The following is a 72,089-nucleotide window of genomic DNA, read 5'->3' as shown; positions in this document are numbered from 1 at the left end:
TTAGTTTATTCTTTATCTGCCCTGAAGTGTGTAATGATAATAGTGTTGCTCAAACAGCTCCACAGTGCTTTATAAACATTAACTAATTAATGGAGAAGGCAGAGTATCAAATAATGAATCTTTCAATCTAGCGGTGAACTGATATAGACAGATAATATGATTTGTTCACTACCTGAGTAGCTCAGAGGTGGACATTAATTTAAAGTGCTGGCCAATTTGACTGTCACTGATGATGACAGAGAGAAAAAAAATTAGTTTATATTTTTCCTACACGAGGTGTCTTTTTTCATTTGAATTCATGCTTCAATCCTTAATTTAAAATTAATTCTATTGAATGGGATGCCAGAAGAACAATAAACTGATTTTCACAGAAATGGAGAAATTAAGACACACACAATTATTTCCAAATCATCAAAATCTATGAATTTCACATTTCAACTGAAGAAATAGTTTAATACAATTTTGGAAGCTACTTTTATGCTGTTTCATGCCCTACAAAAACTATCTGGATACAGAACTGTGATTTTTTGTGCAAGCACATCACTTTTTGGTTAATAACAATGGTTTAGCTTGAGCTTTTTCATTTTCATTGACCACCAATCATTATTTTCTACTGAGAAGCAACAGAAATTGCCGATTTATAATGAAGGTTTGAGACACATGATCAAAGTAAACCAAGCTGGGGGAAAAAACCTGTTGGTGCTGTCATATGGCAGCAAAAGAGTGATCTCTACTCTTCCCTTTCAAAAGATTTATTTTCTAATTCATGCTGTAATAGGAGAAAAAATGAGAGATTATCATGCTATGTTTCTTGTGGTGGACATATTAATACATATTCAGGAAAACTGAAAGGCTTGGAAGAGCAGCACAAAAATGTGCAATTTTTGGTCTCCCAGAGTTACAGCATGTCTGTGCTGGTTAACCAAGCTGAAACCATGCAAGGGCTGCTTAGTGGTGCAGTCCTGTTCTCGATCCAGAGGTAATTCTATCTGGAAAAGTTTTTCACCCCTTTCAAATGTGTGTCCATAACAGCCAAAGTTGGAATAGATAATGGAAAAAAGATTAATCATTCCAATAGTATAAAAACAGTGGGAAGGAACCACTTATAAGTCCTCTTTAAAGAAACCAAACCCACAAGCACATTTGGTATGAATTAACATGTGGGCTCCCATTACTCATGGCTGATGGCAACTGAGTGTCTGAATTGTGGGGGATATTGGCACAAATTATTTATCCAAACAGTATTCCTGGAGGAATGGTTTCAGCAAGTGGCACTGGGTATGGGTAAGTCAAGATCCTGCTTAGGGCAAAATGTGGGTCAGAGCCACACCTCCTGCTGTACCTCCCACATAGCCCTGCACAGCCAAGATCGGGGATTGTGGCATGGCAACTACTCCCAAGGAAAGGTTTTCTTCTGGAAGTAGAAATTGGTGATCCAATTCCATCCACCTGCCTCCTGAGCCCTCCAATTAAGGAAGTCTTTTCAGTGTCCTTCCTTCCCTCGTTTCCCAGCTCTATCCCTACTCCTTTTTGTGCCCTTTATGTGAAGAGAGCAGCTTGACCCCACCTTGCCAAGAGGATAACAAAAGCTTGACCCAGTCCTGGATACTCATTAGCTGCTCTCTGTCACTCTACTTTTAAAGGGATTCAGCCCTCCAGCCATGGACCAGGAGCTATATACTATAATTTAGAAGGCCAAACTCACCACAGTAAACGAAGGCACACTGACTGAGCAGAATAATTTAGCAAATATTCATAAATAGAGAATATCTTTCACAGTCAGGATCTCATTAGAGATCGTGACAGAGTTTGAGAAGCATTTGGACAATGTTCTTGGGCACATGCTGTGACTCTTGGGGTTGGTCTTGCACAGGGCTTCAAAGGAGTCTAAGATCCTTGAGGGTCCCTTCTAACTCAGCTTATTCTGTGGTTCTGTGATTCTGCAAATATGATTTATAATGACTCTTCTCTGTAGTAAGCAGTTGAGTCACTTTGAGATTTCTCCATAGGGATAGTCTCTTTGGAATGGTAGGGAGCTCTGTGAAGAGCAGTCCTTGTTTAATCTCTATTTCATATCTGACACAGTAGATTTCATGCTTTATGACAGTATATCCATCATATTATCAGAAGATTCTAACTGCAGGCAAAAATCTGTTTTAGAAATAAATCCTTCTAATAGCTCATCTTTGCTATCTAATAATGAAGAAAAGTCTGAAACAATGTCAGGCTTAAGTAAAAAAATTTACTCAGAAAACTTAAATTCTTCTTATCCAGACAGGGAAAGGGAGGGGGGAGGCAAGAGGTGTCTGCATTTAATTTAATTCTTGATTCATTTGGAAATTGCTTGACAAACAAGTTTATGCATATTAATGACATTTCTAATGAAAAATATTTGCAGTTGCACCTGTTTTCATGGCAAAGTATAAATTTGGCACTCAAAGCTAATATATCTATAATTTGGTAAGTGTTGACACAACCATTGTGATGGAATATATATGGCTGGAGGAACAAAAGCTGTTACATGGGGATTTTTCCATCAGGCTGTATGGGAGCAGCCTGTGCAAGTTCAGGTGATGGTGGAAATAGTAACAGAGTAATTTTATCTCAGTAAGGATTAACTGGGGAAAAGTCCCCTAGTTTATGTACACAAAGGTACAGGTGTGCCAGGTGTGTTTGATTGCTGTTTTTTCATGAGAGTAGGGTTTTTTGAAATATGTTGCCACTGTTTATCTAGTACTCAGCTTGGTTTTTATTGACAAAATAGCCCATGTGATACCACAGACAGGAGCTGCCACAGGTCAAAACCTGATCCAAGCAAAATTTAGAAGATGGCAAGTACATTATGCAGATGGAGTTTGTTCCTACAGTATCTCTAAGCAATACATTTGATTTTTACTGCTATGGAATGATTTCAGTTATTCAAATCTTGCTTGGTTTTGTTATCTAAAAGAAAATTTAAAATAAAAATACTTAAATTAATTTTAAGTGTTTATTTCTGCTTCATTATTTAAAGTGTTTGTTCAGTACTACAATTTAGTCTTCACTGAGCTTGTAATGCATCTTGTATAGAATTGCCTGAACCATAATATAACATTAGCAAATCCAATGCTAAATGATGCTTGTTAATGGTTGAAATTACAGTTTAGATCCTGAGAGTATAAAGGCATCATGAGATCCTTTGCACTTGGATATGGAGTTTGGAATTCATATTCATGTTGATGAAATTTATGCTCAGGTATCTGGGTGAAAATATCCATTGTGAAAACCGAATTTCTCTTTGCACAAAGCAAAAAGCTCAAATGCTTTCCACCCATTGCAAGCTTCAGTCAAGGCACTGTAATTACAGTAATTAATGGCATTGTAAAGCACTACTTATTTTTAGTAGGTGTAATTGCCAAGGATGCTTCTTTTTAAAATTCTTTGAACTGCTTTGTCTGTCAGTAAGTACAGATATTTTTTTTCCTAATTGAGAAAAATAAATCAGTCATCAAAGTCAAAGTTCTTCAGAGTAGTGGAGTCACAGTTCATGCTGAGAAGGGACTTGCTCCCTCTGAGTGATTGATTTTAATGTGTCTGCTCAAGAAGTAAGATACTGCTTTAACACCTGAACAAGTCTGTGACAGGCAATTGTGACAAGGGATGTTTGAAGCTCACCCTGTCACCAGAGTTCAGCTCAGATCATGTTTACAGAGGTAGCCAGAGCTTTCTAAAGATCAGTCCCTGAAAGAGAAGCATCCTGTTTTCCTTGCAGCAGCCTTGTTTGTTTCCTTCACTGCAAGAAACTCCGACCATTTTTCTGCAGCTTAATGGGTAAAGTTGAATAAATGCAAAAAGAATAAAGGAAATGTCTAGGCACAAGAATGACATTTGGTTGAACAAATGGATTTTCACCTCTAAAAATCTAACAGAAGCATTGTGATTTTGTGTGACATTTAAATGACTAACACACAGAGAAACAAGAAAAACCAGCTCAGTGAAACATATATGAAATTATTTACAGCAGATTCCCCAAACCCCAGGGGGTTTGTGAGAAGAGAAACTGTGAACAAATCTAAAAAGCACAGAAAACTCTTTCCTACCGAGTTACAAGCCAGCTCATTTTGAAAAACAGAACCTAACATCAGGATGCAACGAACGACAAGTTAGTAAAACAATTTCAATTTTAGCTAAAGGAAGTAGCTATTTAAAATATATTTAAAATGGAAACGGTAGAATCCTAATTATCCCTGCTTTGTGGGTCTGGATGTTATCTCCCTCAGCAGACATGGTGGGGCTAGTGGGTGACAAGGTCAACAGCATTTTGCTGTATCCAAATGCAGGTCCAAAACACCCAAATGCAGCCTACCAATTCCTCACATTTCAAGTCTGCCACATATGGTAGAGTAGCTATAGAATCATTGCACATTTTACCTAAGTCTTCAGCATGGAGTCAGAGCCGTAGAACTTTATTGACTCACAAGAAATTAGGCCTATCCCAAACAGAAGAACACTCAGCTTTAAATAAAGGGGTCTAGTTAAGAATTAATTTATTAAATTGCCATATACAGCATAAGGAGATTAACACTACTTTGATTTTGTACCACAGTAATTCATCTGACTTCAAACAAACACCTCCTACATTTTCTGTATTCTAGTGCACATATCCATCCAAAAGAGGAATGGCTGGGAAGACACCAGGTTGCAGTGCACAGACAATGTGACAGATTGTTTTGAACTTAGAAAGTTTAAGGGATTTACAGAGAGGTATTTGAGAAAGAAATCACAAAAGTCACACTGAATAGACAGCAAGAGTTTTCTGGGGAATAAGCATTTACCAGCTCTGACTTCTGTTTGTTTCCTTTTAAAAAGGTTAAGCACATAGATTGACCAAGGCTGTCTAGAGAGGGTGGGTTGGGCTCTAGCATGGAGCAGATGAGAAATTCAGCTGCTTGTGGTATTAGAAAAGCTGGTCTTCACTAGCTGCAGGTCAGTGTGGAAGCAGTGATTCAGTACATGGTGCTCTGCAAGGACAGCTGTCAGGTGAGAAGGACTGGCTTCTGCAAATGAAATCATCAGATTTGTTCAATGCAGTCACTTTGGTTGCTCTGCAAGTTCCACCAAGCATTCATTGACACAGTAGGATTTTCAGCTATACTGTGAGATCCAGCACTCAATGGAGAATTCAGAAAAGTTTCAGCGTGCACTGAGTCTGAAGGTACATTTTTTCATCATTTGTTCCTTGTTTTGGGGTTTTGGTTAACTTTTTATTCTTGTCATAGATATTTTTTTGTTGTTATGGATGCCAAGAGCTAGTCCTGAAGCAGCCAGGTAGGCTGACAGGCTGGGATCCTCTTTGTTGTTGTTGTTTTGCTCTACATCTGATTTACCCACATCCCACTGGAAACTCCAACAAACGAGGAGCCAAAAGGCAAACTCACTTGTGTCAATATCTCTGCCTTCTGATGATTCCTCATGCAGGATTTTCCATGGTTGTGTTTGCAGTTCAAATAAAACTGCAAGAAATAATGCAAGTACACTAAGGCACTAAGAGGGACGGTCAACAAGTAAGGGCTCAGCACGTGTTCATTTTAATGAGGTGTTAATTGAGAGCAAGGCACAGCAAACTCAGAGAGGTGGCTTGGATTTGTTGGAAAGCAGAACCATCCATATACAGAATAAATACAAATTCAATTCTAGTTTTTCCTACTTCAGGTTGTTTTATAGTTCTTCAGGTTGGAACATTTGTAATAGATTTACTAGGAACTATCACTCCAAGTTCAAAAAACCAGATGGGTAATATTTAGTTGCTGAAGCAGGACTGTTCATATATTTACATCTAGAAAATGCAGTAAGGAAAATATTCATTATGACCATGTCCCATTCTTTAATCCTCCAGTTAAACTGAAAAATTTGTCTGATACTGTGTTCCCAAATCACATCACAAAACACTGAAGTAATTTTATATCTTTTCCCTCCTGAAGGAGTGTGGCAAGTGTTCCAACCAAGGAGAAAATCATATAAAAGATTCTCAAAAGTGTTACTTTATCTCCATATTCACTATTTGGGCTTGAAAGCAAACCCTCTTTTTGGCTGCCTCACAGAAAAAAATACTGAAGACATGCCTTTGATTTCATACTTTAAATAGAAAACAAAAGCACTCTTTTTAGGAAGCTAAATCTTTTTTTTACTCTGATACTTCATTAGGCTCACTAGAGCCTTGTGCCTGTCTCAATTTTCAAAGCACTGCAAGAGATTTTAGTTTTGTAATTCCTCTTTGACTGAATCCCTTATTCCCTGCCTGGAAATGTAGTAAAGCTGAAATGTCAGTCCTATAATAACTGGAAATATTCTTGTGGGTTTTTTCCCTGCAAAACTAGTGTGCACATAGCCAATAACATTTTTTTGAAGTGCTGCTAATCTTCATCTGTAACTTGTAGTAACGCATTGAAATCTTTTTGCAGGGGGTAGTTATTTTTAAACCAAAGTGGAACTCTCCCACATCTGCTCATTTAGTGATAAAATTGGTCCACAGGCTGTGTAGCTGCAGAGGGTCTGCATGAGTGGGCACTTGCCTTATGATTAGGGGAAGGGGAATCCCTGAGTAGCAGAAAGTCAACATGAACATGTTATACCTCCATGATCTCATGGCAATAACACTCTTAAAAAGAAGTTGTAACCAAACTAAACACAGCAACCCTTTCAGAGTTATTGTCAGCCCATACTAAACAACTAGAGCATCTCAAAACTCTTCTGTTCACAACAGAGGTAAGAAGCCCTCCTGCATGGCCATTAGTTAGTGAGAGAGTGAGACTCTGTGGTCCCAAGATCAGCTCTGTCCCTTTATTGTGCCCCAAGCATGAACAGGTCAAAAAACAACTACTTGAACAGGTGATCTACCACCTTCACAGCACCAAGTCTGGGTGAAATTCAAAGAAATTGCAGAGAAATGTACTATGGTACAATAGATATTACACCAAACCCCTGTGGAACTTAATAGAAAAAAAATGTTATTCATAATGATTGTTGACCTGCCTGTAGAATTCTCTTGCTAAAATGTTATTCCCTGTTAAATTTCATCAGATTCAGGGAATTATTCTGTGGTTGCAATCTTCTACAAGAACTGATGGCACTTATTAATAACGACAGAGGTAAGTATCCACAAGCAAAAGAGTATGGATAGATATGCCAGCAGGGAAAAAAGTCAAGCAAAATGAGGAATGGCTCATATGTCTTCTCTTGTACATCACTCCTCAAGGTTAAAAATAGCACAACTCCAGTTACTCTGGACATTGCACTTACATTATTACACTCCTTCTACTGTCTACTGACACTACTTCTGTCATTACCTACCACATGCAAAAACCTGGCATGCCAAGATCTTCTCCAGCTAAGAAAGGGTTGATCAACAGAAGATTTTGCCTTTCAAAAATGGACAAAGAATTCACAAAACATTGTAAAGTAAAAATTACATAGAAGTGATTTGCAAATGATAATGTCTGATTGAATACCTCCTTTACTGGAGATTCAAATGCTATGGTAACAGACAAAAAGCCTAATATATTTTGACTAATCAGGATTGATGTTAATTAAAAACGAGTTCAAGATAATGACTTCTCATTACTGTGTGATAGCTAGAAAGAGATTGTTCTACCTCCAGGTAAAATAAGCGATTAGATAACTTCTGTTTTTAAGGGCTTCTTTTTTAAGTCTTTTCTCATTCTCTCTTCTTTTTCTGATGTCAAAATATTAATATGTAAATGTCTGATTTTTATTGCTGCTCAGCTAGGTGGATGTTTTTAGTGGTTCTCCAACTGCATTATTCTTTCATTTCAATGGAATTATATTTTCCTGCTGCTATAAGGGGACCTTTTGAGCTTATTGGTTAAAAAAAAGTTAAAATAGAGATACTAAGAATAAACTCTTGTGTTACCACTGGAAAATGCAATGTGAAGTAAAGGCAGAGTTTAATCTCTCATAGAAGTGGTAGAGTTGCCCTAATAGGAATGATAAAAACCCCATCTGAAAGGTGCATCTTGTTTCTGCAGATAGGAAAAGGCAAGAAGACAAAGGCTCTCTGAAAAATCATTGGCTTTCCTCCTGAAGCCACCAGCAGAAGTGGTTTCAGTATCATCACTTATATTTCTCATTCATGAGGATAAAAGCAAAAAAACCAGCCCCCCCAAATCCTACTTACCTGTGACCTGGCATCATAAAACTTCCTGGTAAGTAAAATAAAACAGGCTTCATTTCAATGACAGACTGGTTCCACCAGATTTCTTTTTTTTTTCCAGTCTTTCCTTACTTGGACCCTAGATTTTTTAAAAGTACAAGGTCAGTGTTAGGAAAAGCAGCCAGCACTGCCATGAACTTGCAATCATCCTTAGCAATTGAATTTATTTAAATCTTGCCTTTTCATGTGCCATTCACCAGAACTCTACTGATATGGGGGCAGTCACTCTGTGGAGTGAAGTTGCGGTTCTTTTCAAAGAAGCATTTAAAAATGGTGGTTTGATGATACTGGAGGTTTAACAAATGCTTACATCCTGCAAGTATGTACAGTCATTAGAGCTGAGCAAACCAAATCAAAGCATTACTCACTAGTATGGAAGTTTCACTGGAAACCAGGCTTACAAATATTTTGGAAAATGCAGTTCAAGACTTGAACAGGCAGGATGAACTTTGAGAGAAACTGTGCTGAATTTTCAATAAACATAGAGTTTTTTGGTGAGGGAACACTTGTAAAAAAAAATACAACGGTTTCCAGGACACTGTTACTACACAGAACACAGTGGCTTTCTTTAAGTGGCTATTTTGAAACCTAAGATATATTCAAACCCAGAAATACCAGGGGATACTGAAGGTGCAGGAGTACTTATGAAATAAAGCCAAAGGTTGGGTGCTGCAGTGCACAAGAAGAACAAAAACAGCAGAATCAAAAGTTGCCATACATAACTTATAAAGGAAAAAAGCAATGAGTTTAACTATTCCTACCTGTTTGTATTCTTATAAAACTGCTGCTTAAGCTATGTCTTTCACTCTTTTATTTTGCTTTGCTGTAATTGCTCCTAGAAAGCTCAAATAAGCAGAGCCTCATGAAGGCCATACCATCTATTACTAATGGTTGGAGAGCAATTGGCTTAGAAATCACTAATTTGTTTAAGAATTAAATGAAGTGAAGCACCAAAACACTTATGGAAATGTAGTTTGTATTAACTATGAAATTGCAGTAATGTATCTTTGAATATAGAATTTAGATTAGAATTGGGTGTACTCACGAACAAAAAAGAAAATATGTCTATGTTATCTGTAGGGATAGAATAAGGAAACATTTGCATTAAAGGAATTAATGAGTTTACATTGTGTGACTGTGTTCCTGGTGTTCCAGGACACAATTGTGTGGAACTAAATAGCAAATATATTGTTCCCTAAAAGTAGAATTTGTTGCCACCTGAAATAAATGGAAAATGTTCCCTAGCTACTGTCAACAGAAGGCCAATGGTGCACAGCTGAGACGTTAATCACACATGAATTCTCCAGCCAGATCTTGCAACATTTCACAAAATTGGGCCATAGGTATCAACAGCACTGTTTCAAACTAATTTCTGTGTTGCTTTTCAGCAAGGACAGATGTGTAGACCATTCCAAATTGGATGATGTGATAGCTTTTAAAGTTTTGCAAATTTAACTCATTTAGAGAAAGTAGAAACTAGTGTGTAGGAGGCATTTGGTGACATGTAGGGATTCCCAAAGCACTTAAGAAACTTAAAAATAATTTAATTATCCTGTACCACACTGGTTTCCTTCCTGAGCTCCTGGGAACTCTGCAGTTACCATCTGTGTTCATCTTAGAATATTTAAGGCCTACAGCTAGGAAATCCTTGGTTTACTGTGAGATTTCTGGTTTATCACATAAATAATTACCACCGATTGAAAACCTAATGGAAGTCTTTTCAGCCTTCCACAACACTAAGTACCAAGGAAAATTTATCAGCTTTGATGAGGAGGGGGCAAGTGTAAATTTTAGGTTACAAGTCATTACTTGACTAGGAGAAAAATAATTAGTGCCATAGTCTGAGTGGATACCTTTAGAACAAACAAAAATAGTTGGTTTTAATGAAGAGGCTAAAGCAAGAGAAGGACACTTAGAAAAAGGTGAATTAAGATGCTGTTGGAAATCTCATTAGTGAGAAACAGTCAGAGAATGAAATGCAAATAGCAGTCCACTAACAACTTCCTTAAATTACTTAGGTGAAAGAGAAAAGTATTTTCAGTGTATTTCTTTATGAAAGAACAGATAAAGCAATATATCCCAATTTCAACAATCTGGTTCATAAAATGTTTCTCTGGTTCCAGATCAGGCCTTTCAGGAAAGGGCAGTAAATACCCTCATGCTCTTTCTTTTTCCTCAGTTTTGGGTACAAGGAATGATTCATCTTCCTATTTCCTTGTGACTTTCCACCTCCAGTGAAGCAAATAGAATAGAATGACTATTTTTTAAATAAGAGGATCTTGGTAGAGATTTATTTAGAAGCAAACATAGTTTTCACAACATTATCACAAACATACCATATAATTTCCCTTTTCACATTATCTCTCCCAAGAATTTCTTGGATGCATCAAGAGGTTGTTGAAAGCACTGAAGTGAACAGTAAGGTTAGGCAGTAGGGCAGACCACAGGTGAGCACCATTACAAAGTGAACTCTGGTTTTGGTATAACAAATCAAGAAACAGAACACAACTATAGCCCTCATATCTATTTTGTGTTTCCATGTGACAATAAAACTTAGTAGATCTGAAAGCATCTAATGAAAGTTGTATGAAACTACCTCTAATATAACTTGTGGTCAGCCAAATATGCAGTAATGTGGTTGTTAAAATCGACAATAACCCCTTCAAACTGGCAAAGAAGCCCCACTACTCTGGAAGGACTTGGGGTTCATATGTAGAAAGGAAACCAGACCAAATTGTCTCATTAAAGGGAAAACAGTGGAATAAAAATAATAGTGGAAGGAAAAGCAATAGTGCTTCATCTTGACTTTTAGCTATGATTTTTTTTTTTTAATGTAGCAATCAGAATAGAAGTGAAGAAACAACTCTGTAATCACTGACATGATCTCAGGCAAACTGCTTTCCTTTTGAAGTTCTGGCATTTCTACCTGTAAGATCTGAGAAACACCTGGGAATTTACAGAGGAAGGGTGTTACATATCACATCTAGATGATGCTACTCAGAAGGGCTTGATCTATGGGCAATATGTGATTCTTCACACATTGGTGTAGGTCCTTCTGAGATTAAAGATTAAACTAAAACCAGCAGCTCAGATTTTAGTCTCTCAGAAATTTAAGGGTCAGGAAGCTTTAAATTTGAACGTGCAACTGCAATTTAGAGCTGGGGTGAACCTAAAGGAAAGAGAAATCCTTTGAATTTGCAAGTAACATAGATGTCATATGGCTGTGATTTTGGCCTGCTGTTACAGTCATGCAGACAGTATCTGCTCTTCTAGGAATTAGCAGTCAAATTACAATGAAGATATTCTCCAATATTTTATGATGGAAAGACTTGCCAGACTTCTCTCTACTTTCACCCTTAGTTCTGACCATCTTCAACAACTCTCAGATTTTAGAGGAACAGTGGAGACATTTTTGAATGTTGATACTTGCATTTCTCTGTCAAAGCCTTGCACTGCTGAGAAGGAGTGGTATCACACAGCTCTTCCCTTGTCCTCTCCTGCTATATTTCTGAATGGCACAGGGACTCAGCAGCTGCTGCTATCACAGGTCCCCCTATTAAAGAGGTCCACTACCATTCAGTTAAGATGAGGGAAATTAAGATATAGGAGCTGGCAGCTGTCTGCATCAGGGCCCTGCATTATCCTTTCCTTGGTCCTGTGCCAGGCACGCTGCACAGCTGATGTCTGTCTGCCTGGGGCTGCAAGATGCTGGGTGTGTTTACAGAAGCATCTCTTCCAAACCCCTGTCACTGTCAGGCTGCTGAGCAAGCCTGAACGAAAAGAAGGTGACTCTGCCAACCAGAGTTCATTATGGAAAAAAATTCCATGAGAAATTTCGAAAGGGTGGTGAAAAGGGAGCTGAGGATGAACTTTTGGTTTTGCTGCTGTTGCTGAAGTTATAAAAAGTCCCCCAGTCTTAATCTCTGGGTGTACTTTGGGAATTCAGTAGTCCGTTTTTCCGGCTGAATTAAATTGTTAAGCTCTGCTGATTTCAGGAAAATCAATGAAGATGTGACAATTTGCCTTGGCTGATGAGATGGCCTGGGATACCACTTGCAATGCTGAGTGGGAACTTTGTCTGCTGACAAAGAGCTGTCAGCATTGCATAGTATTGCAAGATTCATTGCATGTCACTTAAAGACATGGTAGGGGGGAAAGGAAACAACAAAAATACTGGCTGTGGGCAGAAGGCCAGAAGCAGTTCTTTTCAATGCCACATACATTAAAAGAGAAGGGGAAAAAAACATATGTGGCAGCTAAATTGGTATAATAAAGTCAGCAGATGAAAGCAAAAAGATCAGAAGAAACACAAAACAGAAAAATGTAACTGAAGAAGTTTAAACGTGCTTTTTATTGCTGTAAGTTTGCAGTGGAATAGGAGGTAGAGGAAAACATTTCATTAAAACGTATAAAGAATGGAGACTGTCTCCTCCTCATGCAAGGGAATTGCTCACAGAAGGGAGCCAGGGTTGTAGTACAGGGTTTTCCTCTGCACTCCCAGCTGTGAAGGAAAGATTCCATCACAAATGAGATCAGGCCATAGTTGGTGCTGAAAAATCCCCAAGGAAGTTCCATGATTTCCAGTAGTTCTGAGGTTTGTTTTCTTTAGGGTGATGTTTGGGTAGCTGCATCTGCATTGGGCAATCACATCTGCATAGCTCAGCCACAGATATCTTCACTGCACAGGAAGAATCCTGTACACGAGCTGCTGACCTCAACTTAAAAAGGAACTCACAAGCTTGTGTGTTTTCCAATGGCATTGTAATTTTTACCCCAACAGTGGTATTCTTCAGGATAACAAATTCCACAAATGTATGCTGCTTCACAATGACAAGACTAGAGTGCATGTGTTAGGGAAGGTAAAGAAAAGAAAAGGAAAGGTTAAAGCTACAGGAGAGAGAGACTGAAAGAAAAATTACAAGGGAAAAAATTCATCGCACACATTCAATGTCACATTCAAGCTATTACAAATAGGCTGGGATATTGCTGTCACAAAATTTACTGAAGTCACACATAAAATTTAGTTTTCTTATTTTATTTTAAGGTTTTTAATATACTACTATGCATTGCACTTAAAGTACAGAAGCAGAAATTTGCTTGCTATTACTCAAATACAAGTAATGCTTGATGGCTGTTGTGAAATTCCAGTATGTATTCTTACAAAAGGTGACATTTGAATGCGCAATCCCTCGCTGAGGTATTTTTCAGTCCAGCTAGCATTGAGATTTTCTCAAAGAATTTGTAAATATACCAGGCTTGTGAAAATGTATATTGAAATTACTGTGGAAGAAATGCACTTATTTATGAAAGGTTGGGGGTTTGATTATAAATAGCTAAGTGTATTTTCACAACTGACATCATCAATAGAAGAGATACATGGTGGTCAGTAGTACTGCTCCAGTCACTGTCAGTTTAATTCATGGATCTCTGACAAGCTCATGTATGATTCCAAAAGAAACATAAGGGACACAGAAGTAATGAATTCTGGACAAAAGTTGTTTAAAAACCTGTGTATTGCATGGGACACTTTTTGGGGGGAGAAGTACTGAAGAACAGGACTGTAAAAAAAAATAACATAAAAAATACAGTTTTGATGTATGATTAGTTGCAATTATTGCAATGACAGAACTAGGCATCTCCTCTTCTAATGTAAAAAAATCCAAATAACAAAAACCTCTCAGTATAAATAGACCATTTGCACTTAATTCATTTAAGCATAGCCCGTCTTATTTGGTTCCAGAAAGTGGAATCAGCCTTCCAGAGTAGTCCCACACTTTCTCTATGGCAACTTTAGCCACTAATCTGTTGTTTAAAAGAAAGCAGGGGCAGATCAATTCATATTTCTCCCCTTTTATCACTGTGCTATATGTAATGTAAGTGATGTGATGCATGTGTTTTTGTTTTTCATGACTGTGCATCAGAGCACCCCTAACCTCATCAGATGAGTAAAAATCTGCTTTGTGGATCTTGTTGTGCTGCATGGGCAGAAACAGCTTCTGGGTAACTTAGCTCTGACAAGACTGAGGAAGTCTTGGATTTGTGGAAAACCTTTGGAGAGCCGGAATTTCTGTCAGACAGCAAGACTGAGAAAACCAGGTATCTACACACATTTGAAGGTTTAGCGTCAATAAATTTTTTGATCCGGAGCCTAATTAGCCTAATTACAAATTGCAGAGATATAGAATGGATCCTAATTCAATAGGTTGAGCAATGCTTAATTAAAATTAGGGGTTTTATATAGTATGCACATCATAGACCCAAATACATTCTTCCTGATTGTAGATAATTTAGGAGTGCAGCCTCTGTGTTCAATAAAGAAGGGAAAGCAGTCCCTCTCAGAGATAACTTTTGCCTTAATGGGGCTCTGTTATGCCCTGGAGGTGCCCACGGCCTTGGGCAATAGGGGTTCTGCTATATTTATATACTTAAAGTACAGTAATTTTACGACTATAAGACACACCAGATTATAAGGTGCATTTCTGGGTGTCGGCAAATTTCCAAACTTTTTCCAAATATATAAGGCACACCGGCATGTAAGGTGCACTTTTTTTTTTTTTTGCAGGGAGGATCCACAAGCAACAAAGTAACGAATTAGTAACGGAATCGCGCGATCACGGAGTTTACCGGCAGGTGCTCAATTTGCAAACATTTTTCACAGATTGGCGTAGCCTTTAAACGCAGCCCCAGGCGCCCTCCCTGTGCCGCGTGCCCGCCGTTCTCCCTCACCCTGCAGCCACTGCTTGTGGCTCGCACAGCTCACTGCTCGTGCGGCTCTCGCTGCTCGTGGCTCTTGCCTGTTCATGGTCATTTGATTGCGAGCTTCACGTTTGTTGCTGCGCAATGTGAAACAGAAATTGTTTTGAGATCCCTTCAATACTCAAACTTTTTTCATATGTAAGGTGCACTGGATTGTAAGGCACACTTCTGGTTTTCGATCAAAATTTTAGGCTTTAAGGTGCGCCTTATAGTTGTGAAATTACTGTACTTAACTTAGGTGAGACTCTTAAGCCACAATTTTAAAGCCAGAAGGAAGAATAATGTTCAGCCAGTGGACCTCCAGTGCAACCTCAGTCACAGAATTTCACCAAGTATCATCACTTCTGTGCCAAGCCTTCCGCTGGAATTGGAGCCTATCTCTTAAAAAGATCAGCTGGAGAAACTGCCTATTTAAAACCAGGATATTCAGTTGTATTATTATAGCTCCAGCATATTTCCTAAAATTGTTGGAATGCCAGATGCCACTTCAGTGAACTCCAGATGGCAGAACTTTAATCAGTAGTGAGATGTGATTTACTAGAAATGCTCCTCTGCAGAAAAAGTAGCTCATAGGCTTCTTCTTTTTTTGAAGTTTTTTGGGTTGGTCTTCAGACCATGTCTTTAAAGTTTATTCACTGTAAAAATTTATGATAAGTATCATTATTGTAAAAAAGTACCACAGATCTAAATACTGCTTGCAATGTGCTATGGTGAGAATTACAAATCTTTATCATAAGGATTGCCTGAGAATCTTAGATCAGACATCAAACATTTTTAGTAGGCTGAAAGAGTACTTATATTTGGTGTTCACAACAAAACGCTTTCTTTCACTTTAAATGTCAGGGTATTGTTTCATATGGCAGCAGCATGGCTAGTCAAAACATTTGCATAAGGACCAGGTTCTCTGGTTTGCTTGGTATTGTGCTGCCTGTAGCTTCCCAGCTGGGGTTCCTGCACTGATGAGAGAGCATAAAATCAAAGGCAACTCTCTACATATTTCCCCTCTCCAGCCCACTCACAGGAGCAAAGCAGTGGGCAGCAGCCAGAAAATGATGCACTGCTATCCCCATCCATCCTGTACTCTCTGTGATCACATCTATTATCTTTATTCAAAGAGACTGAGTTGCTGGAAGGAACCCAAAACTTTTGTCTGCATTTTTTCTGTTGTGGAAGCCTTCTATATTTCTTCTTTCAGCTAGAAGTGCAACTAGGTAATGTTATGTCCTATTTCCTCCGTGGGCCTCAGGAATAACATGAATTTTGTGTCATATAGAAGGATAAAGTGGTAGGGTGCAGAGCTGATGTGGTTCCCTGACTGAGAGCCTATTTGTTTAACCACAATTGCTTTTTTAATATATTTTTTAAATTTATAAATCTGGAACACTGTCCAGAAGGTACAAGTCATCAGTGGTGAGAATTTTAACAATTAAGACCTCTGAAAATAGCTAGAAATAATTTGGGGCTGGAAAAGACAGTTACAGTAAAGAAGTCATACATTACAGCTCAAAAAAAACCATAAAGATGCAAAGCCAAAACCATGCTTGGAGTAGGTATAACTTGGAGATACCCTCACCATAAATTCCAGGACTCATACTTTTGCTTTTACAGGCTGTATCTGCTGTGCTGTGCTGGTTGTAATGTGATTTATTTACCTTTCAAGTCCATTAAGCAGTGAAGATGGGGGCTGATCTGAAGCCCAAGTGCCAAAAAAACCTCTCGTCTTTTTAAAATGGGTCCTGAGCTCTGTGCTGCCATAGCTGCCCAGGGTATCAGCAACAACAGCTTTGATGCAGGATTAGACAAGGCCACAGAGCAACTCACTACCAGAAGTAGCAGCAGTAACAGCTGCAATGTCTGACAGATTTTTGGAGATTCTAGGAGGCACCACATCAGAGACCGGCTGTCCTGCTAGCCCAACTTCCCCTCCAGTCACACTGAAGCTGTGTCCCCACTTGACAGCACACCTATAAAAACCAGCTAGGTTAGAAATATAGCTGAGGTCAACTCGTCATACTCATGGGTTAAAAAGGAATTGATTCCCCATTTCTCTTTCTTCATTTCTCTTAGATAAATAATAAGTCCTGTTACAGGGAGAAATTCAACATATTGATTTGGTCTTACACAATTTTTGTTTTCACTCCCCTACAGTTATGGGGGTCAATGAGCAGAAAATACACTGAAAGAAGAAGCAGCAGAGCAGAGAGTGGTCAGGTCAGAGGATCACTATTTGGACTGAACTCTCTGAGTCTCTTCCTCTCTACCAACAGAATCATATGACATCTTTCATCTTCAAAGATCTCGTTCCTGAGTGCCTTGTAAAACTTGACCTGCCTCCCTAAGAATGACTTCATGCTTTGCTGAAACACAGCTCCTCTGGGACTGCAAAGTGCTGCCTGCCAGGGGGCATATTGCAACACCAATAAAGCTGAAATTAATACTGGGTTGTCTGAGGTGTTCCAGGAGGCACTTGGGTCAAGATTTTGGGACTGAATCCCCATTCAAGCAAAAAGGTTGATGGGATAATTAAGGACAAGATGAGATCAGTTTTACATCTCATCTGAAGAGTGGCATCAGTGCCATCATTTTTCAAGGTATAATGAAGTTAGTTCAGTACTTACTAATAATTGCTGATACCTTATTTCTGCCAGGACCTGCAATTTTTTAAGGTTTTCTGGGAAGTTACTGATTCTAACCCTAGCCCCTCTCCAGTAGTATCCTTTGCACATGGATAAAATCAGCTTTCAGGAACAATACAGTAAAAGTGCACTTTCTTTGTGCTGTGTATCTTCTGCTGCTACACCAGTAACCAACCATTTATCACATAATCAGATCCTTGCTGAACTATATGCCATCTGTGATCAAATGAATGATGAATAAATTCAGAATGCAATTTCAGCTAGTCTATTTTTTGTTCATATTTCATTCCTAGTAGATTTGAGTCTTTTTGACCTTGTGAAAAATAGCTGCATTTGAACTAAAAATGTGGGATTTTTCTAGATAATGGACTATGCCAACTTCTATTTCTTTTGGAATTCAATAGAAACTGTTTGTTATATTAGGACATTTTCTACATCCTTATTTACTTTTTCTTCCTTTCAGACTATATTCTTTGATGTAGCTAAACTCCAATCTTTGCTCATATCTCCTGGCTCCAGGAACTCTTTTTTGATTTCCAATGTCTTCTGTGTGGAAGTAACTCTCACTATCAAGCATTACATTTAGTTTTCCACTCATGTAGCTATGAGCTAACAAATTACACCAATTTCTTGAGGCCTTCTGAGCTAAGTGAATTTGGCTCAATATTTCTCAGCTATCACCCCTTTCATTATTGTTAGGGAATGCTTCAGTGATATTTATTTGTCATTCTGGTAATGCAAGTTCTTTTGCTTTGATGCTGAGACTGAAACCTGAATTCCTGACAACAAAGAACTTCCTTCAGAAAGCACCTAATTGGAATGTGTTAATGTAAATGTGTTAATGCAGTGACCCTTGGTCACTTGCAACCCCTGAAGCCATCTCCCATGGATGTCTGGTTTTGTTGTATGTCAGCTTTCAGCTAAGGAAAAATGTGCTGGATGTACTCACCATGTAGTGAGTGCAAGGGGTGGTGTGGAGCTTTACATAGGGCAACAGCCCTGCACTCCAAATCTTTGGGTGCAGAGTGGTCTCTGTGAGCCCTGGGATAATGCAGACTGCTTCTTGCCCATGGCATGGCTGATGAGCTTTGTGCAGCAGCTTGTAAAACATTTTGTGCAGCTTCTTTAATGGCCTGACTTGCATGTTTACCTATATTGTGTGTACAGCCATAAACATTGGTTTTCCTAAACAGTGTTTTGGCAGAAGTGAACAGCATCAGATGGAGACTTGAAACGCTTGACAGAATTCCCTGGAGCAAAAACAGCAGATGTGGAGAGGCAGAAATTTCAGCAAGGAGCATAGGAAGACTGGGCAAGCACTTTTGGGAAAACAGAGCCAGAGATGGACAGAGTTTCTTAGCAGAGGGGAACCCTCCTGTGAGTATCCTGCTGTTTGTTCTTAGCTTCAATAACTCTTGGCCTTTCTGTTGGGCTCTGTTATCCATTCTGTTCCCTCATGCTTCTGCTTTTCTCTAGGTCTTCTCATTTATTCCCACCAATATTTTCATTTCTGTTTTTCCTCAGCATAGGATCTCATCACATTTCCTCTAGCTCTGATTTCCCCCACTGCTGTTGTTGCTGTACCTGATTGTGTGATTCCTGTCTTTTCCTCTCAATTCCTCATCATATTTTTTGCCCTGTTAAAGTGAGGTTGTGACACTGTTCATGACACTGCTGCTGTCTCAAACCCTTTAGGACTGATGGAATCCCACAGAGCCCTTTGGTTCCTGTTTTGAGCTTCAGTATGAATGCATGCACTTGCTGGAAGCCCAGCCAAATGAGAAGTATAGAGGGAGCAGGTAAGATCTGCCAGAGGGAGAACAGGAGGAGTGAGCACCCTCCTGAGTGCCAAACCAGGTGCATAATCATTGCCAGGTCTTCACTAGCTTTGAACATAGGGCTCCAGGTGGCTCCAGCTTTGGTCACACTCTCAGTCAATACTCTTTGGTGCGAAAGATGGACAGACAGCTCCACCATGGTTGTATCACACAAAAGATGTAGAGATGACAGAACCTGTCATGTTGAAGCCATTCTTCTATGACACAAAATACCAGAAGAGGTGCTAATCACTCCCTACCTTCTCTAGCACAGAGCAGAAATTTCAAAAACTAGTTAGGGTAATCCATAAACTGTTTGTACTTCATGAATCTGAGAGTCAGACAAAGCATTTTGTAAGCACTAAACGTGACTCACTGGCAACTTAAGCTGGTATTACAAGCTGTGGTAAGGCAGAAGAGCTGAACCCAAGCCAAAAGATAAAGACATCACTGTCTGATCAGCCAACTGTACCATATGTTGGTGAAAATATCTCCTGAGGTGTTTCCCCACAGACTTTGCTTGAAGAGAGTGAGCTGTTTTCTGCCATTGCATGACATCTTGCACTACATGTCTAAGTTATGACTCCTGAAATTTTTCATCATAATTCATTTACAGTGTGACTTCTTGTAAACTGCACCTTATAAAAGATACGTTCAGTGGTGTGAACCCTCCAGATTTATTAGATTTAACTCCTACACATGTTCTACAGGCAAATTAGGAGAGTAACTTTGTGCAACACACAATAGTCAGCTGGATATGCTGAAAGATGGTGTGCTCTTCCACTGACCTATGCCAGAAATATTCTGAGTGGATCACGAGGTTATACTTCTGCACCATCATAGAAAAGTTTAGAATGGAGAAAAAGGCAGTCTAATCAATCCTGTGGCAATAAAGGGAGAGGAACTGCAAGTAATTAATCATGGGGGTTAAGGTTTTTCCCATTTCTGGTCTGTAAGAGATTAGAAATTATAATATTGGCTCATTACTTGGTGCTTTAAAAGATACATGTTTGATTTTTCTGACAGAGAGTGGGTGCTAGTTTAGGATGATGTATTATTAAATCATTTTACAAGAAACTAAGATTAATATTTTAAACAAAAGGTAAATTTGTAAGGCAGCATCATAATATAAAAAACCTGATCTAAAACTAAGATATCACCTTCACAGATTACAGTTATGTTAAAGTTTACAGCATCTTACCAAATACTACACTGCAAACTGTGTTCAGCAAACTTTGCTCCTTTTAATGCCAGTTTACAACCATTTGAATGTCTTCAAATGCAGGCATTGATAGACACTATTCACCCTATTACTTGTTTTATCAGAGGGTAAGGCTGAAAAAAATTAGCACACTTTTAAGAACTAGTCTCATTTGAAATAAATTGTGTATGCTTATATTAACAAGATATTGCATATATTAACAATAGAAGCAGTCAATACAGCTTATTTTGACTTGGGTCTTCAAGCAAAAATAAAGCTATTCCTATGACCTTTAGGACTGGATGGCAAGTTCAATAATCTTACTGATATACTCTGATCTACCATACATGTCCAAAATTAAGTAAGAAAGTTGACTTTTGAGATTCTTCCTTCCTGCCTCTTAGAAATGGTGGCAGGCTGTCTCTGTACATTGTAGGTTGCTGGATATTTGGATCCAGGAGAAGTACTCCTGGGGACAGTAGTTTCAGTTCCTTTTCCTCAAAAGGAATGGGACATCTCTTTGTTTCCAGAGGAGTGGCTCCATGGATAAAGCAGGGCTGCAGATCAAATAGATGGAACAATAAGTGAGATGATGTATTTTAAATTGCACAATGGTATAATAGTGGGGAGGTGCCAAGCTCTCTTTGGAAAGTGATTTCAGATGTTTCCTACCCAGAACAATACTGATTTTGGAGACTTCATTTAAAAGCAATCACAGGGCAAAAGGTCACCATGCAAACTGACTAATTGGTCGCTGGCCAGATGGAAACCTCTGCTCAGTTCATTTCAAGGACAAGTTGTTGCTGGATAATGTATGGCAGATGGGGATCCAGGGGAGTTTATTTTCATGAGTCACACTGCTGTGAGGGTTATATAACTCTTTGTACTGGGGGTCAAGCCAGATCTTGTCTTTCTCATCTGAAGGACAATCTGTGTGTGCCCCATGTTCAAACAAGGAAGGAGAGGAGTACAAATCATAAGCAGAGATCTCAACACAGATTCTATTTCCTGCGACCTCAACCTGAAGTATCATATGTTTGCTGTCAAAGTACAGTATAGGTGTAGCCCTTTTCATTCTCCTGGAAGGCATGTGAGAATCTTCATCTAGCATTTTGTCACTGTCTCCACAACACAGCACATAAATGGAAACATCTTTCCAGACAAATCTAGAAGATGATTTATTATTTCACTCTCTCTGATTCTTCCCAAACACACACTTCTACTAGGAAATTTTCAGACCTGCATGATAGCTTACTAAGTAAAAAAACCCTAGAAGACTATTTGTAAGGAGTGATGATTAGTATAGCTTGTAAATAATTTTAATAATACTAAAAAAAAAGATTATTGCACTATCTGACACTTCAAAGAAGATCCACCCATTCCCATCTTGAACACGGACTCTTCTGTTGCATTTCCTTCTACATTCATTGTGCATCCTTCAGGTTAGTGTACATCCTCATTTGGCAAGATCTTAAGAATATCTCCTCTTTTCTGCTTTTTCTTTGCTGTGGACATAGATTCTGTAGCTTCAGGCAAAATATGTGATCTGCTCTTTGGCTTTCAGAGCTTTGTAAAATTACTTTTCAATTCTGTTATGGTTTCCAGTATCCTAGGAACAAAGAGACACTAGTGTTTGAAACATCAAAACTTATCAGATAGTCTTAGTTAAAATGCAAAAATCTAGGATTTGCCAGGTAAAGAACAGCCAAGATTGCAAGTAAAGTGTTTGTAGGTTGTGTAGCCTTTATTTTGTTTCAATCCAGTTCACTAAAGTACAGGATTGTCCCACATTCCGGCCTCCAGAAAGCTCTCACATAAATTGCATGAACATTTGGCAATGTTTCTTCCTAACGTGAATCCTTATTTTATGGGGTATTTTAATCCCATTCTGTTTCTATACAAAAGACTAACTACAGTGTCAGCTAGCTAAAGAGAATACACCCTGCTGTGCATGTTCTGTGCAGGTGGCAGCTCTGGGCACAGCACCTTATGTTTACATTGCAGAATTGGACTTCCATCAATATTTTTCTTCCGTGACTCAGATTGTAAATATATTGATATGGAGTTGGGTGCCAGGCTGGAGAGGTAGCTGCCAATATGGGTTGCTGTAGACATAATGTTTAATCTATGCCTTTGGAATAGACCACACTCAAAGGTAGCTGAGTGAGTTAACTAACTTCTGCAGTAATAATGAGAGTTCCATACTGTTTAAACCCAGATGCAATTATGACTAAATCAAGCATGAAGGCAAAGGGAGTAAAATCTAAAATGAGAAGCAGAAAATACTATTTTTTTTCCCGAAAATGTTGCTTGGCAAATTAAGATCTTGAATCGAAAACTTGAATCCATTTGCAAAAAAGAAAAAGAAAGAAAGAAAGAAAATTTTAAAAAGCCTTTAAAAAGTGGTTCCATAGACTTTTTTCCAACTAAAAATATATATTTTTTAAAATTTAAATTAGGATGAACATTTTTGAATTAGTCATTTTTAAAATAGATCCTAGTTCTGCAGTTGCAACAATGCATTAAAATTGCAATGAATTCTAGCAGCAGTAAGAATGTCTATTTACAACTATCATGCTCTAAAAACTTTAATTACTCTAAAAAGCAGGATTTTACAGAATGTGCACAAATAAGATGTTTCATTCAGCAGCAGCAAACTTTGTTGTTTGGTTGTTAGATTTTTTTAAAAAAAAATTTACTATTTGCTTACTCATAAAGGTATTGAAAAAGTCCTTTCCAAGTCAAGAATAAACAACCTACAAAGTCTAGAGACAGCCAGCCTGTAAACCTAAGAGCTAAGCCCAGGGGAAAAGAATTCAATGCTTAGCTAGTTAGAGGAAAGGGGGAAAACAGAAATAATTAAGTCAAACCAGGAAGAGATAAAAATAGATAGGAAAGCTGAAACAGAGGAAACTATTTTCACTCTGATCATTTCTGTACTATCTTGATCCCTGTGGTTATGAGACTGCCTTAAAAGTTGGGAGTTGAACTTTTTTAAAACTAAAGAATTCATTTTTTTGTTGTTACCTTGTTCCTGAGCTTTCAGGAGTGATATCTTGCAGAGTTTCCCTGAAAACATGAGGTGAGGAATTTACTTTAGGAATAAAAAATGCATTAGAAGTTATCCTGTAATCTCATGACAAAGAGCAAGCATTAATGGTACTTCTGCCTGAAACTTTCTCCCTTCTGGAATTCATGATCCTGTGCTTTCAAGGGCAGCTGTCCCTGCAGTTCTGCAGCCTGAGGTGCCAAGAGGTTGCTGCTCTGCAGTGGCCACAGCACAAAGCCTGATTTCTTTGAAACAGGATATGAAAAAAACCAAAAAAAACCAAAAAAAAAAAAACAAAAAAAACCCAAAACAAAACAAAAAAGGCTCTGCAGAGAGGCAGAATGTGGCTTTTCTTTTCCAGGTGCTCCAGGAAGTGTGGAACAGACCCCTCTGACACTGCTGGTACCTGCGAGCCACCCTAGGTCCCCCCTTGTCAGTGTTTGCCTTGGTTCCAGCTTTGCACATGAGAATCTGACTGCAGTTTGCAACACAAAACAATAAAACCCAGCTAAAACAATTCAGCCTTGTCCTACACAGCACATAAACCCCCACTGATCTGCCTCCTTTGGCCACACTGCTGGTCTCGTGGGGAGCTTTCTGTGTTAGACTCTGCAAAGGGGTCAGTGGCCTCAACTTGTCCTGTATCAGAGCAGAGCAGGAAAAGGAAATTGATGGCCTGAACAGCAAAAACACTTTACAGTACTTTAAAACCAGCTTTCATCATGTGAGGGGCTCCTCTGGCTCCATATTGATTTGATTGTGTTATCTTCAGGGAAGCATCTGTTTTAATTTACAGTTAATGCTCCAAAGGCTTGAGTCCTGAGTCACAAATCCACCCCCATCCCCTCAAAATGAACAAAGGTAATATTAATCTCAAACACAGAAAGCAAATGAGTGAATGGAAGAAACACAAACATGCAGCAACTCTTTGATTTAAGGATACATCATACAAAATCCAAAAATCTTTCTTTGCTGTCACCCCTAGGTCTTTGCTGTCTCACTGTTTTCTTTGCTGTCTCCTGTTTTACCAAGAGTAAGCATTAGTTAGAGATTTTGATCAGATTTGGGAGAAAGTTAACTGGGGTGTGATCCAAAATTGTTCAGGAAATTCAATTTTGTAGATGCCAAAACGCATTTGAATCTGTTAGAAAACAGTTTTGGATGTAAACATAGATGGAGAATTAAGCAGTTCAAAGATTTCTTTTTTTAAAAAGGCTTTTTTTCTGTAATGGATCTATTTGTTTGAAACCAAAAGAAGAGGGAACATATCAACAACAGTAAACTGAAGTACCACTTCTAAAGAAACAATGCTGTAAGTAAAAAACAATGTTTTATTCAACCCAAGAGTATATTTCCAGGTTGGTGATTGTGGTTGTTGAAGAAAGTAGTCATAATTTCTGGTTTAGGACAACCCAAATAAAAATTAATGTGAGATTCTTCAGGTTAGCAGCAAACCCAGCAAAACCATCATTCACATGGCTACGTTTTTCTTGACTTTTATTACAGTAATATGTTTTATCTGTACAGCATGCAGGCGGTTATTCTAATAACTGTTGTTATGCCTGAAAACATCTTGCACATCCTGATTCTGAATTTTTCCTACGCAAAGAAAATTGGTATTTTCATAGCTTAGGCTTGTTTTGTGATCTAATCTACCTTTTGCTGCTGACTGGCTTCAGATTTTCAGGGTAATTTCACCCACAACTTTGAACGCCTTGGGACCAGGCAGAGGAATGAAAGGCAAATGTCTGAATTTTGGCACAGAGCCTCCAGCTATGCTTCAAGCTGTAAAGCCTTAATGAACCCTAAGGATCATTTGAAGAAATGGTCTCCCAGTACTGACATACTGGCCCTGCAGAAGGTTTGTAGTCTTTGAAAGATGAGCACGGTGAAGCTGTTAGAGGAAGATAAATACAAGCCATGTGTGTGACACTGAGGCACGGTCACACAGGGGCCCCGAGAAGGGGCACTCTCAGCTAATTTGCAGCATGCAAGTTGAAACAGAGCATGGTGGGATTGAAGACTTTGCTTTCTTAAAAGAAAGTCAAATATTGGAGTTAAAAGGCTCAGCATAAAGGAATAGAGAGTGGGATAGAAGAGCTAGAGGAAACTTATGCCATCTATCTGTAGCTGGCCCGTCCTACCGAGCAGTAAAGCCATCTCAGCTGCTGGCATGGTCGCCTGTCTTCCAAAAGCCAAACTGATGGAAAAAAGAAACTGCTTTTCTCTCCTTCTGCTGGTGTTTCTGTTGAAATTGTTTCAGAATGCTTTCCAAAGTGCTGATACAGAAGATTTGCAGTTGGGTACAGCTGTTGACAGCTCCTCTCCCAAGTAACGAAGTCTAACGAAGGCAGTGCCTGCTGCTGACCAGAGCCCACTTAGCAGTCCGACAGCTGAAATCTGTACAGCAGCTCTTTTTATGACACACCAAACAAGCCAGGCCACTTTCAGCCTGGGAACAAGGGAATAAAATATTGATTTAGCCGTGGCAAAATAGTAAGACAAGCCAGGCTGTATCTCCCTACAAACTGCCAATCTGCCATCTGCTATCCTTTCATTTTCCCTCGCACCACTGATGCAAGGAGTGTCCAAACTTCAGCACATGTTTTGCAAGCAGCAGTGCCCAGTGGGCTGTTGCTGTAGGTCTGCCATCAGCATCAGGCCTGTTCCAGCCTACTTAACCATTTAATTTGGTAAATGTCAATATGGCCTCTTTGTTCTCCTCAGCACCATATGCTATCCGATTAAAAGTCAATCAGGTTTCTCTCTGCTCCTCTTTCTTTCAGGAAGATCCTTGGCAACTGACAGTTCCCCCTGGGAGTCTTAGGTAAAAGAAGAGCTGTGTTCTGTGGTAGTGCTGCAGTTATAGTAGGCATTGCAGCTCTGCTCCAGGAACACTGATGTGCTGTGGGGCATCATTGCACACCTCACTGTGAATACATGTGATGGAAACACATGCTCTGCAAGGTGGGCAAGGAGAAGAGGTCAGAGATGAGGTAGAAAGTACAAGGATGGGTATGAAATTGTGGAGTTTTGTTCATAAATCAGATAATAGGAAGGACACGACGCTTGATCCCACAAAGTGTTTTATTCATTTCCCCCAAGACTTCAATCAAAGAAGTTACACAAAACCATTTTGATTGGGCAAAAGTAAAAGGTTGATGAAGACTAGAGGTGAAAAGGGAGGAACAAGTTAAAAATAGAAAGAGACAATAGTAGATCCAAGAATCACGCTCTTAGAGACGTTGCTCACGAATATTCAAGACAGAAATCTCTCTTTTACAAATTCTGTGCTGCTTTACTCCTCTTGCTCATATGAATGCTCTGTGCACACACTTCTTATTCTTTGAGGGCCATTAATTTACCTTCTCTTATTCGTGGTCTTCTGAATCATCTGGTTTGATTTTTAAGTAGGAGCAGGCAGGAGTGCATACAAGGCAGAGGAAAAGACAGGGTTTATTTGTGGAATGGGCAGAGGGATTTAGTTGAAAAATCAACATTGTTAAACAGGAGAAAGGCAAAGTTAAATCCCGTTTCTGGCAGAGCCACTGACCTCCTGAATAACCTTAACCAAACCTCACCTCTCTGATCAGTCACCCTATCTCCTGTGACCCTGTCAGAGCTGTCTCAAGGAGCCAGCTCAGTCACAACTGCTCTCCAGCTGCATGTTTGCTTAATCCAGCATCCATTCCACATAGCAAAGTTCATCTTGGACTTTTCTTCCCTTCAGACTGGAAGTGAAAAGATTCTCTTTCTCCCTACAGTGTTTCTGTTTGCAGGGGAGAATGTCTGTAAGAGATTTTTCCTCTATAGGTAAAAGTGATGACATGACAGAGGGCAGTCCCCTGCTCACAAGGGTGCTCAGGGGCACTGCCAGGGGACCATGCACCAGCTGTCTGCAAGAGATGGAGAGAAAAGCACAGGGGACAGACCTGACACAGCTCACCTGTCACTCTGCTCCAGCCCTGCTTTAGCTTCACTCACCACAGGACCCAGCTCAAGGTCAGGCTTACAGCCAGTGTGTGCTGGGACTTGATCAAAGACAAAACACTCAGGTCTGCAGTTACATTTGGAAAATGGCTTTTCACTGGTTTTGTAATATGAGCAGCGGGAAACTGGTTATAAAGATCTAGTTTTTCCTTTCCTGCTGTATTGAATTTGCTCTTGAACAGTGTTTTTTTCTTTTAACTTGCCAGTGTGGAAAATGCAGTTCAGCTCTCTGTCACCACAACTGTGCTGGCAGCTTCCAGCTGAAAACAGAGGTCTGAGCTCCTGCTTCAGGAGCTGAATCTTACACCCCAAGTTGAGTCATGAAGTTCTAGACAGTGTATTGGGAACACAGTGGTGTCTGCCAAGTCTGCTGGCTTTTTACTATGTGGATTAAAATAGGTGTCACTTTATGATTCCTGATGCAGCGCTGGGCAGTGTCTCTTGGAAGGAATTTTGGGATTTAGCTTCTGTAAAGTCAGTTTCATATGGGAATTGTTGCTTGAAGATTTTTGGTTGTTGTTGTTAATTCCTACTGCTGTGGAAATATCTGTGTAATTGGGGTCTTTTTATTTTTCTTTCCTATTCAATTTTTTCCATACCTTTTATCATCTTTTGGACTGCTTTCTTCAGGGGAAGACTAATGTGTCTGCATTAAAATACTAAGCAATCAAGAGGACTGATCAGGTTGCAGCACTTTGGATCTCATCACAATGAACTGTTTCCTATTAGTTATTAGTAAATGATAGATTACAAAAGGTTATGCTCAAAATATAGAACTTTTATGTTATTCATTAATTGATTACTTATATTAAACATGCTCTGGAAATTTAACAGGCCAAGATTTGAAAGTTGCCAGGTAGCCCATGTCATGGCACTAATCTAAAACATAATAATAAGAGCTCTCTACCCAGGTTGTTAACTTATATTAGTCCCTGAATAGCATTGTCTCGGGATGTTACCAGATTCTCTTGCTTGCACAAGAAAAAAAAAGCTACATACATGCCAGTCCTAAAAAGTTGAAAAGAAACCTTGTCCTTCTTTTTCTGAGGCAGGTGTCTTACACAGCTGGGCTGAAGTAACTACAAACATAAAGTGGTAAAATATCAGCATTTTGATCTTCTGAATGTTGAGCAAGCCAAAGAAGCTGTCCTTGATCCTCTGTCATGGTCACTGCAACTCAGAGCTGAGTTACCTGGGTGTGGGTTTGCAGAAGAGTGCTGTGCTTCCTGTCAGCCTCATGCTGCTCTCTGCTTCCTACAACAGCTTTATTGGCTCTGACTGAGGCGCTTTCTCACTTGTAGTTAGTGTAAACTGAGGGGCTAAGGGGAGAAAAGGGACTAAAAAGGTCAGGAGGCAGGAATAAGAGCTCTTTCTGTGAATGGATTGAGTGGGAAATTAGAACTGCCGCTAAGGTGTTAGAGGAGAACACTGATGCAGCACACATGGAGCTGGTCTTCCCCTTCTCAGAATTAATTGCCACTGACCAGCCACAATTAAAATCTCTGGCCTTTGATGAATAGAGATGCTATGGTTTGTGCTAAAATTATCCTGTTTTGGCCAAAATGAGACTATGAAACTAGATAATCACAGAAGGCAACATTAACCAGCAAGACAAAAATGGATAGTCAATTTAGTGCAAAGCTTAGTGGTTCATTATTTCATATCACCAGGCTCTTCAAAAGAAATTGCAGCATTTACTCAGTAGAAATAGAAACTGGAGCTTCCCTGGTTGCAACTGTCTTAGATATTCACTTCATGAGGTGTGTTTATATGTGCATTTTGTTTTGACAAATTAGGCAAATTGAATGTCCTAAGGGATCAATAGATTTTGATATTTCCCACATGCTTTTAAAATACATTCAGTAGCTAACAGAATCTACAGACACCCCAAAACTTAGGGGTTTGACTGAGTTGAGGTTAAATTAACATATTTATTAAAGATGTGAGCCCATGTACATAACTTCCAAAGCTAAGCCAAGAAGGAATGTCTGGAACTCAGAGAAAATGACTACATTTGTCCCTGGGAAGGGCAGTCTCATCCAAAGGACAATGGTAGCAACAGACCTGATTTAAATTATGACAGTTTGCAGCTCAGGCCATAGCCCTTGATTAAGGTACTGAATCACTACTGCGAGACACAGGCCATGAATCTGTTTCTGCCTCTTTATTTGGTATTTTCTGTATTACCACAAAAATGCTCTGGCATCACTGTGAAAACCCTGGAAAGGGTTTCTGCTCTTTCACTGAGACATTTACAGATAAAGCAGAAAGGGGTGAGTGGTAGAAAAGGGAGGAAGGGAGGGAAGAAGGGCTCGCCTCTGTCACTGTGGGTGGCATACAGACAGGATTTGGTTCCCACTTGCAGGAGCATCAGTCTAATCCTCTGAAGGGAGCAGTTGCTGTCAGATGTGTCCAGAGCACATGACTGGGAGAAGTACAGGTTACTTGCCCTAGCTCTGCCTCTCATTTCCCAAAGCCAGACAAGAGGGAGCTTTGCTGTGACACATGGAGATTGCAATGAGATCTGCCTGCAAGGGAAAACAAGATCTCACTTGAGTGATGAGTATTTACTCAGCTGGCAAATGTAGGTTTAAAGAGGAGAAAACCTCACCCCAACACACCACTCTTTTTTGGTGTCTGAACCTGCCCATGGCTCAGTCTGACTCCACATAGTCCTCAAGGCATCTGGCATCATCCTTGACAGCAAGCTGTTGTTCTGCTGAACCTCCATCAATGGCTGCCTATTTTTTGGCATGACTGTCCCAGCAGCACATCCAAAGGCCTCAATTAGAAAGCCTAAGTTCAACCCAGCCATGTTCAGGTCAGTGTGGGCAGCACCTGCTCTGTGCACAGGAGGTGATTCCAGTGCCTGTGCTGAGCCTGACACGTGCCCTGATGCAAAGCAGGAGGGTGTCCTAGGAGAAACCTCTGCAGCAGCACAGAGAGGAGCTGAGTGATGCCAGCAAGCACACAGCAAAGGACATTAGATGTGCCTGCCCTTGCTGCCTCTGAAATCAGTCTCTCTCAGGAGGGCCACGAGCTGCAGCATTTCACTCTGGCCTTAATTGTAGGCTTTGCTTGGTGCTTCTGCTTACCTCCCAGTAATGCTGACAAATGGCTCATGCTTGCAAGTGAGCATGGCCATGAACTTTCCAGGACCTTAACAGTTCATTTTACCCTCCTCAACCTGCTGCTGAAATTTTAAGACATTTTTTATCCACTTGCTGGGCGACTCGAGCAGTCTGAAGTCTCCAACAAGATGACAGTGTGTGCCACTGAGGAAAGGAATTAAATGACATTTTTGTACCTTTCTCCTTCCACTTGTATTACTCCACCTTTTTTCTTTACTAGTCCTACAAATATTTCTCTGCCACTGTTTGTAAAGCATCAGCATTTTTTGCTCTCTTTTTTCTGACCTGTGGAAACTGCACACTGTGTGATGTATTAGTCTCTCCCTATTTTTGGTGATCTTATTGGGTTTCATAGCTCCTTACTATGCACAACCCTTTTATACCTTTCAGCATTTAAAAGTGGCATCAAACCTAGCAAAATGAGGAACAGTTCAGCATAAGGGGACGATTTGGGAAGCACCCTCAGAAATATGAAAGAGGAACGTGCTATTCAGCTTGTTACAACCTGTCTCCTGAAGCAGGGAAGCTGCTAAAGCAGGGCTGCACTTACCTTGTATAACACCCACTGCTCAGCCCAGATGGAACCTCTTATCTCCTCCACTCTTTTCATCCTCCCTACCCCATTACTGCATTATTGTTATTTGGAAAGATCCTACTCCTTGCTAGGAGGTGAAATGAAAGGATATAAATAGGGAAGGGAAATGGTACAGAAGGACAGTTCTCCACAAAATGTATGTCTTCTGTACAATGACTATAATGTACCACAAGGGTCTTATTCCCATAAGGTTCTTATTTCCATAGGTGTAGAGACTTAAAATTTTTCTAAGGCAACATGATACAGCTTGTTATGCCTAGGAATTAGTTTTTCCCCAGTCAATAGAAACTGAGCAGTAATAACCTCAATTAACATTTGCATAATTGTGATTAGTAACTTACAAAGAAACTGTTGTAGTAACATTATAAAAGATTATTTAGCAGTTATTGAATTATGCTTTCTTTATTTAATTATTTTTTTTTAAGTCACAGGGAGCAGCATCCAGGAGGTGTCTAGTTGATTAGTAATTAAACATATTAAGTAGCTGTAAGCTGAAGTAATTAAGAGAAGTTTGAGCACTGTCTAGGTCAAGCAGGATCTACAAGAAGGCCGAGTATTTCCTGAGGAGCCCAGCTGAAACATCAATGCTGTCCAGCTTGAAACTCAATTCTGGGCTGTTCGTCACTGTTCACTGATGGTTTCATATGCTTATTCTCAAGAAGTGCTCCTGGAGCACTAATGCCTAATTCAATTAGATGGTACAGTTCATTATTTACTGCTCAGCTTCAGCGCTGCTATGAGAATTGGGGACTAGGATAACTCCTTTTTCAATGTCAAATTACCTCAAGTGTCAGTTGTGATGGATCCAGGACTAACTTCCGACCAAGATTAAAGCTCCATGACTTTGCCCTGTGCATGCTTTGAATTTTAACGTGGATGATCAGAAAGGTGCCAGCAAAGGGGAAGTGAGTAGTGTACCTGAAGGGAGACAATACCTGCAGGTTCCTCTGGAACACCAAAATAAAGTAGTTGTGATTTACAGTCAGCAGCAGGTGACCAGAGACCAGAAACAAGGACAATAAATCTCCAAATAAGGCACTCCGAGAAGTATGAGCTCTGATTTTTATTTTGAAGTTTGAAAGCGCCGAGGTGATGGTGTTGAAAAATGCAGACCATTTTAAAAAGAGAGAGATGTGAATTATGGTCCTGCAGAACTCAGAATACATCATAATTTTAAAAAGATCAGAAGGAAAAAAATACAGAAACTAAATGAAAAACAATGAGTGTCAAACATTATAAGGAAGTTAATTTCATTCCCTGAAGTCAAGGGTTTGGTGTTAGGAGAACCACTTATGCACATGGAGTACTGAACTGTTTCTCCATCATTTACATGCAATGCAGCAAAGAAATATTTCAGTGGTTTGGGAGTTACTAATGGACTGATATTAGTGCTAGTCCTGCTTAAGAACTTTCAGCAAATGAGACTTTACAGAAAGGAAATCAAAAAATAATGATAGAACAGTTTCCCTTAAAGCTGCCCACCTTTGGATTTATTACAGCTTATCTGTAGTTGCAATCTGATGCATGTTCTTCACATTCAGCCTTCTAGTCTTAATTCCACCTTTATCTTTCCTGGGCTTATTTCCTTCTTTCCTCTCAGCATCACAATGATCTATGGGATAGCACATTGTCAGAGAAGTCTTTGGCAGCACCAACTTCTCCACCATCCCAACAATCTTTACACTTGTCCCTCTGGTTTTGCTTGTTCTCAGATATTTTTTTGGTCCCATTAAGAAGAGATTGATCTTTCTGGTCCCAGTATGCAAAATTATTCTCATTTTTGCAAGTTGATAGTGACAAAAGGTGTATGTTTCCAATTAATTTTAAAGACCCATTCTTTCCTAAATTGCACATCTCTAAACTTGAACTTCCTATTTTTGCTTTGGCAGCAAGCTGAAAAGAGACAGCTTAGCTGAGAAGCAAATTAATTATTAACCCTTTCAAACACTAAGAGCATCAGCTAATCAAAGCTCTGTTTTTCAGAGATCTTTTAGAAGTACAGTTTTGTAGAAGCCAGAAGAAAAGTGGCTGAAACATGAACTAGAAACACAGAATATTTATAAGTCTTGTAACAAGCTCCTAGACTAAAAAAAACCACCAAACCCTAAATTATGTGCCTTGAAAATCAACCACATTAGGGTATAACAGACCACTATGTGCAATGATTGCTAAATGCTCCAATGTTAGACTAGAGTATCCAAAATGTTGTTTCATTTTAGCATATAGAAGACTCACAACTCTTTTTATTGCATACTTTGGCTATGCCTCTGTGTGTTCCAACTGTGAATTTTGACTGCACATTAGGTATGGAATAATCCAATTTTGCACAGCAAAACTTGGCAGACTTAAATGAGTTTCTCTGATTCAAACACAAGATGTTTCACTTTTGCACAGATTTCACATCAGGCTTGAAAATTCTTTTTAGGGCAAAAGCTTCAACAAAACCAGATAGGATTTTTCTGAAGCTAGTCACCAATCCATTAAAGTTGATAATCAGGAGAAAGTAGAGTAAAAGCACAGCTAAATAAGGAAAATGTACCACGTCCATTGGAGCAAATGAGAGAACAACAGCTTCTATTGACAGTTGTTTTATTACTGGAAAAATCCTTTTTGGGGGGTGGGGAGGGCTGGATTGCACAGAGCCATCCTGTAAAGGCAGAGCCTAGCTGCTGTTAATCCTGGCCTTTGGCAGCTGAAAATCTGTGCTCTGGGTCTGTTCAGCCCGCTCCTTTTTGAGAGCAGTAGCAAAGATGATAAATTTCTACTCTGCTGCATTCCCAGCTCACAGTAATCAGATACCTTCAGAGATTCCTCCTGCAGCAACACCACTTCAGCATTCACTGAGCCAGAAATGCCAGGGAAATCTGGTGGAATAATGCCTTCTGCCTTAAGCAAGTCCCTCTTCATGAGCTGGGCAAGTTGGTTCTGTTCTTTTAAGCAGCAGGGGCTAAACTGGGCAGCAACACAGTGCAGCCAGCGCTGGGGTTTGGCAGCATCACTCCCTCCAAGCCTGGCTGTGTGGGAGCTGCTTCCTGTGCAGTTCCCTTTGGAGTCTCAGCAGTTCCCTTTGGAGGCTGATGGGTTAGAGAAGGAGGTGGCTGGCACAGCTCCCCCAGCTCTACCTGCCGGTGCTCACAAATCCATCCCACAAATCTATCTCAGTATATTTACTGGAGCTGTGAACCCTGCTAGTGCTGGGGATTGCTCATTAGCTTATATTCACAACTATCCCTAAGGAAGGGAGGACTACAGCCTCTGCTTTTAGCATGCAAATTGAGTAAAGTTTGGAGACACAAAATCACTGAGTGCCAGGCTGTCATTACTGCAGTTGGTTTTCAGAATGCCATTTTAATTGAACTAATTATCACAGACTTCAACAGGTATTTTGAGGTTTTAATGAACACTTACAAGAATTTTAATCATGCTTCCATTGAAGGCAATACCAAAAATGTTTCAGTGGCTTTGCATCACTACACACAGTGCAGAATATTTCTTTTTCTTGTATAACTAAATAATTACATAGATCTGCAGCTCATATAATGGAAAGCATTAAACTCAGGTACTCATGACTCATTCTATTTGGAATATTTAGACAAATAGAGCCTCAAATCAAAAATAGATAAAGCAAATTAATAGGTAATTTAGGATGTTACCAAAAATAACCTCATGAAGACACAGAAAATGGAAGCATCACATTTCATTCTGATATCAAATAAGAAAACCTGCAAGCACCAGCCCTGCTTCTGCAAAATCCTCCTGATAGAGCACCTGTGCAAAGGCAGAGAGAAACTCTGTCCTGCACTTACTAAAGTGAGTGTGTCTAACTCAGTCACAGTAATTAGGACTCCAAATGAATTAATTGTAATAATCTTACTGATTTCAGCAGGATTATTTATCAGATCAGTAGCTAATATGTGCAAACAAAGGAATATGCTGCCCGGAGGAGGGAATATGAATAGCAAAAATGTTTAGATCTGGTTTCCTATGGGGTTTTATTTTGCATCTACAGAGAGAAGCATTCAGCATGTTCCATTTTTGACCTGACCAGGTGTTACTTTTTGCCTGCTCTGCACAATATTGTGCAGTGTGGTGAATCAGGGCTGTCTCACCATCTATAACGTCAGAACATGTGTAGGACAGTAGCTGTTGCTCTAGAGAAACAGATTTTTAAACTATAACTTGCAGTTACCCAAAAGCTAAGTGTAGAATTCCCATGTATAGGGTGGAGGCATAGGGTGCCCTTAAGTGGGTGAGTACTGATTCAGGGCACACAGATATGACCTGTGCCCTTCTGCAGTGGCAGCTCAAGGCAGAATGCTCCAGAAACAGATCCCCAGTGTAACATGGGACCAAATACTCTCATTCAGCCACCTGAGCCTCTCCTCAAATATCTTTCTATGCTCCCCATTTTCTGGTAGCACTAAAAGAGGCAGAGGATGCAATCAGCTCTCCTCAGCAGAAAAATGTGGGAACAAAAGGTAATGGTAGGTTCCACATATGTTGCTTTAGCTAGAACATCTAGAGAGAGGAAAAAGTAAGCTAACTTAACCAAACTTTCAAGGAATGTGTAGTGGGTAATCTAGCAAGGAATTGTCCAAGGGCAATAAAGAAGTAATAAAGGGCAATAAACAAGATCTAAAAGCAGTCATCTGGCCCTTCTCACAAGCTCACCAGGATCAAACTTCTAACAGATGTTGGCATAACTTGTCATTTATAAACAGTTTTCACACAGAGTCCTCGGTTTTCCCGAGAAAGTCATTCAAGTGTGTCTCTAGTGTTTACATTCCAATGCTCTCATTTTCTTTATTAACCTCCCTTGCTCTAGTTTAAACCCATAATGTCTCATCTTAGTCCCACTTGTGGTAGCTTTTTACATATGTGAAGGCTAACTGTGACATCTTCCCACTGCTGTAATCAATTAAATTGTACCACTTTCTTTCTTTTAGTCTTTTCTTCTGCTGCTAGACCATGTATTCCAGACTGCTGATAACACTTTGTGTTTTCATGTGGCCACTCTTTTGACGGCAGAAGCCCTGACTCTTCCCAGTCTCACCTTTTATTCCTCAGTGAATGCTTTGCAAAGCATACGAGGCTGGTCCTAGCCCTCAGTGCTTCCATCCATTGAAAGAGTGGCATCAGACAGGCAGGTATTAGTTGTGTGGCTTATGCAGGCTGTCCCAAGGGTTTCACCTGGTAATTGCTATCAAGAAAAAAGGTCACAAAAAGATCAGCTGATGAAAAATGAACAGAAATTATAGAAAAATCTGGAGTAATGGACATTATTTTTACTCACTGTGTCCCACAGTTGATATCAAAGTTCAGGCTTGATCCTTGACATTGTTTGAACTTCAAAAACTATGAACATTTTTTCAGTATAAAGGGAAGGCTTCCAAGGTTTCCTGTAGTTCTGCTCAAAGAAACCCCTTCCTTTTTTATCCTCTGTTCAGTATTTGACTCTTTTTTATTTGACCTTGTGTCTCTAGTTCTTAGTGAAACATAGAGCAGTGCAGAGCAGTAAAATCATTGTGGGGTTACTTCTCTCCTGGAAATTAGACATCACTGTCAACTCAGTTCTAGTGCACTCACCCCTAGAGGACCATCAGTTTCTGACAACATTAATTTTTCAGACTCTAAAAATTAAGTTTTTAATTGCAAGGGAAACCTCTCTAAACCAGAGCAGCACCATCTTACTGCATTTACAGCAGATACACACAGTAGCTCAGAGAAATGTGAACTACCCTAATTTAACTCTGGCCATCACTGGCAAGGGCAAGTCAGAATTCAATATAAGACTGTATAAATGTTCTTCTGGTAGGAGACAGGGACAGGAGGAAATAGTATTGCAATTCCATACAAAACTAGACAAATAGATCATCGTTATTTTGTCCATGAACTTTCACAGGAGACATCAGAGTTCAAAGCTGTCAGTCTACCTGGCCACTAGTTTCCAAACTGGATGGGTAGGAAAATTCTCTGAATGGATTCCTTTAGCAACTGAGCAATTTAAAGGATTTGTTTCTCTGGTATAGATAGTGATATGCATGTGATTGGTGTCTTGGAGCTGCACCAAATAATGAGAATTAAACATTTTCTTCCACATCCCAGCATGATTAAATAGACAATAGATTGATATAATATATATAAAAATCTATGTATGGTGCATACATTTTAAAATGTCTCCTTAGAGACAAAGGATCATATTCACTTCTGGCATCCCACTTGTTCAGACCAACTGGAGTGATATTTGCATCTCTTACAGATGATGTCTTAAAGCTGAAAAATTGTGATAGGTAAGAGAGCATTGTTGAAATAGCTAAATTCTGTACTAGACACTTTAAAAGCATCCAAATGGCTTATTTTTCAGCTGTGAAATAGAAGTCTTTTCCACTGTTCTGGAAACATAGGATTCAAGGTGACTTCACAGGGTGTTAATGGACGAATGATCTGCACCCTGCTAACAATATTTCATGAGCAATGATGTAGCAAATAATATAGTCTATTACACTGTGCCACCAGATGCCATCTGAAAAACACATTGCTAGCTTTAGCATCCCAGATTTAATCAACTTTCCACAGAAATGACACTGATGCTGGCTGTAAGAGACAGTGTGCCCTCAGCACTGACTAGCAGCTCCTTGGATGTGGCAGGCACGGTGTCCCTTTGTTAGCACCTCTCCCACCAGTTGAATTTCTGATGGTTAATGAATGGTGATGGAATTAGTGTTCCCTTCAATATAAACAGACACCCATATGAATGGGGCACTTGTTTTAGTATGGGGCACCTTGGACATCCTCAGCACCACTCTGACTCATCTCCCTTTCAGGTTCAAAAGATAGGGAAGGGAAGGAATGAAGCCGAGGACAAAATACACCATCTTCAGAATATACTTCCTTTTGCCTTTTCAGTTGCTAGACAATCTCCCAAGTCTTTCATTGCAAATCACTTCTCCTGGAGCACCATTACAGTAATGAACGTTTTAAATGGAGTCAACCTATTCTGCAGAAGAATAGCTGTAATGACATGCATGCTCAAGTTTGTCCTCAGGGGCTGACAGACTAAAGTTAAAGGGACAGACTCACTAGGACATGAAAGAAATTTGCTCCAAATAAATTGGCAAGTGATTTGTTTGAAGTTTGAAATATATTTTCAAAGGTCAAGGCCTTGCTGCTTATCTATTTTGTTTATCAATTGGCACTGTTGTTAAATTCCACCAAAATAAATTTGCACAGCCAGCATCAGGAAAAATATGTCCTGTAATACGTACTCTACTGGCTAAGGGGAAAATTCTTAAATAAGAGTCTAGGCTCTCTGCTTAGACCTTGCCTAGGGTGAATGTTACATAGAAAATAACAAACTTTAATGACATTTTAATGGAAGAAAATGAAAACTTGTCTCTGATCTTCTGCAGTTCAGCCATTGGTAACTGTTGTAATTGTATTCTTTTGAAGTTGTATTACATCAGTATGAGTAAAAAGAGATGTATGTTGCCCTGAGCTATCTGGAGGTAGGTAATGCAAATAGCAGTGCCAATAATAGTTAGTCACTGATGATGTGCAGAAATTAATAGAAATTCAGGAATAAAGAGGTAAGAAGAGCAGAGGAGAAGATAACTATAAGCAATTTATAATTTCTGAATTGCATCTTACAGAACACAGTGTATTTTCTGTTAAATTTATTTTAACATTGTTTCTGTCCTTCTCCTTGTATTTCTTTTTCCTATATATATAATTAAAACCATATATGTTTAGAAATACATACATAAAATAAAGCGTATATATATGGTTTTCATTTTAAATGAAGATTTTTGACTACAAAGAGGAAAAAGCAGTAAAGAAAATAGTAAGTCCAGCTTCCTTTTTCCATAACCACTGTCTCAGAACTTCTAGGAGTATGAAACACCAGGGTGAAGATTTCCTGGAGGGCTGATAAATGCAGTGGCAGGCATGAAACCCCATCAGCAAACTCTGTCATTGCTCCTGCCTTCCTTCCCACTTAGATGCCAGTAGGTATTACTTCTCTAAGGGAGCCAGTTGCATTGTGCTCTAAGCTTTCTGTCCATTTTGACACATAAAATTAGCAGCAAGAGAGATTTTATCTTGGAGGGATCTATCCCTCATTCCCCTTTCAATTCATAGCCCAAAGTTTGTTGACCACTCAGTTTTTGCCTGCCTTTTGTTCCAGTTCCTTGAAAACTTTCACACTCATTCAGCTAACTTTTTCTCTTCACCAATAAAATAGAGCAGGAAGACATTCAGAAGCAGGCAGGAAGGCAATATTTTCCCCACTCAATTAAATTTCCCTTGGCATTTTCTTTCTCTGCACCTCTTGGTGCACATGCAACCCATTCCCCTGCAGGGCTCAGCGTGAGCAGCCGCCTGCCAGTGCAGAATAACTGCATTTAGTCTGCAGCAGGAGTGCTCAGAGCTCAGTACTTTTCCTAACACTTGACTGGGAAAATTGGCTGGGGAACCAGAGACCTGATGCAAGGAGTGAATACAAGGTATGAGCAGAAACCTCCTTGTTTTAACACCTGGAGACGAAGCACACACAAAGAAAGAGTGGGTTATTGAAAGACTTCTCCAGAGGGTTTCTGCCCATCCTGACCTTTCCTCCCTGCATTACTCTTTAGTTATATATTGTCATTCTACCTCCTGTGAAATGACAGTGCCTTGTCATGTACTGAGAGCACCAGCATCCCTGTGGGAAAAGAGCAGGACTGAAGCTACACATCAGGTCCTGCCTGGCAGGAGGTCACTGTCATTCACAGGTTGGTAGGGCCATGATCACTGCTAGCTCATCTTCTTTCTCTCAAGTTAGTATTCTGGCAGGGACTGTCAGAATACCTGAGTTTCCTTCACTGTAAAGAGAGGAAAGATTGTCATTGTCTCCCCTGAGAAGTGTGTTATAAATAATAATTATCCCCTGTTTGTAAAGCAGTTTGTCTGTGGAAGGGCCAAGCACAACACACGAATGTTACTGAATTGGTGTTTAAGCTAACAGCTCTTTGCTAACTATATCTTTGTAGAGGAAGTAGAAGGGACAGGTCTCCAGCCCACCACTTTGAATCCAAAGTTAGTTCATCTGTCCCTTACTTGCTGGATGAGCTCTCAGCTATTTCCCTTTGCTCTCCAAAGTTTCCCACAGGCCATGTTTGCAGTGAGTATTTCTTAGAGCCACAGCAGGTTACATAAAAGCAAGTCCTATCGTGGCTGTCCCCCAGCCCTGGGCCAGCTGCAGGCAGCTCTGTGGTGGCCAAGCTCTGTGCACAACACCAGACTAACCCTGGTGCCTCCTTTCTCTGAACTCAACCTCAGCACACATGCACAAGTGGTAGATTTTCTTTCAGTTCTGAGACATGCCAAATTCAACCAGATCTCTTAATTCTGCCTTGCCCCGTATCTCACAGTAGGTCTTTTAAACTCCTGTCTCTAAATGAGGCAGAACTTCCCAGCCACAGGCAGTTCATTTAAATATAAATGTAAAAGCTGTGCTGGAGGAAATGGTTCCTGCTCAACTATTTGGTTATGAAATCAAATCATTTCTCTGCTGTTTTCAAATTGGTGGCTAACGGACAGTAACAGTGAAAAAGGGGGACTGCAGGACTGGGTTCACCTGAATTAAAGACGTTCATTCCTCTGTGTGCTAAAAGCTATATTGAAAGTAGTGTGTTTTCAATTATGACCTGAGCTTATGGAATTTTTCTTTTTCTTTGATCTCTAGAACATGAGACAGAAAAGCCTTTAACCCTCAGGAAATTGTTACATGTAGAATTATACACCAATACTATCAATTATTCTTTCTTATGTTCACAAATAATAACAAAGGGATGAATTGATGGGTAAGAGCTCTACTTCAGGCAACAGGAAACACCAGCTACAAATAAAAAGAAATAAATGGATAAAGGAATTGTCTAACTGAGCTTCCCTGAAACACAGAAACAGGTGCTGAAAGTATAGTAATCCAATAGTGATTTCTGATCTCTGATGTCACAGAAAAAAACCTCAAGGACTTGTCTTCTGAGTGAAAGAATGGTTCCTGTTCCGTTTCAGAGGAAGTAAAAGGGCAGCTAAAACATCAGTATTTTCTTCAATGTCCTAATGTTCTTGTGCTTTCAAACTTAAGCCACAAAGGTGAGCTCCGTCCTGCACCATAATTTGGTTTTTGGAAGGAGCAATGCAATGTTAGAGGCACAAAAAATGTGGGCTAGAGTCCCCTAGTTCCTCATCCTTTATCTTGAGCTGCCTTGTTGCAAACTTCCTCACCTTCTTTCATGTACAAGTCACTCTTTCCTATGAGGTGCCTGAAATTCTTTCTTTTGCCTTGTGAGAAATAATTAATTCTCCTAAATACATTCTCTTTTATCTAAATGTCGATACCCTGCAGGGACTCACAAAAGCACATATGTGCATTCTCCCTGCATCCTAATGTTTTGCAGCCTTGCATATCTTTGCTCTTTTCCAATCTGAAGCCTATGTTAGCACATGTAGGTGATCTGTGCAAAACTCTGGTTGTGGGATGCTGGCTTCTTTTCTTCAGCTGCTGGAGAGGTTTGCAGGAAGCTAAGTGTTAAGGATTTTTCTCATATTCTTTTTCGATATAAACTTCACTGAGTTTGCCACAGGGATGATAGTCATTTCCTATTGGGAATTAAAGGTGAGCAGAAAGGTGTATAAAAAAAAGCTCTAGGTTATATAACATCCTGTGAACCTATGACCCAAATAACCTAAAGAGAATACGAAGATTGCAAATAACTGTATCACACAGTAGATGAGTACTGCAATGATGATGTGGGCATTGTCTTGCTGCTGAAATTTCCATCTCTGAGTTATAAGACAACCCTTCATGAATTCACAGTGCAATAATTTTTTGAACAAGAATTGTTTCAATCTTTGTAAACATTCTGCAGCTTAGGTCTATGAATACTGAACAAATCAAGATTGGATCGAAAAGTTGGAGGTTGGAGGTGCTGAGTTTCCTTTTTCCCTTCCACAACCTGTGACACCAGCACTGGCTGTTATCTAGATTTTGGTCCATTATGAAAAAATGATTTATCTTTATTCCTTATGGTTGCTTGGACATACCAATTTCATTTCTACTCACTTAATATGTCTATAATTCCTATTTCTATTACAGTCCTCATATTCTCTGGTCCATCTTCTGCACTCCTTCCAAAACAGATGGCTTTCAATCTAGCTTCTGTCTGCCCCTTGTGTCTCAAGTAACTAAGCAAAGAGTAATTTATGTTACATACCAGTGGATCAAAGTTATGTTCCTCGAACATCACCAGAAAAAGTAAAAAAAGCCACAGGGAAAAAAAAAAAAGAGGTAAAGAAGTAAAGGCCATTCATGCTTACCTATAAGCCATGTGTAAATACCATAGTTATTATGAAAGAGGGTTTATTCATGCTTTGCTTTATGGCTATTTCTTTCTTTATACTATGCTATAAGTTGTTTAGCTCTAGTCTAGTCAAGTGTCTGTGTCTGTGTCTGAGCGTGTATCTGTTTTTTAGGATCTGTATTTAGGCAATCCTTTGGGAAGAGTTAAGGTATACAACCTGTTTGCAATAAACAAACCCTCAGCTTAATTTGCCGGTTCTTGCTTTAAAGATCTAAAGATCTGAACAGAGCCTCACATGCAGTAAACTTGTGTTTCACTCACTGCCTCATACAGGAGATGAATGTTGTACTCAGAGGAGGATTCAGACTTCATTTAGACCCTGGTCATGGTCAGTGGTTATAATTATCTGAAAAGACAGCAGTGGGCATAAACCAGAGTTACATACTGATACAGCAAGAAGCCAAGTATATTCTTGGATTTGTCACTGTATTCACAGACACTGTGTAGCAACAGTATGTAGTTTTACTGGATCTAGTTGTAATCATATATTGTTCAAGAAAATGTCATTTTTCATTTCTTCCATGCAGGATTTCCTCAGTATTTCAGATTTCATTTCCTCATTACAATCTAACAACAACAACAAACAAACAAACAAACAAAAATCTCTATGAAATAAATTCTAGTTCAAAGTTTCAGCAATTATGTGTTTTATTTGTATGTTTTCTGTTTCTTATGCCATTTTGATTCCAGATGTCCAAGACATTTTAACTGTGGAATGGAAAAAACATCTGGACTGGAAAAGTGTTGTGGGAGATAATCAAATCCTGGTAAAGGTAATAACAGAACAGCTGATACTCATCAAATGTAAATTTACTAAAGCTATTTAAAAGAAGAACATTAAATTGAAAGAGGAGAGGCAGATCACCGGATAATCCCATGGAATAATTTTTTTAATGGTCTGTTTTCCTTCAAGTTTGAGAAACTGGCATTGTCTGCCTTAAATGTTCCACTATAACTTGCATGTCATTGCATTCTACGTGCTCTAATCTGCTCTCAATCTGGAATATATTTGTAGGAGTAATTCATACAACAGAACTGTAGCCAGATTTTTAACAGAATGTAGCATTTAAAGATTAATCTATTTGGTTACCTAAAATTGTAGTGAAGTGCTTTGGGAGATGGGCCCAGAAAACCTCTTTCTCACTGCAAAAAGTGATACCACTCCAAAATAATTTAATAAACTCAAAACAAACAAATGGGGGAGAAAAAAGATGAGCCTGGGCTTTTCCAAACAGCTGTATATGTGTGTAAAGATGCACATATTTAATATTTTCAAGCAAAGAGGACAGAGCCAGGCTATTTTTGGTGGTGCCCAGTGACAGGACAAGAGGTGATGGGCACAAACTGAAAAATATTCCCTCTGGACATCAGGAAACACTTTTTGCCCGTGAGGATGACCAAGCACTGGCACAGGCTGTGCAGAGAGACTGTGGAATCTCTCTCCTTGGAGATACTCAAAAGCCCTCTGGGCAACTGGAGCTACAAGACTGCTTGAGCTGTGTGGTTGGACCAGATGAGTTCTGGAGGTCCCTCCCTACTTCAGCCTTCCTGTGAATGGGCTTGGAAGCAAACCTGCCAGCACTTCCAGTCTGCTCTTCCACAGCACCACTGATTCTTATAAGGTCCAGGACAGGCTAAAAAACTCCAAGACAAACAAGAAATTAATTTTCTGCCTACTTGGACAGATGCCTCATCAAAGCTTGACAGAAAAGGTCTTCTGCCAAGTATCTTTCTAGAACAACTGTATACTTTAATCCTTCTAATTGCTTACTTGTCTGTGTCAGCACAATATCCTACAGACAGAAATTTTTACTTCTTTTTATCTTTCCTTCCTCTAAAAGAAAGCTAGACTCTTGACCTCTGGCACATGTTCTGCAATATCTCTGTTCAGTTCTTTGCCAAAGCTTCCTTTGTGATAGAGGTTATGTTGCTTTATTTAAGTAATAATCCACGATGCTCCCAGTGATTTCAATGCAAAGATTTAGGCTTTAAGATTTCTGTCTCATTTCCTTATTTGTGAAATATAGTTAACAATACTTTCCTTTGGCTGCCCTTTATGCATCTTCTCAATCTAGAAAATAACCTTTGTGGGAGACACAGTCTCTCACTATATGTTTGATGATGTCTGTCACAATAGGTCATTCATCTTGGCTGGGAAGCCCCTAAGAATCACTGCCATAAAGTGGAAGTAGTAGTGGGAGGAACTCCACTTGCACCTCTGGGTTTTCTTAAATGAAAGACAGAATATTTCACCCAGAACTACAGCAGATCAAAACTTAAATAATATACTGCTTTTGAGGGAAGAAAAATCTGCACTTGTGTCATCCTGAGGTTTGTGGGTCTGGGCAAGAGGTTACATTTCTTAAAAATAAAACCTTAGGAAAAAAATGGGGTAGCCTCAACAAATAACAGTAATACTAGAAAGTGTAATAATTAATGAGACTGACAGCTGAAATGGCTCATTCTTTTTTTGCAATATTGGCCAGCAATATTAGAAACTATCTCCCAAACCAGTTCTTGCACATAAGAGTGGAATCTAACACTGCTCAGCAGCAGTTTGTCACAAATTCCAGGAGAATGCTGTCTGCATGTGCCCTAATATTTTGCACTGCTTGGTGAAAGCAATTCCCTTGAAGAGGAAAGGAAAAAGAAAAGGAGAAATAGGTTCCACAACTCATCTCAAGTTTCTTTTGGTGATTGTCTTCCATTTCTTTTTCATGAAGTCTTTGACAAGCAGCAGCAGTTACAAGATTTTAATTTCCTGAAGCATTTCTTGCCAGGCTAAGAGCTAAGGGTTCTTTTTTTGTCCATTTTTTTTCCCTCCCATTTTTTACCTTTTAAGATAGATCTGCAGCATGTCGAGAGGAGAGATTCATGACCTACTTTTCCCAAAATTAATATTGAGCTTTGTGTACTTTCTGGTATTTGGTAGGACATTCTTATTAGAAATCATGAGCCAGTTTTTGTCAGCCCTCCCATGCCAGAACAGCAAAGCAACGTGCAATTCAAGTTGAGGAAGAAATCCCATTATAGTCTTTGAGGAGTAAGAGATCTTTTGAGTGTCAGTGAGCAGGTACCTTCAGCAAATAAATAAAATACAAATTAAAACAAAGAGACAAGGACAAGAATGTTGTTTGTCAGCCATTTTCTGAAAGGAACCCATGTGCATTGCTTAATCAGGGCCAAAAAACCAAGTGCAGGCAGCAGAACATACCAAAAATTGGGAGTTGTGGAGAAAGTTCTTGTGAAACCACTCTGTATCAGAGACAGTTGGGACAATTAGAGAGCAAGACTAATTATTTACATAACACTCACCAGCCCTCCTTGCCTTCAGTAGCTTTCCATCACTTGTGAGCCAAGGGGACATGAGTGGAGACCACAGCATCCCAACAATTTGTCTGTGCTGCTGCTGAACATCCCCCAGCCAGAGCCGTCCATCAGAGCGCTGGGCAGCGGCGGTGACATTTCAGCAGACGTGTTTAATTATATCAATACATCAATAGTGCTGACATTTCAGAGAGCTATCACCTCAGGATAAGCTAGGTCTAAAAGTAATCTCTTTTCTGTCCTTCTCCATCTGCCCTGAAAAATAAAGCTGCATGAGTCAGATTTTTAAACAGAGATAGTATTTAGAGGTACAGAGCTCAGAGATCTCCATTTGAGAGCCCATAAGCATCCAATTCCCACTGCAACCCCTGGTGGCCTGAGAATTTCTTTCAGAGCTTAGCTTCAGCTGTGAAGTTCCCTTTCCAAATCACAAAGGAGAAAGAGACAGGGTGGTCCCATAGTGCAAAACGCTTGAATTTGCTTTGACTGCCTGCCATTCAAGAGTCAATCCAGATAAATAGAGTTACACTGGCCAGGAACAAGGGGCGAAGGCAGGTTTGTCTCAGTAGCCTGTGCATGCCCTGGCTGCTGGCTCCACCCCTGCAAAGCAGCAACTCTCCTGCTCAGGGTGTTCCACTGCTGCCCACTCAAACCAGCACCATCAGCCAAAGCCAGAGTCCAAACTCTGGGCTCTGAAGCAGCAACAACTGTGCTGTCAGAAAGAAAAAGCAGGGAGTGACATCAGGAAGGATTGTAAAAGCAAAAAGAAACTCAGATAGCAAAATCATATGGGATGTAAATGGGGGGTCTGTCATTTCTCTCTGGGTAAAAGAAAACCTTTTGTTGTCTTATTTAACGATTTTAGTCTTTTTTAGTCCTCTTTGCATATGTTGTCCAAGACACACAATATCTTGGGAAGGAAAGGGATTTCTTTGTGTTTCCCACCTGAAAGCAGGAGCTAGAAGTACAGTAATTTCACGATTACAAGCCACACCTGATTATAAGCTGCATGTCCGGGTGTCGGCAAATTTTTGTTCTTTGTCCATAAATAAGCCGCACCGGATTGTAAGCCGCACTTTCTTTCGCAGTGAGGATACACGTGCAACTTTCACAAAGTTGCCAATTAGTAACAGAATCGCGGGATCGCGGGGTTTACTGGCTCGGCTCGGGGCCGGGGGGGCTCGGCTCGGGGCTGCTGCGGGGTCGCACTTTCGGGTTGGCAAATTTCTGAACTTCATCCATATATTGGCTGATTATAAGCCGCACTTCCAGGTTCGGATCAAAATTTTAGTCAAAATGGTGCAGCTTGTAATCGTGAAATTACTGTAATTCAGAGGACCCTGTTTACCCACAAGATCACAGGCTCTGCTCTCACCTGTAACACAAGTTGAAAGAATGGCATGCATAAAGGAGCAAAAAAAGCCAGTCATGGTGTGAGCAGGAGCAGGATAAAGGTGCTGCAGACTGTGTCAGCAACTGAATCTCTTCTGTGAGATTCATAAATAATGAAGGATTCCCAGGCTACAGCAGGACACTGACCACTCACTGAGGTGTCTTTCAGCCCACTGGCTGGGGGACAGGATCACTGGGAACTGGTGATGCTTCCCATCACACTTTTGTCTTCTTGCTGCTCTTCTTGGTTGCTCTTCTTGGGTACCAGTGATGGGCAAAACCAGTCAGCAGACAAAGCTCAAGAATTAGGCCCAGTTTTGTCCTCCACTGCTGTCTCCACAAGACCTTTTGCTGACTGCTGGATTTTCATTCTGTGCCTTGCAAACCTTCCATTAGACATTTGAACCAATATTTTCAAAGATTAAAATAATAAAATTTCATCTGAGATACACTGAAATATAAAAGTTCATTGTTTTTTAAAAACAAACACGAAGCTTCTTGTATCTTTTTCTGCCAAATGTTGCTCAAGGCAGAGAGTAATTTTTTAATAACTAAAATAGTTCCTTAATAGTTAAAGAAATTTGGCAAAAGCTCTGATTTTTGGCTTGTAAAAGCCTCTTCATCATTTTTATATTATTCACTGTGGCAGACAGTCTCATTAAAGGGAATTTTTCTTCCCTGTTGAAGCTTATATAGAACCATAGACTCATAGAATGTTAAGGATTAGAAGGGTCCTTAAAGATCAACTCCCAAACTCTCACTTCCATGAGGCTATATATTCTAAATTAATATTATTTAATATTATATATTAAATATATAGATTTATTTATTTATTTATTTACCATAAGGTAAGTGTTTTCTGGACTACACCCTGAAAGCTGAGGTCGTATTTCCTGGTTTTGGCCATACAAAACCAAAAAGAGTCCTCTGTAGTGTTCTGAGGGCAGTTCTGCTGAGAGGAGCCATTGCCACTGTGTTTTCCAAACAATTCAACCATACCAATGCTACAACCTAGAAATGGATGGTGGTTATATGGATTTTGGGGAAGACAAAGAAAGTTACTGTGTTTAGCCACTTATGCTCACCTACACACCTTCTCAGGCTGTCCTCTGCTGCTGACTCAGTGATCCTGCAGGGCAGGATGAGGCTCCTGCAGCCAGACTGGGAGGAAAAATGCTTTAGGTAGAGTAGGCTTACACAAGCACTCACATGTCTACTGGAGGATAATGCAAATGCACTGAGAATAGCTTTCCTACAGCCTTTTATTGCTCCTGTCCACATTGCCTTCGTGCCAAATTCAACCAACAGTTTTCAATTGTATCGAAGTGTACCTTTGAATCCAAAAAGTTGAGGGAAAATGGCTGCTTACTCTGATTCTTACAATATCCAGCTCCATGTTATAAGTATATTTCTAAATACCTTTTATATCACTTTTGTGGTGGTTTGATTTCCCAGGTGTTTTTTAGGCTTTTTGGTGGTGGTGGTTGGTTGGTTTTTCTTTGGGTTTTTTTTTTTTTTTTTTTTTTTTTTTTTTTTTTTTTTTTTTTTTTCTTCAGAACCACAATGGACTGGCTGGAAAATAAAAATTGCTGAAGGGAACATTCTATCACACTTCAGGCAGCTGCACACAAAACTGATGGAAAATTAACCTTCCAAGGTCAACTCAGTTTAATTTCTAATTTGCTGAAAAGAAGGGCACTTTGTGCTTGAAGAACTTGGAAGGATCATACAAGTGAAAAGAAGTTTTCTGACAAACCTCACAGTAACAAAATTTCCCATAGCTTGTTAGTTCATGAATAATTTTTTTGACCCTCTTTGAAAAGTGAACAGAAATGAACATCAACACATTTTAAAAATTACAACTTAGAAACCAGAATGTTCTTGGTGAAGGCTTTTTACACAGAACAATTTTGGTAGTCTGTGTTTGAGTAGATGAAATGCACACTGAGGGGCACCATGATTTGTTTAGAGGGTGTTGACAGTGACAAGCTTAGCTGGAAAGGAGGGAAGGAAATTTGAGGAATTTGAAGTCTAAGGGAATAGGAAAAAATATTGGACAGACTGATTATTGCATAACTTGGCCATTAAGTCTCTTAAGCTGTTGAGAATACTTCTTCACTTCCCAGTTCTTCCCCTGCTCTCCCAGCTCCTGGTGGACAGAAGGACCTGCTTGTACCTTGGTTGCCAAATTAGAGACCTAACTGCTTTTTTTTCCCTAGTGACTTCTCTCTTTAAGCCTCTAGAGAGGTCTTATGTGCTTAGATCTTTCCCCAGGGTTCCTGAGATCAAAACATTTCTTTTTAACAGTTTTTGTTGCGTCATTGCCAATTTCTCTGTTGCTCTTAGATCAATTCTCTTATTCTCTTTCAGCCACCTTGAGTGACATCTCCTGCCCTCTCCCATTCCCTTGCATTTCTTCCTACCTTGATAAAAAGTACAGAAGCTTAGGGTGAAAGTCTGATTTTTCTTTTTTCCATATCTTGCTTTTTAATTTATCCCAGGGTACATCTAACAGATTGATCAAGGGTTGATCTACATCAAACTTTCATTACACAAAATGATGATCAGAGCAGTTGCTGTCAGGCAAGCATCAAGCATCTTGTCTGTACTTTATGTTGTTCTATTCTAGCTTTTTGCTGATAAACGCAGTGCTGACTTCTTCAGGTACAAAGGTAGGTACTGCATTCACACAGGACACCTGTCTTTATCTTGTGGGCTCATGAAATATCATGAGAATTTATCTCATGGATATTATGGCTTCATTGTTAGCCTCTCTCATTCAATCTTTCATTTCGTGTCACCATGGGTTTGGCAAACCCAAATAATTTGCCACTGACTTTGGTTTTTACTCTGAGTGACTTATATTCTCAGTGCATCCCTTAAATTTTAGGGCAACACAGTGTTTATCATAGAGACTAAATGATTTAAATCACTGTTGACACTGTCACTTTTACATCATTATAAATACCTTGACACCAAAGGATTCAGGCTGTGTGATGAACTCCAATAAATCTCTTCCTTAATATTGTCAGGGCTTGAAATGGAAATGTCTGCAGTAAGGAAAAGACAGAATTGTTAAGGTGTCATACTTATCTATTTGAAATAAATGGTGAGTTTTTTAATCTTTGCCATCAGGAATGATAAACTATTCTGCAGTTGCTTATTATAGTGCTGCACTGAAGCCCTCCTGGAATCTTTCTTCAGTTGGGTAGAATTATTAGGGCAGGCCAATGAGGAGTATTTTGATGTAGAGAGCTAAAATCCATGGTAAATAAATCTATGTTTGCCCTGTCCTCAGTGTCCTGAGTCTCTGCAAGAGTAGGGGAAAGTTCTCATTGAAGCCAAGACCACTTCATATTATGCTGACAGGGAAAAGTGTTCTTAAAGTAGGATTGAATCATATCTAAACTCCCTTTGAGTGGTCCTTTTTTATATATATTCTGAAACAGCTTAAGCTGACCTCAGTGATCAGATTCAAGGAAATACAGTGTTAATAAAAATAAATGCAATTTTTCATTTTTGCTGCATATGTTTGTGTCCTTCCATATAGTATTTTAGTACTTGTGAAGGATTTTTAGTAGAAATCAATGAACATTAGTAACGATAGAGTAATATAAGTAATATAAGAAGCTGCATTTCATAGCATCATTTTATGGGCAAAATAGCAATGTGCTGGCTTATAGGACTCAGAGCACAGGGCAGCACTAGGGAGGAAAGGAGCTATAAACCAGTCAACCTCACTCATCTCATGTAATCTACACAGAAATCTAAATGCAGTCCACTGACAGCTCTAAAATAGAGCAAAATACCTTCAGCAGTCTCACAAAACCAAGGGAAATGTCACATCTAAACCTAAACCATAAAAAAGAGGAACAAACACACAAAAAGAGCAAGGGACCTGGGGTGTGTTTTAATAGCAGGATAGAAAAGATGAAAGCTAGGCAGTATTTTACATCAGCTTAAAGAGGAGGGACACATGAAATGGCCTCCAGCCCCCTGCCATGGCAGAGGGAGCTCCAGGGACCCCCAGCACCAGCCCTGTGGGCATGTCCCCATGGCAGGGAGAGGGGTGGCCTTGGCTCCTGCAGCCCTGCAGACTGGCTTCTTCTGGTGTGTCTCACCTTGCCAAAGCTTCCCTCTATAAGGGAATTTGAGGCCAGGCTCCCTGGGGCAAGCATCAAGTCTACCATCTGCCTTTTTGTCTAAGACAAGATATATTAGCCAGTGCTTGCTAAAGCATGCATACAAACACTAGAACTAACAGAAAGTATGGGTCTCATAGCTACTGTATATTGCTTGGAACTCTAAAAAACTCATTTTTCCTTCCTGGTGTCCATAACATGAGAGATATTTTGTAGTAAAAAATGCCATCTGACCAACCTGATCTGACCACCTAAAGAACACATGCCTCAGGGACTAATGAGGAGAGATATTTGAATTGCTGTTTCTTGTAGGAGTGTGGTGCAAATTCTACACCACAAAACCTGAAAATTCACTGCCTAAAAGACTTAAAACTGTGACTGGAATCTAAACATCTCAGTTTTACTGCCTGTGTGCCAGTGAACCCAATGCTGAAAGCTGACCCAGGCATTGAGCCTTTTGCAAAAAAATATTTCTGTATATGAAGCCAGGTAATGGATGAAAGAGTGGAAAGTTGTATTCAAGTATATATAGTCCTAGGGAATTTTGTACCAGCAAAACAAGCTACAAAAGACTTTTTCTATGCAAGTTCACTGAGCCCTTGACACCACAGGCAGCTTCCAATTAATTTCTCTTTCCTTGAATCAGTTTCCAGTTGCAATCTGGGGAAAATTCTAGCTTCCACCTTGGCTCACTCCTTACTCCAGTGGTATTTTCACAGTAGTTAGTTCAGACAGATGTTGTACTCCTTAGCATGAACAAGATACATTAGCAGCTTGCTACAGTGTGAGGAAATATCTCATTACATGCACGTAAAATATGCTGCCAAATTGCTTCATTATGTAAAGTATTTTAATAAAAATATCCCAAACCTTAAAACGAGATTTTTATATAAATATGAAATGTAGCTTAAAAAAGTAAAAAGAAAAAAAAAAGGAGAGGAAAGGGAAATTAAATGTTACTGACTTTATTGAATGTCTCTATTCAAATATCTTGCATAAGCAGACATGTCACTTTAATCAGATAAAACCCACCAGGGAAGGTGGTAATTATTTGTATTACTTCTTGACAGCTATAAAAAGCTAAAATGTTACTGTGCAAATTCTGTCTGAACTATTTAAACAATTGAAAAATGTGATTTAACAGCTAAAACAAACTTAATTCAGACTGATTTCTCATCGACGTGCAAGATGAAATAAGTTGGCACTTCGTACAGGGAACAGAAAATAACTTCGCAATGCCTTCACCTAGCCTGGTTAAAACCTGGTAACAAATAAACCCCTCAGAAGACCTTGTATTACCATGGCATAAGCAGGCGATGATGGCCATTTCTATACTGAGATCTGCTGCCTTTAAACTTGGGGTGACAGTAGCCAGGATGGGGTTTTGCCTTGGAAATTCCCAGAGAGCTCAAGCAGCCTGGCTGCCACACAGGGACCAATGGATGAGACTGCCTTGCACAGGCAGAGGGTGTGAGCAAAGTCAGGAATGAGCTTTGGCAATACTGTCTTGTTCACTCCAAAAAACAACCTGCCAAGGAGCAAGGCTTGAGGGCAGCAAAGCTCCCCACTGGGACTGGTGCAGACCCTGGGTTGGGAACTCCAGCTGTGCACAGCCTGCATGAGAGAGGTCTGCAAATGCAGCTCCAGCTGTCCAACCAAGCCAGCTTCTGACTAACAGGGCTGGAAGATCTTATTCAGTCCAGCCCCAGGGAAGCCCTAGGCTGTCACTCACAGGAAACTCTTGCATTAAGGGTTTTTCCTTAGGCACTAGCCTTTCTTAGGCCTTTGATGTCCATTTCAGAATTACACCAAAGCCAGGAAGCACAGTGATTTCCAACAATAAAATCTGCATGGCTGGCCCAGAAATAGCACATATACTATTATCAGAACTCTAGTTCTGCTGATGGGTTACAGTGTTAATAAATCACCATCACACAGATTCCTCTTTCCCTCTTCTTCCCTCTTTCTGTTTGCAGTCTCTGCCACTTGTTGCCCTGCTTTGTCTTAATAGCAATATAATAGAGAGTTGTTTTCCACATTTGCTACTCCCAGGTAGCCCAGACTCATCTCAAAACCTCCAACTAGGTATTGTCTTCAAAAATCTAAGTGCTTGAAAAATGAGTCACTCCACAGGCAGCAGGATAATTAAACCCTGACTCTCTAAAGATTTATCTAATTTCTCTTTAAGGTCTTTGTTTCCATCAATAATTCAAGTTCCCACATGTCCCTTATGTGATCATCATGGCACAAAGGGGAGCTGGAAAGCACTGGTTAGCTGGACAGTAAGAGAAGGAGCTTTGTCACCTGGACAAGCAGCTCCAATTTTGATGCCCAAACAGAACATGTCTCTGTTTTCAACCATTCTTTCATCCTCACCAGGGCTAGAAAATATTATTAACAAACATCAGGATCGTGATTCCTGTACTTATAATGACTTCCTCCTGGCTTCCTCTTACCTCCAATGATTGCAGCATAAAAAGGGTCTGGAAATAACTGCAAAACTCAGAAATCCTGCTCCTGAGCTCTCCTTTTTCTAGCAGAGGAAGGTTTATTCAAACATGACACTTTAGGCACTCTCTCCTTCTCTCATGTCTTTGCTGTTCCATTTTGGAAGTTCATCTCCACCTGCAAACAGCTTTACCACTGTGGAACCAAGGGCCTAAAACTCACCTCCTGTAATCTAAACTCATCAGCACCAAGACACAGTAAACATTGTGGGCACTGTCCTCCCCACAGCTTTGTGCTAGGTTAAACATGGAGCTTCATTCACCTTTCACACCATCTTGTCAACTAATGTAGCTCACTGTAATTGTTTAGTGCTGAAAGGTGCTCACCAAAGGCACAGAAGGAGCAATGTAGAATAAAAGAAGACACTGAAGGCTATTTCAAACTTGTATAAGCACATTCACAAAAAGAACAAAGGTCATGGAGCAAGCCTAATGCATGAGAACAGAGAAAAGCCCACTAAAACACAAAGTTTCCCCATGATTAGTGGAGGTTTAGTGCTGTCTCAAGACTGGGGGTGCATCTGCTAGTAAATGCTCCTTGTGCGTGCTTCTCCATGTGGAGAAGCCCCACAAGGGTCTGGCAGGGTTTGAGGTTCGGACTGCTGGAGCTGATTGGTCTATCTGGAAAACTGAAATGTTGGGATTTTTTGTCTCTTCTGGCAGATGTTATCTTTAAATTTCTGCTGACAGTCAGACTGGTGCAACAGGGACAGATTCTGTGTCAAGTTCCACCAGTGCAGTGCAATAAGCCTGGCATATTTTGGAAGTTTTCTTTTCATCACATTTTCATTTTGCAGCCTCCAGCCAGATGCTTGCAACTCTGACGTCTTCCTACCAACCCTCCACCACCTTCATGTGTATCAGATCTGTGCTTTTTGATGTGCTATCTGTTTCCTGTAGTTCCAGTACGTTTGCTCTTTCTAATGACTTGCTTTTCTCCTTTGAACAACTTCTTTCTTATGTTGATTTCCTGGAGCACTTATCATTTATTGATGGATAGTTAATTATCACCAGGCAATAGATCTTGCTCAATTCCCTAAAAGCAGCAGCTGACATTTTATGTGCCTCACCAGCAATGATCTTTCACAGTCACAGATATTCTTTGCAGCAGATAATACATGAACCTGCATTTAATCACACTGAATGAGTCAAGGATTCTTCCTTGTCTTTGGTTAAATCTCAGACTATCTGCAAAAAGTCCTGATCAGTTTCCAGACTTGTCTCTGTTTATGGAGTGATTGATTGCAGACACCAACTCTCCTCTATCACCAAAACATTTTACCATACCATCAAATTACTGATCACAGCTTAGTTTTGCTGTCTGGTTACAACTACTCATCAAAATTATCTATTGCCCCTGCCTGGAGGTATAAACATCAAATTATCTTGCTCTTCTCCTCTGTGTTCTCACTTAAAATATATTGCTCTGGTGCCTCTTCTCTACGTGCAAACCCCGTCTGATGTCAATTCTAGACTCTGTGCACAGCCCAAGCAAAATGTGCTGTAGCAACAGGGAGCTGGGGAGGCAGCAGGTGAACTCAGGGGCTGTTTGTGGATGCAGCCCTGGAACCGAGGGGCATTTCTCCCTCCTCTGCTCCCTCCCTGTCAAACCCAGGCCACCCCATCCAGGCCTGCATGGTGTTTTCCAGTAGATCTGCATTTACCAATTTCCTTGCTGAGCAGCATCCACCCAAAGGTCTGGGGAGTGCTCTGGCACTCACCTGAAAGAGAGCCCTCAACCACACCAGAGAAAGAGAGCTGGCTCTCTTCAGCCTGGATATCTCCTGTGCACTAAAGAAATAAAAATTTAATGCACTATGCACAGAACCATTTTCAGTGAGGTGGAGTTTGCTTCTTAGTTGAGACAAACACATGCAGACAACCATCCAACCTCCCAGCCTAGTCCACTTCCCCTGCCTCACAGGAACATAAATCAATGACCATGAAGCTATCTTTGCTGCTGCTAAGACTTATTGGATCAATTGTCCTTTTTTTCTGGACCTTGCTTTCCTATCAAAATGCTGGATAAGGTATCCAAGTGATGGACTCCAAAATGTTAGAAGTCTGACCTTCCAAATCCTGCTGTTAAAATGTATTTTAAATTTAAAGAAATTGCCATCAATTTACAGATTCTATTGTGAGCATAAGGAACAATATTGAAATATTAAGCTAAATTTTGTTTTTTCATATATCTGTGTTCAGGTCTGGTTGTCCTTCCACAGTCGCTTTATGTGATGGAAGAACTTATCAAACCAAATCTGAGGTCATCAGGAGAAATGCCATTGCTCTGATACTGGCTGGGACAGTTATCTTGGGTTTAAAACACATTGAAAATTCCCTGAGTGAATCAGCTGATAACAGATAGGCCATTACTCATGGTTTTACACTTGGCAGTTGAACTGGCGCTTCGTACACTGTATATTTGATTCATTCCTCTTTGCTGGTGTCCTGACTAAATTCAGAGCACAGGACATTTTTTTAGATAAGAATTTCTCCTATGACTTTGCAGCACTCTTTCCTTCCTAAGCAAGATTGATCTTTCCAAGGGAAGCACACATTGTTTCCGATTGATGATCAGAGGCTTCTTGCACTGAGAAAGCAGCGGCAGACCTACAAAACTTCTGGCTGTTAACGAGTGGGAAAAGCCTTGCTGATCCTAAAATGGTGTTGTTTAGGTGGAGACTTAGATTTTGGGTTAAACACATCTCTCTAGTTCCTTTTTTGTTATGGCACTCATATGGCACACAAACTACTTCATTTGTCACCTGGACTCTCCCCATCTCAGCATTTCATGTGTGTGTTTGTACTTGCAGCAGCTGGCTGTGTAACACTACCACATGAGACTAGTCCTGTATCTTCCTCTTACTACAGGTGATTGTGACTATCAAGTCACCCATTAAATTTTTATCCATCAACACATGGTCTCAACTGTTGCCACTGAACTTGGAGGAAGATTTGCCTTCTGCTGGATTAAAATACTTTGCTTAGAGAAACAGCAGCAGGGCTGGCCTCTAGTTTGTGGAAGCTCCATCCAGCTGCAGCAATGTATCCTTCCCAGATCTGGGGATGTCCTTCACTTCAGTTCTCCCCCCTCTCTCAATTAAAGTGTTCATTATATGTCACACCTTACGTTTCATGCACTAACAGATGTTAAGGAAATTGATTCAGCTCTCTCCTTTAATCGCTATATCCACCTAGTATCTGGATCTTTCTGATTCTATCTACTCACTTTTGTACCAAACCTGTCCCCCTTTCCCACTCTAACAGTGCTTTTGTTCAAGCACTTTCAACCTTTCACCTTATCATAGTCAGCTTCATGACTTCTACTGCAGCATCCCAGATTCCCTGAGGTTCACTTAACACTGTCAAGTGTTCACTTGTCACGATTGTTAAGATTGTGCAGGACTTTCTCCTTTGTCTCTGCTTTGGTTCCCAGTCTTCAAACATAGTCATTGGCAAGGAGCCTTCATGGGCTGGCCATCTTCTCTCTGCCATGTTTGATTGTGCCAGCTCTGAGGCACATCTCTCTGACACCTTCAGTGTCTCCCTTGTCTATATCCAGCACTGGAATCTTAACATTTTATTTTCTGCCTCCCCTACTGTTCTCAGTCACTCCCTGCCATTGCCACCCCTCCCTCTTAAAAACATAGACATACTTTAATGGACAGTGAAAAATATAATTATCTACCAGGAAGGTGCTTTGAACAGACCTCAAGCTGTAAACAGAGCATGCTGACCTCCTGCCTGAAGGGTCATACCCTGGATTCTGCTACAGCCAATTAGCGGGGAGGTGAATTGTTGAAAAGTCTGGTTTAGGCACCTTTTGGAGAATGGTGGGATGAATAATTGAATATTGTTAAATAGCATTGGTTGTTGATTGTGTGGGTCACACTTCCATTTGTTCCAAAAGCCCTGCCCTAAATTGCACACCAATGAGGGGAAACGGGCTTGGGTAAGACAGCAGAGCAAGCAGTGCTCCCTTCTCCCACAGACACGAGGATGAAGAAGTAGAACTGCAGAAGTAAAGGGAGCAAAGGAGGAGCTGTGACCTTCAGATATACAGCTGTTCCTCTGGGTCATTTCACCTGACCCAGAATAGCTAAATGGAGCATAGTGCACAACTGCAGTGTGACCTACAGCGTACATACATTTGACTGCACATCATTGCATCGTGTCAATGGTGAATTTAAACCAAGTGTAATTTACTGGTTTTCCCTTGAGATTGAAAGGTGATGACCTCTGGTCAAGGAAAATTAGTTCATCTTGTAATTCCAGAAGAAGGGATAAAAATAACTTGAGGGGGGCTTTTCATTAAGTCCACTACAATATTTTATACAGATTATGCTCTCTTTTTTTTCCACAAACCAAGGATAATTTTCCAGTCAGACACAGAAAAGCCTTTCCAAAAAAAAAAAAAAAAAAAAAAAGAAAGCTAATCTATGAAAAAGAATTGTTAGGCTTTGGAAGAAAATAACTCCATGGCTTGTTCTTTAATGTGAAATAGAGAGACCACAAAGTTACATCCTTTCTTCCTAGAGAGGATTACTTCTGTCATGCATTTCATCAGTAAGAGCACATGTAGTATCACTTCTGATCAAAGATTCCTGAACAAAACCAAAATCTGGGGTTTGACTGGAATTTTTTATGGACTACAAATAATAGGGTTTTATAATAAAATAAATGTATTTATGCACAGATATATACACACCAAGTCTATAAAAACATATACACATTTATCTCTGAAATCCACACTAAGTCCCATCTGAAGGTTTATAATTTATTTTACAGGGAATATGAATCACAAAAAGTAACCTCATGCATATAATATGATGTTCACAAAGAACACAAAACCTGATGTCCTTATCTAGCTAAAAAGTTAAAGATGAGTTTAAATGCCACATGGAATGAGGACCTCTACAAGGATCAGTGTAGATGATCAGCATAGACGTGGAAACTTTTTTGCCCATTTTTAAAATTTTAGATAAAGCTTTCTAATGAGAAATTTTTTAACTTTAAAATAAGCCATTTTTCTTCATTCAGCACCAGGTGCAGATGCTGCACAGGTTTGCTGTGTAGCCTGTGGGAGACAGTCTCACTACAGTAACTTTTGTGGCAGAACAGATCATTTTTCCTCCAGACCATTTGACCAGTGTTTTTTTTTTTTTAATCACTGATATAGAAAAGAAAGCCTTTACTTAAAAAAAATAAGATAGTGAAAATTGGAGGTGCTTCACAGTATACTGAACTAACAACTTTTCCTCTCCACTAAGAGATGTCAATTTCTAAGTTTATTCACCCACTCATAGTCCTTTCAGCTATTCTGCACACATACACCTTCACCCTTGGACTGTGACCTATGGAAAAAATTGTATCCTGTCTTCCTTAAAAGAGGCAAGTGCATATAAGCTAATTTACAATGCCTTTCAAACCCAGGTCCAGTTTTCCATCTATTCTGTCATAAATCACCTGTCAGTCTTAAGCATTTCCTATTTCCATACATAAGTTAAATGCTGAACTCACAATAACAAAACTTCCACTGGATTTCAGAGAGCCCTGTTCTTCTCACCCACAGATGTGACTGAGCCCATGTTAATTGGATTCTTTACTGCTCAGTCTGTAGATTTGTGGGATCCTGTTTCAGCAACTTTGGAATAGTTTGATTTGCCAGGCTCTGCATACCCAGCTCCACTTGTCTATTTTTTTCATGGATGTCAGTCCCACTTTTTTCACTGGCCAAAGCACTTGTGTGTGTGTGCCTTTATATGTGTGGTTTTCTGAGTAATTTTGTAGTTAAATTCTATTTTCTTGGCTAGACAATGCTTTTCAATGTGTGTGCACCATACCCAGTAATGCAAAAACGAAGTTTGAGAAACTGAGAAAGTTTGCTAAGGTTATGTCCTTGTTAGGTTTTGATGTTTAGGACAAATGTTTGCATTTAGACTGTTTGTCACTTCCTACAATTTTGCCACACTGAGCTGGGCACCATGAACCTTTTCACTCCATGCTCACCGTCCTGAAGGACTGCCATCACACATATTGCAAACATCAGTATGATCTGACAAAACATAATTGTGACTGATAAGCTGATCTTGCTTGCCCATTTTTTTTTTATTCTGCTTTTATCAAACTGCTACAGCAGAAGAGCTGCTTCAACAATAAATCAGAACAAATTAAGTTCTTCAGCTGTGAAATCCAGGCTGGACCCTTGTGCTAAAGTTACTAGGAATGATTTAGGTATAAAAAAATTTAGTCTTGTACTAATGGAGGAGGAATGAATAAGACAATCCAGACAATCCAGTACAGACCCCTTCAAAAAAGCTGGGATAAAGATTTATACAAAAAGTTTTGAGGGCTGCTGTCTTGAGATATTAAAAGATGATCCCTGTCACAAGTTAGTAATTTCTTCTTTACATGACAGCAAGAGCTGTCTCTGAAATTTCAATCTTCATTCCAAAAATTGCCCTTTTTATACATATACAGGACACTTGAGAAATTTATGAATTTATTTACATCCAACTTACAGATGAAAAAAACAAGATCCTGTCTTCTCACAGATATTATAGACTATAATACACTTTTTCAAAGGTAGATAGTTATCCTTGGTGTCCTAGTAATTACATTCTGTCCACCTTTCTTCCCAGTGGGGATTTGAATTAAAACAATACTTAATCTCCTCCAAGGTGTGAGTCAGTGTACCTGAGTTCCAGCCAGGAGACTTTACATTTCTGCAGTGGATGAGCTAATTACTATTATCCCCAGTGCCTGCATAATTAGAAGAAAAATATCTCTGCTTTTTCTGTATCTGCACCTTCTGGGGTCCCAGAAGGAAACAGTATTTCTTAACTCAAAGAAAAAAAGAAAAAAAAAGTCCCATCATGCTGATATTCTTCTCTTTCCCCTCACTCTGAGTTTTCAGGCAGAACTTTCCAACTGTTTTATTATTCATTTGGAGAAGAAAGACATTTTAGAAGCCTTTAGAGTGCTGTCAGAATGACTTCCTCTGTGATTCCCTGATCGTCTCTGTCCTACAGCTGTTGTGCTAGTGGGCTCTGCCACTGGACTACAGCCTCCCTTCTTCTCCCTTCAGAGCTCTGGGGAGCAGTGAGGAGAAGGTGCCCAGGGCTACTGATTGCACAGCAAGTACATGACCTTCTTCAGCAACACAAGTGGGGTGAAGTTTAATGTTAGCTCAGTGCAGCTGTGGAGCCAATGCTCTTGTTTTAAAAGGGCTGATTCTCACAACTTCTCAAAAGAAGAGGAGGTTGTTTTGTTCCAGGATGATGACATGGAGAGGGTCAGGTGAATGACTTGGTCATCAGAAGTGTGTCTTTTCCCTTACAGGAAATTATGTCCCTCCATATATCAATTGTAGGGTTAATTACCCTTTTTCTTTTTTTTTTCGTTTTCTGCATGTTTCTGCCCAGAACAGCCTTACCTTTATGCTTTCCATGCCTAATTGCATAATTCCCCTCCTCTTCAATAAGAATCCAATTAAAACTTTCCATCTATTCCTACTGCACTTACCCTTTGGCAAGTTTGGTGGTTCCCCTTTGTGAATCAACAGCCAGCAGTATCCAGTGGCCAGCCAAAATTATGGAGACAACAATATTTGTTGTTCATACTGCAGCAAGAAAACTATTTTAAAGAAAAAAATAGTTCAAAGTAGCAGCAGTTTACATGCAAGTCTAACTCAGTCTAAGTCCAGATATCAGTGACATCCACTGAGACAATTCCATCTTAACCAGCCAGCTCAGGGTGCCTCTGATGTTCAGAAGGATGGAAGTGTCCAAGCATCCAAGCAGTTCTTGAAAACAGGACAGACGTATCCGAGAAATATATACCATAGAAATATAGCAAGAAATATTCTATCCAACTAAAAACAAGTTAATGATTTTTGCTGTTAACAAAGACACAGTGTGCACACGTGTGCACCCTCCCTCCACTTGTTCTGCCTGTTCAAGGTTAACATAAGGTTTAAATAACTTTGTCCTCTTTTAATTACTGATTTCATGCTTTATTGGGTGGTTCCAGACTGAAGTTTTCTCTTTCAAAACAGAGCTCTGATTTATTTGTCCTTGCTTCTTCTATGTTAACAGAAAAGAGATTCTTTTGTTCCCATAAATAAAGCACTTTTGTCCCAGAAGACACTGCTTTGACACTGTGTTGACAAAATCTTCCTGATGTAGTTTGGGGACTGTTAACAACCACTGACTGTGGCCCTGCACTGCCAGGCAAAGAGCTGTCTTTCTGTCAGTCATATTTCTTCTATCCTGGTGCCTCAGTGTTAACATGGCTTCCTCCCTGGTCCTACAAATTGTCAAATCTCAAAAAAAATTAATTGCATATACACTTGTGATCACTTCCATAGATAGATAGGGCCTAAGGCAAAACACACAGATGAAATACTGTGCATTTCTGTCTGACATTTTCTGGCAAATGCTATCCATGAGACTGCAAATAAAATCTCTAGAACCAGCTGCTCATCTTTCTTGTGCCCTTCCAACCAGATCAGCAAATCTAAAGGTGACCTTACTCAGGTCAGACAGGATCTCTGCAGAACAGAGTTATCCAAATAGCAATTAACAATTTATTCCATGACTGTAATATATAATAAATAGTCTATAGTATATTATATAAACTATCTAATATACAATAAATCTACAGTATTCTGTAAAGGTTTTGTATACGAGTATATAATACAAATACCTGTATCTTGGTTTTTCTTCCTTTTTTTGCTGTTCAACCACTACTACAGTTGTACTCAAATGTGTCCTGAGCTTCATTTTTCAGGCCCCACACACAGAGGATGACGTAGAAATGTCTGAAAATGTGTTAGAGGTTCAAGCAGTACCTCTGTGGCTACAGAGATCCTCTCAACTCTCAGATGTCAGATGGTGCGGCTCAGAGGAAGCCCTTCTGTTGCCATTGGAAAGAGCCATGAGCATCAGGGTTCAGGGAATACAAGCAAAATAACTTTCAACTCCAGAGGACTTTGATGTCAAAAACCTTCTGTTCTTAATGCTATAGTTCCTCTGAAGAATAATCCAAACTACTGGTGGGAAAACCTAGAACTGATATCTAATAAACAAAAATTGATGCTACCAAAGCACATAGTTTCTCATGTAGACCAATACAGGGTAGTGCAAAATCTTAACTTAGGCATCCTACCCTGCCAGGAGTCATCACAATACCTCAAAATGCAATATTTAATTCATCACCTTGCATAATACTGGACCCATAATGCATAATAAGGGATCTAAATATTTTAGAATTTTTTTCCTAAATTAATACATTATTCATCATCACTGGCAGTATGAAGATTTATTGGAAGACATGTTAGAGATGTAAAGGAAAAATGTCATATTCTTTCTGTAGCAGTGAACTGCATTCATATCTTGCTGTTCCCCAACTGAAACAATATTCACTGAAAACCTGAGTGTCAATGTTGAAATTTTATTGAGAAAGAACACATTCTATCTGTAATTTCTAGAGAAAAATGAGCACGTTAGTTTCAAACATTTTGAAAATAAATGAGAGGTTAACCTTATATGCCACATCTGAGCAGTTGCTGTGTTATTCCAGTTGAGATAATTGACAAAACAAGCATTTGCAATGGGAGACTGCAACATGACAGGAATTCATGTGAATGCATTATAATAGTCAAGTGTTTAATCACTTTTCAATTCTTGTAAAACAAAGACCATTTTCCAACACTGTCTGAACTGAGCTTGCTGTAGTCAATGGGTGTTCAACTCCTCTGCATCAGAGAATTGAGTTCACCACCCTGGATAATGAAGACCTACTGTTTTTCAGACTATAACTCAGCAGGTGATTGAATATTATCCACTTCACAGAAAAATACTAGTAAAATGAGCTTTTCAGCTGTAAATAATTTGGTCAAAAAAGAGAAAGCAAATGTATTTCTCAGGTAACAATCTCAGCTCTGTTGCATGGTGCACTGATTTTCCCTAGTCAGTTCTGGATTTCTTATCATCAGCCATTTCAAAAAGGGAATGTTAGTGAGGCTCTGTGCAAATTTATGTGAAGAGTTCGATGCAGAATATGGCCTGACTGTATTTTCTTCTACCCAGCACAACGGGAAGAAGAGGAATACTGGAATAATCTTCTTTGTCATCTAGAAATAGCTCTTCCTTTTTTCTTTAATCCAAACAGTTTGACAGTCCTGCTAATGCTCTCACAGGCTTTACCAGACTTTAGTTTATATTTATAATGCAAAATGAAGGGTTTAGATTATGTTTTGGTTTTAGACTATCCATTATATTAAAAAGGCCCCTGTAATCAACTAATAACAAAATTAATCAACAAATCCCTTTATCCCGAGCCATTCAGATCAGTCATTAAAACCCCGAGGTTCTGACAGATGCCACCATGACAAATTTCATTCCCCTCCATGCTGTTTTGATTGACACAGATTTTTTGATTTGGGTTATAATTGCATTTTGGATTTTGACATAGTCAAACTACATCATTTTTTATGTTAATTTCCTGAAAATAATTGAAAACCAATCCATATTTTTAATCTGTGTCTGGTGCTTGCCAACGGCCTTTTTTTGTTGCTGTTGCCATTGACACACAAGGTGATGCAGGAAAATGCCTGGTTCCTATGGCTCTCTGCCCAGCCCTGGCTTTGTGAAATAACTGGTTTCACGTAGCCAGGGTGTTTACAGTCATTTACTGTGATGTCCCTCACTGTCTGCCACCATTTCCTGAGGCAGCTCTTTGGCATTTTCAGTCTGCACATGTAAGCCCACCCACCCTGATCACTGGAACTGTAGCAAATTTGTCCATTCATGAAAATACTGTCTTTCTAATATACAAAATACATGGATATTTATGCTAATTTTTTTTCCTCTGCCTTACAGGTTATTCTCATATTATACTGGGTGAGAAGGTTTGTAGAAAAAGCTAATGGGTTTCATGAAACCAATGTAATTTCTTTGAAAAATTAAACAGGGCCTTTTTCAGTCTGAAGCAGAAGTGTTCATGCAAAGTGATTTTCAAATATAGCCACAGGAATTTATCCTTCACAACTGACACATAATTTTTAAACCCTCTACAAGCAGTGAGATCCCTAGAAAAAAATATGGGTGTCCTTCTCATGAAGTATCAAGATATAAATTAGAATAAGACTGCATAGAAAATGCTGTGCATGTGTGTCAACACAGAGATCCCAAGCAGAGGTAATAATTCTGGCTTAGAAAACAGAATTTGCTTTTCCATAATACACTGACAAGTTTTCTGCAGAAACCTTGAGTCTCCACACCACTGAGTAGTGCAAATGTGCCCCATGGAGTTCAATATAGTCTCATCCTGGCTTAAAATTTTGGTATATGTTTAAAAGCTTTAAAAGGTATTTAAAACACCTCCATTGCACCCCACCTGTTAAAAGCAGATCACAATAATTCTAGAGACTGGAAAAGTCACTGTTAAGAAACATTTAAAAAGCATTTTTAAAACACTCTACCTCTTTGTTAGAAAATTTTAAATCATTGCTGTCAGCCCATTTCTCACAAGTGAGGGAGTGAAAATGCTTTTGCTTAGCATCTTTCTCCTCTTTTTCTGGCCCACCTCCAGTCCCATCTCCCCAGGACTTCTTTCTTATTGTTAATGGGCAGCTGCAAGTCCTTTAAAACAACCTGGTTTCATACCAGCTGACTGCAAGCTCTACAGCAGTGTCATAACCTCCCATTTTTGTTCCTAAGAAGATGCAATTTTTTAAACAGTTTGAATATATTTGATCTTTTCAGTTTTTAGAGGGCCATCAGGAAGACTGATTGTTCCTAGCTAATTGCAGAGAAAGAAAAAGAAGCTGGCTGTCCATAATAAAAAAATGCCCTTATGTGTAGATGGAATTTAGTCATGATAACTCACACAGTTTGGTGTCTGATTTTGCAAATTTGATCCCGTACCAAGAGACTGTACAAACTGAGTTCAACTTGGGCATGACTACGCTGGCAAAGTCTTGGTTTTCAGTGGTGTCTTTGGAGGCTGCTCAAAGCACAGGCTTCTCAAACATGGTTCAAAACACAGCTCTCAGAGCATTATGGTTCAGGCTTTTCTCAGAGTGCAAATCACCTCTGTTGAAGACAACTTTTGAGAGCACAGCCCATCCTGTGGGGATGTTCAGACCAAAGGACAGTGGAAGCTGCAGAATGGCCACTGGCTGTACCTGCATCCCAGCTTTCCCCTCACAGCACACAGCCTTGTTGTGCCCTCTCACCTTGCTGTGCTGGCACAAGGGACACTCTCTGGAAGGGGTTGCCACATTCCTTTAGGGAGGGAACGGACACAGCTCTTTACTGCAAGCCAACAGAATGGTCTAAGTCAGAGCAGAAGATTTCTTTGCCATACTTTCAGGCCTGCCATCCACAGAAGGGTGGAACAGGCTAATAAGGATGAAATGTCTGGTTCTGTTCTCCCACCTTCACACCACCCTGTGAAGCAGCTTCTCTGACCAGGTGAAGTTAAGATTAAAGACAAGAAATTCCAGGCAGCAAAACCCCTTGAGCCGTGTTTTATGCACATCACACACTTGCCTCCCTTCCTGCTCCCCAGGGCTCAGAGATGTCCACATCATCTGGAACTGGCTCCTGAGCTGAAACAGAAGGGGTGCTGGTGTGTATTTAATGTGCAAATATTACTGTGTAATAGCGAGTATTGCAAGTGACCTATGAGGTGAGGTGAAGTTACTATCTAACAAGAGTAGGTTATTCCTTTCCTGTATGAATGTACTGATCTAACTTCGGAGAGAGCCATGGGAAAGGTGGACAAGGATCACACCATAAATCCTGATGACCTGCTGCAAGCACACACACGAGGCACTGACTAACCCACCTGCAAAACCAGCCAGGAAGGTACAGCCTTTTTGCTGAGACTGAAGCCTGGGAGGAAAAAAAAAGAGCCAGAGAGCTTCCAAAGGGAACTTTTCCTAAAATGTCATGGGACAAATGATTTCAGTTAATGGTACCAACCCTGTCAGCCCAAATGCAGCACTTAGTGCTTAAGGATTTAAGCACTTAGCTTAGCCTACTCAGGAGCCTTCTGTAGCAGTGCTGTCATGCAGCCTTGCAATCTATAAGACACATCTAAATTGCACACTAAGGATAAAAAAAGCAAGAGAAAGGAAAATTAGGAAAATAGATTTGTAAAAATACACATATATATGTAAAAATATTTGTAAAGATACATATTATCTATGCAATTTCTTTTGCCACTTGGAGATCCTGAAAATTGGATCTTGTTTTTTTTTCTTTTTTTTTTTCAGGTTCCTTTGTAGTATAAGAGTTTTTCTTAAGCACAGAATGTAATTGTCCACCAGACTACATCATTGTCAAGCTTTAAAAGGTATAGCAACCAAGGCCTTAGGGTAGATTTTCTTTTGCTCTGGCCCTCTTGGAAGGTTTTATAATGGTTTTATTTTAAAGGAACTCTGAGCACAGGAGAGGAGACAGACTGGCAAACCTCTCTGCACTTCTGAGCTGGCAAACGTGTTTGTGAACTGCAGATGTTTGTCCTCTATCTCTTGCAGCATCTTAATGATGCAGCTCACTGAGCCCTGCCACTTGCCCCTGAATTTTCCTCTCATGTTTCCCCTCAGCTTATTTTCACCTCATTTAATAACTATTAAGATAATGCTGCTGTTAGAAGCCAGTAGGGGCCCATTGCTGCTTTCCTACATCCACTCTCTTCCCTGATACACTCACCTGTCTGCGTAAATTGAGCTAGTTAAGAGAAGGCATTTCTAGGACACAAAAATTTTAATAGCCAGTTTTGTGCCCAGTGTAAATCAGCCTCACTCTGTGCTGTGCAGTTCCTCCAGAAGTTACCGGCTTAGCTCAGGTGAGGAAGTGTTGGGTAGGTAGCCAAACCTCAAGGCAATTATTCTTTATTTCATTTTTCCTTTCCCTAAGAATCTCCAGAGCTCTCATCCACCTGGGCACAGACCTACCACAAAAAGATAATCCTGTCCAGCTGTACTTAGTTTTCTACAGTGCTACAGACACATCTCTGGCTCACACCAGTGGCTTTTCTCACACTTGTCAAGCAGCCTTGACCCTTGAGGCGCTGTGCTGGGCCATGATGACAGTTTCACATAACCCTGATAATTAATGCCTTTTGGAGCACTGGTTATTTAAACCTAACACTTGACAAACGCACATGGTTCACTTTTAAACATGAATATTCAGCCACAGCAAAATTATTATTATTTGCCACAGCAAAAACTACATTAAGGTGTTTCTTTTGCTTTTAATTCCTGCTTTAGTGAACAAAAAGATCTTGAATGAAGAAAAAAATTATTTAAAAAAAGGAAACATCCTTGTTAACTGCAGTAGGTTTTGCTCTTTTGGCCAGTGATGGTGTAAATTACTGGGACTGGGACTATGGATGGGTGTTAAATGGTTGTCACAGACAGGTGATGTTGTGCAAACAAGTAATCCAGTATCACATTCCAGAGCCAACTGCTCCACATTAGCAAGGAAGGTGGGCCAAGTTCATCCACTCTGCAACTCATGGCCTTTTTGTCTCCAGATTTTCCATTTATTTTTTATATCTGCCAAGAGGGTAGTTTAGAGAACATTACATTGTCATAACATTGTATTCCACTGGCAATATTCCTTAATTGTAGTAATAATACATAATCAGCCATATACGTATGAATTAATATATTACCCGTACAGCTTCAGCATTGACTGCTGTTACACCCCACACCAGTCATGCTTGGATGCCTCATTACCTCAGTTTCTGGACATGAATTTCTTTCTATTAACTGCTTGGGGTGTATGTTATTTAATAATAGGAGCCAATGATGTTTCTGTCAGAAACACAGAGTTTTATTGTGAAATCTCTAATTTTTCCATGAGATTTTCATGGGGCCGAGGAGCCCGGAATTGCAGCGCGTTAATGGGCTGGAAAAGGGTGAGCTCTTGGGATACTCGCCAACACAGAGTTTAGGGACACCTAAAACTACCACTCTCACTGTCTTTTCCTGCATGTGCAGAAGATTTTACCGTGACTTCTCTTCATGAGGGCACTTGGATATGTGGAAGCAGGCATTGTTCCCTAAGCAGAGGGGAGCAACTTTTGAGAGGGAAGGAAGGACACAAAGAGTCAAAAAATGTGGGATTTTGATAAAACCATTTTTCTGCAGTAGTGGTTAGGCAACAAGTAAAAGCCAAGTGAGGGAGCTTCTCAGCTGTCCTTGGGGAAGGGCAGCTTCAGCCAGTCCCATTTACTGACAGAAGTGTGCATGATTTAATGCAGTGTTCCACATCCCACCGTCCATTTACTGTCCCTCACCCACATTAGGCTACTGGAGCTAAACCACATGCCAGAGCCCCACCCATTAGTTACAGACTCACCTCCAAAGCCACTGCGAGCCGACAGTGAGATCAAGGAAGGGTGAAAATGGTACAAAGAAAAACATGCTGTGATACGCACTTGTTCTAGAACAGTAGCTAACACTGGTACAGGAGGAAACAAAAATCAAAGAGTGAAGATCAATAACTTTTGTCTGTTTCTGCAAAAGCTTTGAATGGCATCTGCTGAACGACAGTGCAACTTGATTTGCAAACTCCTATTTTTAATTGCTACAAATGGCAAGCAGAATAAATGGCTGGCTCTTTGCTGCGTTTTGCAAAGGTGAAATGTGGGACTGTGGAAGGGGGTGACATTGGTGAATGGACTAACTTTGAAATTATAAAGAAAAATGAACAGGGGAAGAAAAAAGAGGGAATTGGAAGAAATGGAGCAAGAAGAACATTATTTTGTGTAAATTAAATTTAAATAAAAAAGGATGACACTGGCTCTAATCTTGTCGTGCTGAAGTATTTTAAGGCCAACAGTGATAAGAGTATTATACATAACATGACTACCCCATGACAATCAGGTCCACCTTTTTTCTTTTCTAATAATGAGGATGCTGACGTGCATTTGTCAACAAAACAAATAAACACCCTTTTTATTGACAAAAAATGGCAGCCTCAGTCACTTAACATCTTCAGAGTTCATGAGGAACTGCAAAATTTGTCCAAAAAGTGCAAGAAAAAGCCTCAGAAATATGAGGTTGGCAATTGACTGGTCTTTCAATGCTCCTTAAATAGCTGGGCAGAGCTGCCTTGTTGTTTCCGTGCCTTGCTGTTTTCAGATTGCTGGGGAAGCTGATTTCTTCTACTCCAGCCTAATCAAGCTCAACAAGGGTTGCAGGGAAACTCTATCTGAACAGTGATAGTCATAAAAGAAAACCTGCAAGCCATCTCTGTCTGCAGATTTTCCAAGGATGCCGGCACAAATGAGGTGGGTGAGTTCCTCCCAAGGGCCAGCAGCCATTGTCAACTCAGAACGGAAAGAAGGAATATGGGAATATTCAATCACATGCATAAAATCTGGCAATGTTGCAGTGAAGGGCAGGTGCAAGGCAAGACAGGTAATAGCCACAGAATCAATTGGTTTTTAAAATGGAAAACAGGCAAAATCTTACCTCTGGTGTCCTGCAAGCTAGCACAGTGGGTTTCAGGGAAGATACAGTAAGATATTATTAGCTTTCTGTAATAAGAGAATAGCAGGGAAAGGATGATTTGTGACTCTAAGGAAAATTGTACAACTTACTGTCACAGGATGTTGAACTCAATGGTACACATTTGTTAAAAATATTTAGACTTGTTTAGTCACATTTAGTTATTAAATATGGCAGTTTGGACATCACTGCCTTGCCAGAGAGTGCCTGAACATTGTCTGATGTTCATTGTCAGATGTGAGTCATTTCATACTGGCCCTTTCCCTTACACACATTCCCTGTGAAATGTCCAATAGGTAAGAGCAGAGCTGGAATGCTGGGCTAGATGAAGCTCTAGTCTGACTTCCTATGGCCTCTCTCCTGTTCTTAGGAGGACAAGTCCAGGCTAAAGGTATAAAATGGCTGCATGGTAGCCTATATCCATTGCAGTAAATAGCATGCCAATCATGTACCCAGATGCTGAGAAGTAGCTGCCCTTCAGCTCTCCTGGAGTCTGAGAAGAGAAAATACATCAGCCAGGAGACCACGAAGGTGCATCTTTAGGCAAAGAGATCCTTATTGCAGAGGCAGAGTTATTAGTTGTTCTCTTGTCTGCCCTTGAGGGAGCACACATATAGCCCATTGCTGGCATGAGCCCCCAGCTCCTCAAAGCCTTCCCTGCGTGCTCAGTGTCCTGAAGCACAAACAGCCCTGGGCAATTCAATCGGGCAACTCACAGTCTGTAACATGAACAGAGCAAGGTTTTCTAAGTCTAGGGCTTAAAGCTGCAGTCTAACTCAGCTGTACAATACCTAACATATCTTCGTGTAGGGGTAGTACTGACTTTTAGCTAGAACATACTATGACTGTTATACTCACCATTGAATTTTCCCATTCCAGGGGGACAGTTGTACATATAAGAAAATACTTTCTGCATTCCACTCAGAAGGAAGAGAAGTATTTTCACATGACAAACTTGTTTCCAGACAAGTGCAGATATTTGACTGAAAATTAAATGAAAGGAGCAATTTCCACTAGGGGTTAAACTTTAGAGAGAGAGAGTTCCTTTCAATCCTTTCCGGCTTGGGGACCTCTGTGTACTTTCCAGTGGATGCCTGTGTGGATGGATTGAATCTAAGTCTGCTGGCCATCTGCTCACTGTAGTCCTTGGATAACAGATCCATGCTCAAAGGTTTTGGAAAATCACTACCAACAGCATCCTCAGCACCTGCCTGGCATACAGGGAGATGTATTCCCTGGCAATAGGAATGCTGAGCACCAGGACTGGCCCAGGAGGTTACTGTCTGCCCTTCCTGCAAGTTTCTACTTCAGTAGAAAAAAATGGGTGCACTGGTTTTTAACAATGCTCAGACTGTGATTTGTGGAATTGCTTTTTTGGGGTCTGTGTCAACATTCAGCACTGTC

General features: G+C 39.9%; 1 long non-coding RNA gene across 1 annotated transcript; it reads left to right on the top strand.

Annotated features, from left to right (window-relative positions):
- The first annotated feature begins 18,799 nt into the window (after positions 1 to 18,799).
- On the top strand, positions 18,800 to 43,534 carry LOC116992981. Its single transcript, XR_004417144.1, has 3 exons — positions 18,800 to 18,978; positions 19,297 to 19,400; positions 43,474 to 43,534. It is a non-coding gene; the product is annotated as an uncharacterized LOC116992981 (long non-coding RNA).
- The last annotated feature ends 28,555 nt before the right edge of the window (positions 43,535 to 72,089 follow it).

The sequence above is a fragment of the Catharus ustulatus genome, chromosome 2 (genome assembly GCF_009819885.2).
Source record: "Catharus ustulatus isolate bCatUst1 chromosome 2, bCatUst1.pri.v2, whole genome shotgun sequence".
NCBI classification, from domain to species: Eukaryota; Metazoa; Chordata; class Aves; order Passeriformes; family Turdidae; genus Catharus; species Catharus ustulatus.
The sequence above is the reverse complement of the archived record's forward strand: the minus strand, read 5'-3'. Positions and strand labels throughout refer to the sequence as shown.